Below are 72,089 nucleotides of genomic sequence, written 5' to 3'. Positions count from 1 at the left end.
TTAAACTTGCTACTCTTTTATGCCTAATCTCGTCGTAGAGTTTCAGATGTGAAATGCCTGGATATTTCTCATAGATCTTACGATATGTTTGGAGTTAAATTTGACATATTTAGAAGAACTAAGACCATGTCAGATTCCATTTTTTATCCTCGTTTTGACCTTTGCAAGAAATTGTGCGTCTTAGACTGTATGAGAGAATATGACTTGAGAACGAAGGACCTTCGTCCTCCAGATGCCAATCAACTCCTTATCTCATTTGTTAAACCCTTTAAACCAGTTGCTTCCTCCTCCATCTCTAGATGGGTCAAATGTGTAATGAATCTAGCTGGAATTGATCTTTCTAAGTTCCAAGCTCATTCTCTCAGAGGTGCTATGGCAAGCAAATCCTTCTGGTCCGATGGAAAGTTAGATGATATTCTTAAAGCGGCCGATTGGTCTAATGCCTCAATCTTCGCTCACCATTACTGTAAACCTATTGAACACATGTCGGATGTAGTACTTTATGGCTACCAACATGCATAATGTAGCCTCCGGTCTTGTAATGAAATTGCGATTCTCCTATTAACATGACTAGAGAATCTGGATTTCATTAAAGACACGGAGGCTATCATTATCCCTCCCTTGCTCCTCTCCCTTGGTTGGTATATTTCTTGAACTATGTACTTGATGCTATGTACTTTGATGATGTTCTTGAAGCTATGTTCTTTGATGATGTTTACCTGTTTTGTATTTCAAGTTGCGACCTTTCTATTATATTACCTTTTTGTACCTTCGCTCTCTTTTCCTTTCAGATAACTCTTCATGATCATCTATCCTTCATTCTACCTCTCTTCGGACTCGTCGCTACCTCCAATTTCAAGGCCAAGTTGAACCACACTTCTGAACTTTATTTACTTCTTTGCATTTAAAAGAGGCAGTCTGTTTGTGTCTCATGCCATTTGTATCCTGGTCACTACATTCTGGAACTGTTTCTTTCTTTGTGATGTAGTGCGGCTGTCTGTGACGCATTAAAGGATTAATGCATAATGATAGCCTCCGTGTCTTTAATGAAATCCAGATTCTCTAGTCATGTTAATAGGAGAATCGCAACTCTCTGTTACCAGTCCAGAGCCTCAAGAATGACTTGAGTCCGGTTGCACCTGATCTTCTCCAGCACTCTGGACAGGAGTAGTGGTATTGGTGGAAAGGCGTACAGGAGGTCTGAGTTCAACTCTAGATGAAAAGCATCTTGGAGCGAGAGCCACCTTGGAAACTCCTGAGCGCAAAACTGCTGACATTATGCATTCTCAGCGGAGGTGAACAGATCTACCCAAGGATCTCCCCACTGCTGAAAGAGACCTTGCACCACCTCCAGATGGAGAAGCAATTCATGATCCACTAGGAATCGACACTGAGTTTGTCCACCCTGGCTTTCAGAGAACCTGCTAGGTGTTGAACCACCAGGGATATGCCCTGCTGTTCCATCCACATCCAGAGTCGCAGGGCCGCTTGACAAAGGGTCCACAACCACACCCTGCCCAGTTTGTTGCAGTACCACATGGCAGTGATGTTGTCCGTGAACACTTGAACCAGCTTTCCCTTGATTAAAGGAAGACCAGCTTTCAATGCCAAGAAAATTGCTCGGAGCTCCAGCAAATTGATGTGGGGTCCAGATTCCGCCGGAGACCACAGTCCTCTGATCTCCACCTCTCCCAGATGGCCTCCCCATTTCAGAAGTGACGCATCTGTCACTTCTGTGTAGTCTGGTTGAGGAAGGAGAGGGGTCTGCTTCTGACCCAATCATGGTCGGTTAACCAACACTGCGGGTCCTGTGCAGTTCTCTCTGAGATTTGGACCATGTCGGAGAGATTCCCCTGATGCTGCGTGCACTGGAACTTTACCTTCCACAACAGATCCCGCATATGTCACCTGACATGTGTCTCTAGCAGGATGCAGGATGCCATGAAGCCCAGCAGCCTGAGAGTCATTTTCACCTAAATCTAGGATAGAGGCTGAAACATTGGTATCATAGCCTGAATATCCTGGACTCGCCGTTTGGGATGATTGGCCCGAAACTTTCCTGTGCCCAGAACAGCTCAGATGAAAGGAAGCAGGTGGTCTCACAGGGAAGGGAGTAGCCCCTTCAGACTATCTGGAAGACCCACCTGTATGAGGTGATGTTCTGCCAGTGGTGGAGGTTGTCTGATCCTGTCACCAACTGGACGCCCATGATCTTGAAGGGCCGTACTATGAAGATTTGGAAGCTGAGGTTGCAGGTGAGTGGACAAAACTGACTTCTGGCTGCACCCTCCGACACACAGAGGTTGTTGAACCTGTGCAGTCTTGTGGCTGAGGTATGGCTGGTGTGGCTGAAAGCACCTTCCATAGCTACAAAAGGTGCGAAAGGCAGACTGGGGACAAGTGGTCACTGAGAGGCCCAAGGACGTGGGCGTAGCTCGCAAGTCCTTAAGGCACTCCAGCGCCATGTCTGCCTTGTCTCCGAAGAGACGGGTGCCATCAAAGGGCATTTACATGAGAGAGGTCTGGATATTCCCTGAAAAGTCAGAAGTCCTCAACCAGGCGAGTCGTCAAACAGCCAGAGTCGATGACATCGCTCTGCCCAGTGAATCGGTCGTGTCGAGACCACAACAAATGGCGAACTTTGCAGCATCTCTCCTGTCTGATACTGCTCGGAAGAGAATGGCCTGGACTTCCTCCGGGACCTGTGGCACTACTTGCGCAATCCTTCCCCACAAAGTGTGGGACTAATGGCGCAATGAGCATGCAGTGTTTGCCAACCACAATGCAAGGGTGGTGGAAAAAAAACATTTCTTACCCCAGCTATCCAGCCTCTTGGATTCCCTATCCAGGGTGCGGAAGGCGACATGCTTTGGGAGGTAGGGACTTGGACCAAGCTCTCCGGAGTAGGGTGGTTGGTGAGGAAATCTGGGACACCCGGTGCAGGGCGATGGGGGCAGGCAATAGTCCTATTCACAGTAGCCCCTGTGCTGGGCTTGGACCAGGTTTCCAGTAGGACATCAATTATTGCCTCGTTGAAAGGCAGTAAGGGTTCCAAGGAGGAGACACCAGCCTATAGGACCTCCATCAAGATATTCGTCTTGACCACCATGAAAGGGAGCTGAAGGCCCAGGACCTTATCTGCCCTTTGCACCATCATAGCGTATGACGCTCCCTCTTCCATATTTTAGTAGCAATGGGGTAACCCAGAATCCCTCAGAACCTGGGCAATCGTATACAAAAGTAACAGTTGGTTCTGTCGGGTGAAAATTATTTCTTAAACCGTTGAACCAATCATTCCATAGACACAGTAGGGGGAGAAAGCAGGCCAGAAGCTGGGGAGGTATCCAGTCTGCTGGCCTCAACCAATTCTTCATACCAGTCCATTTCATGATAGGGCTGGTCTTGTAAAAGGTCCAGCGACCCCTCCCAATCTTCCTCCATTCCTAACCCCTAGAATAGGGCTGAAAAACTGTCCTAGAACCTAAGGATTCGATTGGAACCGTTATCGGCGCTGGTAGGTGCTGATCTGGCTACAGGTTGTCAGGGATAAGAATGGGGCTGACGCCGCCAGTGGGCGGCATTGGGACCGGCACCGGGGAAGGTCGCAGTGGTACAACCGGTGTTGGTCCGGATGTAGCACCAGATCAATGGGGGTCATCGGCAGCGGGGCCAGATCTGCCGGCACAGAACCCGATTGAGTTCTCTCTGAACCTCCAGGACCCGAAGGTGCGCCGGTAGAATCAGGCCGCCCAAATATGCGGCATATGGCATCATAAAATTCTTTGAGCTGGGTGGGGGTCACTCCAGCTCCCGGGAAGGCTGGGATGCGTGGAACCGACACAGGCACAGGTTCCGAGGAACAACACCTAAAGTGCTGAGACTCTTCCGTTGCGTCAGCCGACAGACAGGGATAGGTGGTAGTAAGCTTCAACTTATGTTTCTTATGCTTCTTACCTGACCGACTTGATGACTTAGAGTGGGAGGACAAAGACTTGGGACACCCGGAGGGGTGCCAAAACCTTCCTCTTGACTGGGACCGAAAAGGAGATCTCCAGGGAGAATGACGCAGTGCTGAGTACCGGGCCGAAAGAAGCCCTAGGGACAACTCCCTCAAAGCTTTCGGAGCCATAGCCCAGCAGTTGGAGCAAGACTTCGAGTCGTGGTCACGCTCGAGGCACCAGAGACAAACCAGATGTGGGTCCGTCACCGACATGGCGTAGTGACAAGCGCCACACTGCTTGAAACCAGAAGTCTTCTTTGACATGAGGAAACCATATGTCTTATTTGACATGAGAAAAAAACCTACACACCAAACAGGGGTTGATAAAACATTGAAAAAAAACTCTCAAAAAGTGACAGAGGGTTTTTTTTTTTAACGGATCTGCACTGGTTGGCGCGTAAAGAAAAGAATTAACAGCCTGCCAAGGTGGTGCCTATATAGGTGACGCAGACATCACAACGGCGTGGACAACACTGATGACGTAATCCGGCGCCAACTGAACCCATCTAGTGGCGCACAGAGGTATTGCTCCAAGAAAAATCTTCCTGATCAAGTCTGACACCTGGAATATTTATAGGTAAGGCTCTTCGGCTAGATGTCTCTATCATATCTTAGTCTTCACCAACGATCATGAGTTTTGTTTTTTCCGTGCTCACACTAAGAAAGTTGTGTTTTGGGTGCTTTAACTTGATCATAGTTACAACAGTACACTCATCCCTGAAAAGTTGGTGGGTGAGTCAGTGAGGCAGTCTGTTACCAAAACAACTGGTGACAGACTGAGTCCTGTGGAAACTCATAGTCATAGGAAAAATCAATATTCATTTGAGAATAAGCCCAGATTACCTTGAGTAATACCATTCCCACAAAACTTGACAATATATATATGCCAAATTAATATTTTCTGTAAAACAATTTTGTATTATTCAATAACCACACTTTTTTTTTGCTTCAATCTTCGTACTGCCACCCAGTCCTTGCGGTGTGCTTGAAATTCTATGTATTTGAATCTACGATTCAATGTAAGCCCCTATGGGGGAGGGGGCAGGGGGTGGAACAGAGAGGGAGAGAGAGTGTATTTTAGTGTGTGTACGTGCGCGTGTGCATGTCTGCCACCTTGTGTCCCTATTCTGCATGGGTATGTATCAATGAGTCTATTTCTGTGTCTGTGCACTTGTGCTGAGTGTGTAATCAGCAACTCAACAAAGGGGAGCTGACCGAATCTGATTAGCTAGCTTTTCTAGTTTTTTCTTGAAAAAAAGCTTGATAGATGTATTTATCGAAAACCACGATGACGCTCAACCTATCGGTCACGTTAGCTTCTGTTGTTCTGCACCTACCTATAGCAACATATACATTTTTTGATTCTGTAGTACTCAGTTGTGTGCATAAAAACTCTCAGACTCATGATGTTTTCAGCCTGATGGGTGACTGCTTAGGCCAGGAAGACAGACGCCATTCCAGTGAAATCAGAGCGGCCGAGGGAGCCGTAGGGAAAAGCCGGCTAGCACCTTGGCTGATGGGATCCTCTCCGCAAGTAATTAAGCAGTGGCTAGTGCTAACCGTAATGTGATGTATGTATGCCTTTAACTAATCATTTATTAGTCCCTCTGATGGTTTGTCAATATTAATTCATTTATTTAAACAACTGTGAGCCGTAATGAAGATGTTTGCTTTAAGGGGAATGGCCGAGGAGCTGTGGACTGGGAGTTCACGTTGGTTCCTGCCCAGCTGCTTGGCAATGTGTCATCCTTTCTACGAGGCTGAGACTGGTGAAAGGTAGTCCCAAGGCCGAAAATTATCCACAGAGGGGTGAAGTACAGGTGGCGGCGGCGTACCCTGCCTTCGGTTACACGCAGAGAGCACTGCAGCAACACCTGCGGCAGTGCAAGCTTCCGTCAGACACACGAAGGAGATAAGCACGGTCAACAAGAGTGCAAGCATCCCTCATACTGATGGTCCATGGCACCACCGGGAACTACAATGCAGCACTTTATGTGGCGTGGAAGGTGTAGGGGGCTCTATAAGGGACCTTTCAAAAGAAGGCTACATATGGATAATAGGATTTTGATGGGAATAATTAGAATTGAAAACTTTCAATTTTGAAATTAAGAAAGTGTGACTTAAACATGATTCTGGTATGTAGAATGGGTGGTGGTTTTAGCAGAGTCTCCATCTCTCCGTTCCCCCTTCATGCCACTTCCCCCTGCAGTCTCTAACTCTGTTAGAAACGTGCACCCTTTTCTCTCCTTACCTTTCTGAAAGGCTCTATCTGCATATTTCACCTATCATCTCCTTCATCACTCTTTTCACTCTGCCTGTCTGCGTGTACCTGCCCTTCACTATGGCATCTGTCTCTCGCTCGCTCTCTCTCTCTCTCACATACACACACAACACCCCCCAAATGTCTAAAGAAGCCCTGTCTTCCAAGGACTTCCTGCTCCAGCTTAAGAAATGTGAGTAATATACTTTCACTGTCCGGGAAGACAACCTCACCTCCATTGTGTGCACAGGAACAGGTCAAGGGCTTAAAAAATGGAACCCACAGCCCTCCATTACTATTTGTCACTCATAAATACAATGCATGTGCCAAACAGGCCACATACAAAAACGTGCAGCATACACTTGGGGTCTAGGTACCATTCATACACACGGCTGCCGTGCTGTAGTACACCAAGAACAAATCTGACTACTTGTTGGCTAGATGCTCACGGCCACTGCCAATTTACTCATATTTAGTGAGTGAAAATTCCTTTTAAAGCACTAAAGTTAGGATAATCAGAGATCATCAATGAGTTTTTTCAACTGTTCCTAAGAGAGGAGTCTATGAGCCAGATGTATCAAGCATTTTTGCGTTCGAAAATAGGCAGATTCGCAGAATCTACCCATTTGTGAAGGCAAAAATTGCTTTGCTGATGCAGCAAACCTAATACGGTAAAATGTTACAGAATCGCAAACTGGGTTTGCGAATCGGTATTAGGAAGCGGCGTGTTTAGGGCGTCCCTTCCTAATACCGAATCGATTGGTATGTATGAATGTTTTGTGACTGCAATTGCAGTCGCAAAACATTTGCATTTTACCGTCTATTTCAAGTATGTGGTAAACCATTCGCAAAGGGGAAGGGGTCCCTTTGTGAATGTTTGTAAAAGCATTTTTTAAGAACAGGCAGTAGTCCCACGGACCACTGCCTGCGCTTAAAAAATTAAAAGAAATCTTTTCATTTTTTGTTTTGTAAAGCATCCCGTTTTCCTTTAAAGAAAACTGTCTGCTTTACAAAAAAAAAGATTGCTTTATTGAAAAGCGATCATGGACATGGTGGTCTGCTGATCTCAGCAGGCCATCATCTCAATGACTTTTGCGATTCCTAGGGGGGTCGCAAATTGCAACCTACCTCATTATTATTCATGAGATAAGTCACGTACAACCCCCGAGGAATCGCAAAAGGTGTACTATACACCTTCATACATTGCATTTTGCGATTTCCTAATTGCAAATCCTTGTGATTTGCAATTAGGGAATCGCAAAATGCTATCTACATACATCTGGCCCATCTTCTTTGCAGTAAACAGACCCCCGTATGAATGTTGGGATACCCCATCCTGTGTTTAAAAGATATACCCTAGACTTAGCACATAACAGGCTCAGAACAGCTATTACTGACTATCTCAGCACCAACCATAACCCTGATGTGGCCGCCTCTATAATGTGGGATGCCCTAAAGGCAGTCATCAGGGGTGTGTTTATAGCGATATCAGCAGCAGAGAATAGACTAAGAAAGAACAAATGAGAGTAATTACAAGTGCGTGAACTAGAGCACATCCACCACAGAATGGGGGCTCCAAGGATATGGCAACAGCTGGAAATTGCCAGGAAACAACTGGCGGGTATAGATCTAGATAGGGCTGAATATTCTCTTCTCCGATTGAAGCACTCCTTCTACGTAGGGGGGAACAGGAGCAGGAGGTTACTGGCAAATAAGCTCAGGGCCCACAGGCAGCCTGCGAGGGTTAACTCTTTACTGACGGATAAGGGATACCTACTGAAGGGAAGGCCTAATCTCATCCAAATTCAGAGACCTCTATAAAGACCTATATTCAGAACAGCTTCTTCCCTCTGAGAGCCCAGCCCATTACCTACAAACCATGAATACTACCTTAGTAACTGAAGAACAGGGGGCGTAGCTCGATTGCCCGACAAGTATTGAAGAGTTCATAGCTGTCCTCCTCAGACAGAAACCTCTCAAATATCCAGGCCCAATGGTTTCCCAACATGCTTTTACAAAACCTTCTGTGCTGAATTGGCCCCTGTCCTCACAAGGCTTTTTAATTCTATCTCGGGCACGGCTTCAATTGCACCCTCGATACTCGAGGCGACGATTGTCGTTATCCCTAAGCCTGGAAAGGATGGTAGATACTGCGCAGATTACAGACCCATCTCTCTACTAAACGTAGATGCTAATCTGTTCACTGGTATCCTAGCGGCCCAACTTAATCCCTTCATGCAGGGGTTGGTGGCCCCGGATAAAGCAGGCTTAATTTCTTAGGGACAGTGCTTTGATAATAAGAAATGACTCGTTCACATCATAGATAAGGCCAACCGCCTCAAATGTGAAACAATGCTACTTTTGGTAGATGCCGAGAAAGCTTTCGTCCACGTACATTGGCCCTATTTAAAAGCAACACTGGCCCACTTTGGCTTTGGGAAGTGGTTCCGTTCCTGGGTCCTAAATAATTATGGAATGCCGAAAGCTATGGTGCGAGTCAACAGATGAAGGTCCTCATTCTTCCCGATAAGAAGGGGCATAAGGTAGGGTTGCCCTCTGTCTCCCCCATATTCGCACTTTATATGGAGCCATTCACGCAGAGCGAGGGAGCACCCCCAAATAAAAAAAGGGGTACTTTTTGGAGGGGAGGAACACCGTATAAGTTTATATGTAGATGATGTCATGGTTACTTTAGAGGACCCTCGGGAGACATTGTCGCACTTCCTGAGGGAGATGAGGGACTTTGGAGAGGCAATGGGATTTCGTATGAACCTTCATAAGTCACAGGCTCTTAACCTATCCGTCTCACGGACCACAATAGCCTATATAACTCAGAATTACCCATTCAAGTGGGCAGCCAAATCCATCTCCTCAAAAACTCTCAATTATCAAGATCTGTCAAAACGGGTAAGGACCGATCTGGCCTGCTGGCGACCCTATCTGTTATCTCTGATGGACCAAATTGCAGCGCTGAAAATTATGATTATGCCCAGGATTCTCTTCTTCTTCCAGACTATCCCTTTAACGCCCCCCACTGGGCATGATCGCCCCCGCTACAACTCTTCCTCTGGGCAGGTTAACGTACCCGCATGCGGAAGAACTGAGCTAGTGCCCACCTGCAGAGGGGATCTGGGAGTGCTGACCTTGCTCCATTACTATCAGGCGTCCCAGCTTCCCTACTTGATTGATTTATCCAGTGTGGAGTCTGAGAAACCGTGGCTGTTCATGGACTGGGCAATCGCCGGGACCACACTCGGTAAGGTTCTGTTTCTTTCCCGCGCTCATAGAGCCCCGAGCCCAGGTATATCCCCGGTTACGAGCTCACTGTTGAGAATTTGTGACAATCAGGCTATTAAAGGAAACCTATCCACTTTCCCTCCTCCTTGACCCCAGTGGTGGGTAACCCGGCGTTCTCTCTGGACTTGGGGTCTGCATTCAGAGTCTGTCTGCCATGCAATTGGGCCTTTTTTCAATGAGGAAGTTCCCATTTCTTTTGATAACCTGCTGAGGGAATTTTCCATTCCTGAAGACGAACAATTCCATTACCTACAGATCAGACACTCGATTTTGCATACGTCATTTAGAAAGGGGGTTCAAAGGCCACTAATGAAGTTTGAAAAATGGCTCCTCACTAAATGCACGGACAAACATGTAATCATGGAATTATATGCACTGCTTCTTTCCTCCATGGCTGAGCACAAATCCCCCGCCCAACTCCAATGGGAAGCTGAATTGGGGAGAAAGCTGACCACTAAAGAGGGGCAACGGATAACTGTTAAAATATCGATCCCAAAAACACCAACGTACAAAAATATCGATGTGAAAATATTGTATACAAAAATATCGTCATCATATCTATAAACACGTTTTTACACAAATATCGATATTTAATTATCGCCGTAATAAATATCGTCAACAAATATATAGACTACAAACATATCTGAAACAAAAATATCGAAAAATGTAAATTAAAAAGAAACCCTACAAAAATATCGATTAGACTAATATCGACTTACAAATATATTTATAACTTATACAAAAAATATCGACAATACTATTCAACATTAAATAAACACTCCTTTCAACTCTCTAATAATTTAATATATTAAAACAATAAAAAATGATAATACCAACATATATTCATTTAATACATTTAAAATAAATATAAATAAATTATAAAAACTCAAATAAATATATACATTCACAAGAATTAATATATATACTCACCAACACATATCCCCTCTGCGCCAGCATTCCGGAAATTCGTAGCTCTCTGCGCCAACGAGGTCTTCACAGCGTCATGGCTCCACACGCGGCTTCGCATGACGTCACCGGAGCCATAAGAAGACCACGTCGGCGTGATGACTTCAGTTCCACCCATTTTTGCCGTGCCACAGAGGCAAAATGGGCGGACCGACATAGAGACAACGTATACATAGTATACAGAATTCACACAAATACACTCAGTGTATAAAGAAAGAAGAAAGCTTGCACTTCAAACAAGACAATAGTAAATAAACAGAGGTAACAAAGTATTGAGTACATATAATACGTCAAAAAACTAAAACCTCAGCTTTTATGGTATAAAAGGGTGGGTAGGTCTGTGAGGAATCCACAGGCTGATACTGTCGAAGGAGGCTCCGTGACAGGGACCCGCGTCGAACGAACCCTGGAAGAAGGGACGCCAGACGAAGCCGGAGACTGCTCAAGCAGTGTTGACACCCTCGGCGCCGGAAACTGCCATGACGGCGCCATCGGCATATAAGGCATAAAGGGAGCCGGAGGCTAATGCTGAGGCACGCCCAAATTAAATGCCAAAGGGCCCATGGGACTCGAAGGTGCTCCAGAGGGACATGTGGCTCTGGTAAAAAATCCCATACATCGCATTCATGAAGTGCGATGGATCCGCACCCGGCGCCGGGAACGAAGGATACTGCGCCGGTTCGACTTCTTTACGAGGAGTCTCCGGAGTCGGATCCGCTGGAGTCACAGGCGGAGCCACAGAAGCAGCAGGAGACTCTTCTTCCACTGGATTTGAATCCCCATCCGAAGCCGGAGAATCAACCGGCGCCGGAGACTGCGCCGGAGTACCCAAATCAGGAGACCGGCCTGGCGAAGCCTGTGGAGACTCAGAAGGTGAAGGAGAAATAACATCCTTGGTACGACGTCAAGGAGCAGGAGAAGTCGACTTCGAAGCTCGAGACTTGGACGAACGACGTCGAGACCCATGTCTCTTCTTCTTCTTGTGCCTTCTCTTGGATCCATGTGAAGTCGACGACCTCGACTTCGATCTTTTACGACCTCTTTTCTCCTTTCTCACCTTGGACATGTAGTGCTTGGCCTCTCTTTCCTTCAGCACCTTAGGGTTCATTTTTCTGCAGGATGAACAACCTTCGACGTCGTGATCACTAGAAAGGCACCAGAGACAGTCATCATGCGGGTCAGTAATTGATATGTGACCCCGCATTCCTTGCAGGGCTTGAAACCTGACTTCCTAGGAACAGACATAGTCGAAAACAATAACAAATAATGTCTCGAAACAAAGCAGCAGTTGAAAGACAGGAGAGTCCCAGAAAATCCGTTAGCTTGTTGCGCGGAAAAAAAGGAACTGACGTCATCACGCCGACGTGGTCTTCTTATGGCTCCGGTGACGTCATGCGGAGCTGCGTGCGGAGCCATGACGCTGTGACGACCTCGTCGGCGCAGAGAGCTACGAAATTTTTTCCAGAATGCTGGCACAGAGGGCACATTCATAAGGTGAGGAATCCTCAGGCAGATGTATCAATCAGAAACATATTACTTAACATATACATATCATACACAACAATTTTCTAAATAATAAAATGAAATTATTACCTCAAATTTTTAAATATCTACAACATAAAATATATTATAAACAACTAACAAACAACAAATATAATTATCTAATTAAAAAGTAACTGCTACCAAATTCAAAAAATGTATCTCAACCAATGAATTTAAACTACAAGACTACAAACCAATTTAAATGTATTACTACTTAACTACCAACTACAAAAATGGATTACCCAAGTTAAAAAACAAGCATTGAAAATGCAATAGGTCTCGCCTTTGATTAAGTTAAAGCCGTTTGCTTTGCTAATGGTATTATATAGCAAAGCAAATGGCTGTAACTTAATAAAAGGCTAGATCTATTGCATTTTTAACGCTTGTTGTTACCCTTGTTAACACCAAATGGGCTGGTTTCACTTTATTAATATCAGTTTAACCCCTAAATGCAGGAATCAGTACCCTGTGAGGTAGCGCTTTATTAACTTTGATACGTCTTAACTAGAAATAAGTCTGCAACTTAGTGGAAAATGCGGCAAATCCTCAATTATGTGGGAAACTCCACGGCAGCAGAATCGCACAATTCCAGCAGCCCTGCTTTTATTTGCAGGATATAATGAGCATGTGCAGCGCCCTCTTGAATTCTGTAGTCTACTCAGCAGAGAGCCCATATTATAACAACACCCCATTGCCTTGTGTGTATCACACAGTGGTGCATAGTGTGGCATAAGAGGACAGAAAACAGTGACTTGGCTGGATTATACTGTTCAATCTGACCCAAGATAGAAGACCGTAACACACAGCTTAAGATAAGAAAAGATATAACACAGCATAAAACATAGCAAAGCATATAAGATAGCACAGCACACAACAGCACCTGAGATATAGAAAAGAATCACATATAAAATAGCACAGCATAGAACATAACAGAGCACAAAAGCACATTAGAAATAGCTAAAACATACGCAGCATAGCACAGCATAATTTAGGACACAGAGCAGCATATCAACACATCGCACTATAACACAAGACATAGCAAATCATGGCATAGACTATACCAGAGGACATCCAGCAGGATATATAGCATAACACAGAACAACACAGGGCACAATATATTGTATAACATAACATTCAAGAACATACAGTATAACATTGCAAATCATGGCATAGACTATACCAGAGGACAGCCAGCAGGATATACACCATAGCATATAGCATAGCACAGAACAACACAGGGCACAGTTTACTATATAACAAAACATTTCATAACAGAGTATAACATAGCAAATAATGGCATAGACTATACCAGAGGCAGCATGATATACACCATAACATACAGCGTAGCGCAGGACAACACATAACACAGGGCAGCGGAGCACAGCACACAATAATATATAACAAACATATGATCACATATTGCATACATTAGCAAAGCAAAAAATATACCAGAGCACAGCATGATATACACCATGACATACAGCATAGCGCGCGACAACACATAACATGCACATGGCAGAATATAATAAATAAAGTATATCATCACATAGCAAAGTATTACTCAACACCCACTTAACTTGGGTGTAGCACTTTACGAAGAGAAGCGCTAGTGGTTAAACTGGCGACTGCCGGACCATAAGTACTAGATGCAAAACACAGACCCCCAACTTAACTGAACTATGAAATGTAAGGCAAACCATCCCATGTGCATGTCACCTCACGGGCGTGTCACTCCTGGGCATCGGGCTGCATGTGCCTCGACTCTCCCATCTGCCAAGCGCTATACATGCCTGAAGCCGTTATAGCTCAAAGTGTGTACACAAGAAGACACATTCATCCATTGATTGTAACTTAGCAGAGCGCAACAAACCGTCATGGCCTGGGCAAGCAGCAGGGCGGAGCACAACGCTTTCTTGGGGTCTCTATGCGACATGCCTATGCATAAACGAGCGTACTCCCACACTGTGTCCACTGCACCACTCACTTGAGCTCCATTAACATCGATTGTTGACTGTGCTTAGAGGCGGCGACAGCGCTATGTCAAGCACGTATTATCACAATTATTAACATTTATTATCATCATCCTCGTGCAGAAGATGTATGTGGGAGCCCCCGTCCGGCCCACGTGTCCAGCCCCCGTGTTCTGCACTCACCTCCTCAGGCAGAGCAGCAGACCACAGACCATCAGCAGACCCCTCGATGGCAGGCACGCCCCCATCCTCATTCCGGCCACAAGTCCAACAGCTGGCCCAGCTTCAGCCCACACACTTCCAAGCTCCTCCGCGGGGCCTGTGCACGGGGGTCCCTCCTTCTCCAACGATGACAGCCTCAAAGCCACCAAGTAACATGACGTGATGAAGGGCGTTTTTTCCCAAACCCCTCTTTCCCAGAAACGACCTCACACACAGCAAAAAAAAAGTACACGTCCAGCTGTTGGGCTTCCAATAAATCTCTACTGTGTCATCGTGAGATTCATGTGATCCGGATGGGGGTGGCCTCGGAAACGCCCAGATTGCAGAAGCGACCCCACTTTTCTCAGAGGAAAAAAGCCCTCTGGCACAGGAAAATATACAATTTTTCACGTGACCTCAATAGAAGCCTTCCAATTTGGATCGATATCGGTGCCATAGAGCTTGGAGAAGAAGGGATTTCTTGAGGATCACACTATGTCGGTGAAGTGAGATAGCCGGGATTAAGCGTGGGTAATTGACCGTTCGAGCGACAGATGATATGTCCTCCACGTTTTTGCCCAGATAGCACTTCGAGGTAGCCTCAGACTGCGCTCCAAACAGAAGTTTATAAGGTACATCCGGGCTGTGGATGACAGTTCTGGTGAGATCCACTCCCACCCTCCGCTCCTAGAAGGAGCCGAGCCTGCACTGCTCTCCAACACTCCCCCGCTCCCTCTCTCCTGGGTGTCATGACTCCTAAGCCCACCTCCCCTGCTGGCGCGCCGCAGCCTCTGATCTGTGCCTGCTCCCACCTTCTGCTTTAAAGGCGCTGCACTGCTACGGGACTGATGGACTTATGCTAATGTCGCTCCCTTCTGCAGCTTCTGATATCCCTGGCCCTGTGGACCACAGCCTTCGGTTACTTCTGTTTCTGCTTTCTGTTACTCCGCACAGCTTTACTAAGCACAGAGACTGGAAAAAATACCAGTATGTCCCACGGTAGTGGGAAACGACCTCCAGTTCTGTTTTCTTTGAATCCTGGGACTTCGAGTTTTTCATTTGGAGGGAGGGAAAGCGAAAGCATGCCGCAAAGCGTGCGCGTGCGCATCTGTTGTCTATTCTTGTGCACATTTAGTTTGGAACAAGCAAAACAAGATGGCGTCGGACTGTCCACTGTCCGTACGTACTCGTGCATGTTTAGCTTTGTCTGAATGGCGAGAGCAGCCATGTTTGTCCATCCGTACGCGTGCATGTTCGGCTTTGGCTGAATCGATCACAAAAGGCCCTTGCATGGCGAGAGCAACGCATGCGCGCTGCTAACGCCAGGCGAGACCTAAAAACGAAAAGTACAGCTGAAAAAGGACAGGTGCTACCGTGGGGGACAGATCTAGAACTGATGTCAACCGTAAAGAGACATTCCTTGCGAATAGAAGAAGGCTAATCTCCGGATCTGTTCATTTTTGTGGTACTCATGTTCAGACAGGGGAGGATTTGGCTAGGGTAGCGTGGAGTCCCAGAGTTACCTACATTTTGGAAATCTGCGACTTATAAAAGAGCAAGCTATAAACATGATGAACGTTTGTACAGAAACCAAGAAATATCTGCCAAGATGTTTATGATGTGCTCGTATTTTACCTTTTCACAGACGAGCTTCTGATTAGAACACTGTTGAATGTGATGAAATTAAGGGGGCTGAGGCAGGTCTATCTGTGGACACTTATCCTCGTCTAGGTGGGATAGTACAGAGGTCTGGACTGAGGCTCAGACAGTTTTGGATAGGTGTTTTTGATTGGGTTTATTGGGAGTGGGGGGGGGGTTGAAACCAGACAGTGTCTTTTAGGCACAGTAAACTTTAAAGTGGGGTATGCGTTGCTTTGGCTAGTAATTTCCAACTTGACTTTGGTTAGGCACCCCCCAGTCAATTGAGACGGTTTGTCCACTCTGTACCAGTCGCTCAATTATAGAGGCGTGGACAATTCTGTCTTAAAAGCTCGATGCTGTAATGGAAGATTGTGCAGAAGTACCGAATCTTCACATTTTTACCATCACAGAGGCACCCTTGTCAAGATGATTCATCATGGGCTGTGCCTTGTCCTTACAACCTGATCAGAATAAGGCCCCCACTAACACCAAATACCCTAGTACTCGCCATCACATGATCAGAGGGGGCACCCCAAGTAGGGTTGTCACCTGGAAGGTTTTCTACCGTCACCACCGGTATTTTTGTCCCGGCGGAATAAAAAAATTAAGCAAAATCGCCTAAAGTCGGTTTTCTAGCTCTTATTTGCACATGATTAAAACAGTAACTATAAATAGAAACCACTTTGAAATGTGTTCTAGATCCGCGTCATAGATCCCTGGTTAATAATTTAAATAAACAACGGCAGAAATTTCATATTAGAAATGAATACATACGACTTTGTTTAAAGTCCTATTTAGTATGAAGTCCGGGCCTTTACAGACTCTAAAAACAACAGCAAATGCCCGGTATTTTTCTCTTGAAAGGTGGCAACCCAAGACATCATGGACACTGTTTGCAGCGCAGAAATGTCATTCTATAAATCACCGATTACACGTGTTTTAGTCGAATGAAACTAAACTAAGAGAACAACACCTAGAATGCAAGAGGTTTCCACCAGCAAGCCCAAAACTCGTAACAGTGAACTTGATAACGAAGTGATTCATTTTATTTTATTTAATGCATTTTTTATAGCGCGGACCTTACCGAAAGGTGTCAGAGCGCTTCAAGTACGTTACGTGTGGAGAATTTTACATATTTACACGTTACAGATAAAAACGAGAAAGAAGAAAAAGTAAAATAAAACAACAGATGGCAGTCACACAAAAAACACATTAGGATGAGGATCGTACAGGCATTGATTACACATCTACAATATTGTAAGAACTTCCTTGAGGGACGTGAAAAGGAATGCATTAGTGATGAGACCACCCTGGTCTTGATGGCCCATTCCAAGTTGGATGACCCTTTCCTATAGCAAGAAAACACAATGTTCTTACATGAGGACTTTTCACCCACTCACGTGACTTGAAGCGTCCCACCACAATGTGAGTACCACTCATAATCATTTCCTGGCTGATCTCGCCCTCCCTATGAAGGGTGCTGCTTTTCTGACTAATCCCATACACAAATAGAAAACAATGGCTTTCCCCTGACCTCGGAGGGGCTGATCCTCTTTTTCCTCCTCCTTGGTCTTGCGCTGGTCCTCTCCTAGGTAGTCGGGCATGGTAAAGCTCTGAAGAGCTCGTTCGTGACACAACACTGGTTGGATTCAGGAGTCTGACTCTGAACTCGGGCACCATAGGATTACACAGCAGCTTCCCACTTCTGGTACAAGCTACCATCCCAGGGCACCCTGCGCGCGCACTCGCCGGAAGCGTGCACCAGAGAAATCGTCCGACTAGCAACTAAATAGTTTTTCAGCGTGGCCGTTGACAGCCTGCATGACAGAGCGCTTTGTTGCAGGCAGCGGTGGCCATTACAGAGTTGTATAACGCCACCGCCTCTGAAGTGGCTCCGTTCGACAGCCATCGCCTTCCTGAAGCCCACGAGTAAAAGGGCATACGTGTACAACAATATACAAAAAATACTGTGGGTCTGGGGTTCAGAATGAGTACAAACACTGGTAGAACAGAAAAAGTAAGAGGGAACCAAAGTAATTGTGTAAAACCTCCAATGAGGTTTAAGTTCCCATCACCCACCGAAGGTGGTTAATCATCATCTGGGAACTATGGACATTCCCAAGAGTACCAACCACTATGGTGATTGTGATGGTACCCTGGTTGTCCCAGGCATCCGTGCAAAATTATTACACACGGTAGGGTGATGGTTGCAGTGCAGAAAAGTGTAGTAAAACAAAATGTGATGTTAAAAATGACTACCAAGACACTATATATTTTATTCTGGCGCTATCTTGGTGCCACTTAAAAACAATGTATAGACAGCATAAACAAATAACTGTCAGGTCTTTGGTCTACATGTTTCGGCTTCTGGACAAAGAAGTCCAAGCTCTTGTCAGGACCATGTAAACGCTACTGCAAAAATGTGAATGAAAAAAAGTATATATATCGTATAAATTGATTTCACGGTTGGTACCCAATACAACCTGATAGGGTCCTGTATGTCACGTTGGAACAGTTACAGGCAATGTCTGGTAATAGAACTCCGAATGATTGTGGGTACGCACCTCGCCTCACCTGGCATCCGCTCAGGAATTGAGGCACCGCTCTCTCCGTCGGTACCCCGCTCCAAACACCAGGAGCGGGGTACCGACGGAGAGAGCGGTGCCTCAATTCCTGAGCGGATGCCAGGTGACGCGAGGTGCGTACCCACAATCATTAGGAGTTCTATTACCAGACATTGCCTGTAACTGTTCCAACGTGACATACAGGACCCTATCAGGTTGTATTGGGTACCAACCGTGAAATCAATTTATACGATATATATACTTTTTTTCATTCACATTTTTGCAGTAGCGTTTACATGGTCCTGACGAGAGCTTGGACTTCTTTGTCCAGAAGCCGAAACATGTAGACCAAAGACCTGACAGTTATTTGTTTATGCTGTCTATACATTGTTTTTAAGTGGCACCAAGATAGCGCCAGAATAAAATATATAGTGTCTTGGTAGTCATTTTTAACATCACATTTTGTTTTACTACACTTTTCTGCACTGCAACCATCACCCTACCGTTTGTAATAATTTTGCACGGATGCCTGGGACAACCAGGGTACCATCACAATCACCATAGTGGTTGGTACTCTTGGGAATGTCCATAGTTCCCAGATGATGATTAACCACCTTCGGTGGGTGATGGGAACTTAAACCTCATTGGAGGTTTTACACAATTACTTTGGTTCCCTCTTACTTTTTCTGTTCTACCAGTGTGTGTACTCATTCTGAACCCCAGACCCACAGTATTTTTTGTATATTGTAGTTTGACTTGGGGATTTCATACTGTGCAGGTCTCTAAACATATCCCTTGGACCCTCCTTTGTATGGTAATTTTGTTTGTCAACATACGTGTACAACGTCATTATAAGGTGAGAGCTCCTTACAAGGGATCGGATTCGGAAACGTAAAGAGGACCCGTCAGTTGCCTGATTAAAGAGGAACGTGCTGTCAGCAGTGACATCTTTCGCGCTAATTTGCTGCGAAAGTCTTAAAATACCAGCGAATGAAACCCAGTTATTAAATACGGCATCCTTATAGTCCAATGGTCTAAGTGCAAAAAGTATTGGAACTGTGATGAAGGAAACAAAGTTGTGGGGTTACGCGCAGTAGCAGCTGCATAATGCATTCGAATACTACTTGGCCAAACACGTACACTCACCTAGAACACAAGACAAGCCCGGCGGAGCGTGGCGCGCGCGCGCGCGCTTGGGGGCGTGGGCGTCTGCGCGAGCGCATCTCAGAAGCGCGTCCACAGACCCCGATCGCTGCGCGTGCCCCGGTCTGTCTCCCTTGAGAGGCATCACAGCAACAATAGTTCTCGTTGGCGGCAGCGCTTCGCGCTGCAACACCAGCGAGAACTAAAAAATACCGTTTATCGGCCAAACACGGAGGAAGACTTACTTTGCTGGAGAGAGAGAGAGAAAGAAAATCTACAAAAACTACTATAATAGATTATACAACAAGACAGGTAAGAAAAAGCGTTTTTTAATTAATATAAATTCATCAACATCCTTAACTTTACTCCCTAAATTATTTAAATGTTCTCTTCTTTTTAAATTAAAACTGCACTTTCTATCCACAACTGCAAAAACTATAAAATACAAATGTGATTGACTACCTTATGTAATTCTACATGATAAAAATACATGAACTATTAAAAAAGCTAAGTTTACCTACAAATAAAGTAACATTGTCTGATACTTTTACAAGCTTAAACATATAAAACAAAACGAATGTATACATTTTTCATTACAGCTTGAACAAACTACATCTACCAAAGAACATCCACCAAATTAAAATCACCTACTACAAAAAGTAAGTATACTTTCACTTTTAATAAATAATTAAAACAAATAAACAAAAAATAATAGCCAATATAATTAACAAAAATAATTTTCTACCCCATCTACAGAAATTACAACAGTGAAACTGAAAAAAACAACAAATAAAGCCATCAACAAAACAGAAAGAACAATAATGTAAGTATGTTTTTTAATTTACTAAGCAAACAAACAAATTTATATATAACAATAGCATATTAACTCAACACATATATATATGTCTTCACAGATATACCCTAGAAATGGCTGAAGGAGGAAGCTTTATAACATCACAAAAAGGAAAATTAATGCTCAGCTACATGGGTTATACCTACACCCAAGAAAAGGTGAAAGATAATAAAACACATTGGATATGCAGCAAATACTATTCAACTGCATGCTATGGTTGAGCTACAACTATAGATAACAACGTTGTGAATGTAGGAGAGCACAATCATCCACCCAATGTGACGGAAGTAGAAGTAAGGGAAGCCATAGAAACAATTCGAGAAGCAAGCACAGGCTCCCAACAGACAAGCACTGAAATCTTCAAAAATGTTTTGACAAAAGTACCTGAACATGTCACCGGACAATTGCCCTCCATCCCCAACCTGAAATGCTTAATAGCTAAAACTAAAAGAGCATCTGATCCAACTCCACCCCCCCAAACATTTCAAGAAATTGAAATACTACCAGAATATACTATTACCCACAAAGAAGACAAATTCTTGATGCATGACAACCAAAGCAATGATAAAAGAATTCTTATTATTGCAACTAATAACAACTTGCAAAAATTAAAAAACTGTGAAACATGGATGATGGACGGAACTTTTAAAGTGTGCCCAAAACCATTTTATCAACTTTACACCTTTCATGGTGAAGTTCAAGAAACTAATATTCCCTTCATTTATGCATTGCTGCCAAATAAAACTAATACCACCTATATAGAACTATTAACAATAATAAAAGAATTAACAGATAATTATTATCTCCAAAGGATCATAATAGATTTTGAACTCGCTATGATACAAGGTATTCTAAAAAATATACCCACATACTGCAATCCAAGAGTGTTACTACCACTTTAATCAAAGTATGTGGAGACACCTCCAAAAATCTACCTTAAGTATTGACTACTCTACTAACAGTAACTTTGCCTACTAAATAAAAAATGTAATTGCACTAGCATACATACCAACAACAGAAGTGGCAAATTATTATAACTTATTAATTGACAGTCCTTTCTACCGCATTAATGAAAAAAAACTTAACTCCCTTGTTGGATTACTTTGAGGACACCTGGGTGGGAAGATTACATCGTTCAAGTCACCGTAGACAAGCAAACTTTCACATTCCCTGGTGGAATGTCTACGCCAGCACTATTGCACAAAAAGCAAAAACTAATAACGCGGTAGAAGGATGGCATAATGCCTTCCAGGCCACAATAGGGAGAGGACAACCAACACTACACAAACTTATACAATCAATGAAAAAAGAACAAAGTTACCAAGAGCTCAGTATAGAACAATCTAACGAAAATAGGACCAAAACTGAGAAACAAACAATGAATATGTACAAATACCTCCAACAAAAAACAAGAATGTATCCAAGTATCCAAGGTCTAGAATATATAGACCTAATAGCAAAATCTATTCTTTAATACATTACAAATAGCAAACATTAAAAAAATATTAAACACACAAACAAATTAATTTAATTTTTATATTAATTAAATTATGTCATGAAATTTGCTATATAACTCAATATCATATGACATAATATTACTAATAAAAAAATTACATTCACAAATAGACATTGCCCACCCTCAATAATGTAAAAAATAACTTACGGTTTTTGTAGCTGTAAAATATCCTCGAAATAGATGCTTTAAAAAACAATCCAAGGGAAAAACAGTCCATATAGTAACGAAAAAAAAACAAAAATGGAAAAATACAACTGTAGAAAAAAAATCCAACGTAGCAATCCTCTGGATAACCCGAAAATAAGTGTAAAAAAAGCTCAGAAAACCCGAAAAAAAAGGAAATTAATATCAACTTGTTTTTAAAACAAGCAACAACAATTTCCTTCATTTAAAAAAAAACAAAAAACGCGTGGACAATTCCATCTGTTCACCAAAGCCTGAACCTGTAAGTAAAATCAAACAACACCCACCCATAACAAATACATAAACCCACAAATCGGAATAACAACATAGAATAAATATAAACACACATATTAAAATAATAATAAAAATAACATTGCATTTTAATAACATTAGAGAGTAAATAAATGACAACATCAGTAACCAACGTAAATAACACGTAACTTACGAAAAAACGGTTAAATACCACTTTTACTAAGACATTAACACTACCACTAAGTTAACACAACCTTAAAACTAACTTAAAAGTAATTAAAAGTAAACTTACAGGAACGTAGACAAAGCAGCTCCCAACCGCGAGGTTCCGTCTTCACAAATGACCCAAACAACGAAATAGATAGTCTAAAAAGTGAACATTGGAATATAAAATGGCGGCATAATTAAAACAAAAATAGGACTAACTCCCCATAGAAATGAATGGAAAAAAGTAAAAAATGCTACCAAAATGTTTAAAAATGTATTTTATATTTTTTTAAATGTTTAAAATAAACATATGAATATTGTAAAATATACATTAATTATTCTATGTAAACAAAATATAATATAATAATCAATGTATATTACAAAATATGTTTATTACATTAAGGGGCCGATTCCGATCCTGTAAAACCCGGGTACGAATGGTCGTACGGAGCGTATTCTCCATACGACTCGTACCAGGGAAATCCACCTTACAAACCAGCAAGTACGATTCGTACAGAAATACCATTTCCGTACGAATCGTACAAAACTACATGCCGTGAAAAAATACCCACAATTCCGATCCGGGACATCGCGTACGTGACGTCCGGACGGAGTCAGGCAGCGTTTTACGGACCAGCAAGTACGATTCGTGCCTACGTCACGCCGCACGGCTAATATTTTACGGCAGCCAAAAACTCCCGGGTAATTGAGGATGACGCGAAGAGGGAGCACCGGTACGCGACGGACAGCCATGGACCCCATCCTACGTGTCATCCCGGCCCTCCTAGCCTACGACCTGGTGCACCGAAACCGCCACGCACGCCGCAGAAGGTCAGAACAAAACCCAGGGGCAAGGGGGGGGGGCGAGGGGCAGGAAACATAACCCTACCCAATTTAAAAAAACTATATTCTGTACATACATTACCTCCAGGCTCTGGTCACTTCGGGGGGCGTGTCCACCAATCCCTGCGTACCGCCACAACGGAAGTGGACGTCTACGCGTACCCGTCACCACTACAATGGTGGGACGGACAGTACCCACGCTCTGAGGGCGTGGGTACGGTCCGTACCACCATTGTAGTGGTGATGTAGGGGTACGCGTGGTACGGACCGTACCCACGCCCTCAGAGCGTGGGTATAGTCCGTACCACGCATACCCCTACATCACCACTACAATGGTGGTATGGACCGTGCCCACGGCCTCAGAGCGTGGGTACGGTCCGTACCACGCGTACCCCGACATCACCACTACAATGGTGGGAAGGAGCGTTTTACGGACCAGCAAGTGCGATTCGTGCCTACGTCACTCCGCACGGCTAATATTTTACGGCAGCCAAAAACTCCCGGGTAATTGAGGACGACGCGAAGAAGGAGCACCGGTACGCGACGGACAGCCATGGACCCCATCCTACGTGTCATCCCGGCCCTCCTAGCCTACGACCTGGTGCACCGAAACCGCCACGCACGCCGCAGAAGGTCAGAACAACACCCAGGGGCAAAGGGGGGGGGGGCGAGGGGCAGGAAACATAACCCTACCCAATTTTAAAAAACTATATTCTGTACATACATTACCTCCAGGCTCTGGTCACTTCGGGGGGCGTGTCCACCAATCCCTGCGTACCGCCACAACGGAAGTGGACGTCTACGCGTACCCGTCACCACTACATTGGTGGGACGGACAGTACCCACGCTCTGAGGGCGTGGGTACGGTCCGTACCACCATTGTAGTGGTGATGTAGGGGTACGCGTGGTACGGACAGTACCCACGCCCTCAGAGCGTGGGTACGGTCCGTACCACCATTGCAGTGGTGATGTAGGGGTACGCGTGGTATGGACCGTACCCACGCCCTCATAGCGTGGGTACGGTCCGTACCACGCATAACCCTACATCACCACTACAATGGTGGTACGGACCGTACCCACGGCCTCAGAGCGTGGGTACGGTCCGTACCACGCGTACCCCGACATCACCACTACAATGGTGGGAAGGAGCGTAGCCACGGCCTCAGAGCGTGGGTACGGTCCGTACCACGCGTTCCCCTACATCACCACTACAATGGTGGTACGGACCGTACCCACGGCCTCAGAGCGTGGGTACGGTCCGTACCATGCGTACCCCTACATCACCACTACAATGGTGGTACGGACCGTACCCACCCTCAGAGCGTGGGTACGGTCCGTACCACCATTCCACCATTATAGTGGTGATGTAGGGGTACGCGTGGTACGGACCGTACCCACGCCCTCAGAGCGTGGGTACGGTCCGTATCACCATTGCAGTGGTGATGTAGGGGTACGCGTGGTACGGACCGTACCCAACCGATGAATGCGGGGGTACGGACCGCATCACCCGTACCCCTAGGGCACCAGTAAATTTGTGAGACAAGGCGTACACACACCACAAATGTTGGTTTAGGGCCTGGTGCAGCATATAACCAGACCATTGGGGGGGGGGTGTATGGCCAGGACAGCAGTGTACTGCACCAAGGGTGCGGGTGGGTGGGTGGGTGTCTGCCTAGGATTCCCAGCAGTGGACAAAGACTTGTGAGGTGTGGGTGCAGAGGAATACCAGCAGTGGACGGAGACATGTGAGTGGTGGGTGCCTATCACTCCCATCAGTGGACAGGACAGAGACATGTGAGGGGAGGGTGCAGAGTACTCCCAGCAGTGGACAGAGACATGTGAGGTGTGGGTGCAGAGGAATACCAGCAGTGGACAGAGACATGTGAGGGGTGGGTGCAGAGGACTCCCAGCAGTGGACAGAGACATGGGGGTGGGTGCAGAGGACTCCCAGCAGTGGACAGAGACATGGGGGTGGATGCAGAGGACTCCCATCAGTGGACAGAGACATGTGAGGGGTGGGTGCCTATCACTCCCAGCAGTGGACAGAGACATGTGAGGGGTGGGTGCAGAGGACTCCCAGCAGTGGACAGAGACATGGGGGTGGGTGCAGAGGACTCCCAGCAGTGGACAGAGACATGGGGGTGGATGCAGAGGACTCCCATCAGTGGACAGAGACATGTGAGGGGTGGGTGTCTATCACTCCCAGCAGTGGACAGAGACATGTGAGGGGTGGGTGCAGAGGACTCCCAGCAGTGGACAGAGACATGGGGGTGGGTGCAGAGGACTCCCAGCAGTGGACAGAGACATGGGGGTGGATGCAGAGTACTCCCAGCAGTGGACAGAGAAATGTGAGGGGTGGGTGCCTATCACTCCCAGCAGTGGACAGAGACATGTGAGAGGTGGGTGCCTATCACTCCCAGCAGTGGACAGAGACATGGGGTGTGTACATCATTATCAGATGACCACAACTCCATGGGTGAATGTACGCATCCCTAATTTGCGACTATGTCGAAAGTGCCATAACAACACATCACTGACAGCAGTGTCCCACTCCCATGAGGATGGATGTCTTTCCCCCACTGCATGACACACCTCATGTGGGTGTGAGGACAAATGACACATGCATACCCACCCCTGGCGAATGCAGCACAATACACACACAGAGATCATGCCACAAGACTGTATAGTCATGTCAATGCCTACTAAACTAAGAGAGCCAAAGGGAACACACACTGTCACGCACATCCCAGGACTGATAGGAATGTACAGGTGCTGGGACAGCCACCAAGATGTTGTCTCTCATGGAAGGAATAGGGTGGAGTTCCCACAGATACAATGGCCACAATTGTCAGTCAGGTGCCCAAATACCCTGCAGAACAAGTACCATATGTTTGCTAGGCTGGGATTACACACATGCATACTGCGGAAAAGGGAGAATTACTCCCTGAAGGCATGGCAACATACTCAATACACAAGTACAGCGACTAGCAAGGATGGCACAGACGATGCAGCCGGAGACATTGCTGAGCAGGCATGGCCATAGTTGAAGGGATCCGTCACCAACAAAGGGAATGTATACACAGGTCAGCACAACAATTGTGCAACTCCCTGCAGGGAAGATGTCAGGTGCCACGGAGGAAGGGACACACAATGTCTCAAAAACACAAATAACACACACAACCAAAGATCCTTTGCAGAGACCTTGTGATGGCACGCAGATCCCATGGCCCACCTCCTGCCCATTAGACTCGAACCTTTGCCCGAAACATAACACATTACCACAACCCCAACTCCTGGAGCATCAGCACCAACATCAATACCTGAAATGCAATAGTGTGCAAAGTTGAAATAAAATGCTTTAATCAGCATAAGATAAAAATTGTATCAACAACACTATATACAAAGGCCAATGGCCAGTCCAGAATAGAAGTCCTTGGGGGGATACATGGGCACGTGTCTCCCCTAGCTTGCCTGCACATTAGAACCCTCAGGTTCGTCGACTGGGGGGGGCATCATGTGGGGAAGGACCAGGCACCGCAGGGACAGGAGGTGGAAGGGTAGGTGTGGTGGGTGCAGGGCTGGACGCCTCCATCACAGGGGGTGGGGCAGCGCCAAAGGTGGAGGTGAGCTTGGCGCTGCACACTTCTGCCAGGTCGTCCAGAGTATCCCCTGCACCGGAAGAAACCACAGGCACAAAGGAGGTGGTGGGGTCGGAGGGATGAGGTGCAGCGCTACTGGGGGAAGGGGTGGACAGGGGGGGGATCAACTCCCCCTAACCGGGGAGCACCTTGCCCGTTTGCGGGCTGGTGAGCCAGTGGGGCTGAGGCCCAGCACAGCCAAGTAGCTCTCCTTGTCTGACTGTGTGGCAGGGGAGCCAAGGGGAGTGTCTTTGGAGGGACTGGGTAGTGAGGCATGAGGACTCAGACTGTGGCTGCGTGTTTGTCTGTGTGCCCCAGACCCAGTGGGTGTGCCTTTATCCCCCTGAGTGTGCGTGCCAGGAGGTGTGTGCTTGCCCTTACGTGCTTGTGTGCTGCCTGTGTCTGGTGGGGTGCGTGCTTGGGAATGTCTGGGTGTGAATGGGACAGGCATGGGAGTGTGGATGGTGCAGGGGTAGGGGGTGGGACGAAGCGCTGCAGGAGACTCACTGCTGCCGTCAGTGAAGAGTCCATGGACCTCAGCAACATCCGTTGGTCAGACATCGCTGCTGACATGCCCTTCATGAACGACACCATCTGTGTCAGCAGTCTGGTGTGGCCAAGGAGGACATTCAGCATCGATGTCTGGCCAACCTGCAACTGCCGCTGAATGTCCACAGACTCTGCAGTGAGGGCAGCAGGGGGGACAGGGGCAGGGGGTGCGGTGCCTGGCACGAAGGAGACACGGTGGTGCCCTGCACGGACAGAAGGGACCGGAGCAACTGGGAGGGCGGTGATGGGAATGGAGGAGGCGGTGACAGATGTTGTGCTGCTGCCAGGTGTTGTAGCAGCCTCCGCCCCCTCGAGGAGTTCAGCCTCAGACCCGTCAGCGTCGAAGTCGGTGTCGCCTCCAGACAGGTCCTCCGCCTGACTCCCCTCGCCCTCCGTGCCACTTGCTCCCGCAGACTCCCCATGCAGTAGTGGCACCGGTGCTGGTCCGTGCAGGTGTCTCCCTCGGTGTCCTCCGATGATGCTGTGGGCAAGGTGAAGATACAGAAAATAATCAGTCACCTGTATACATCTGACACATGAGTCCAAACAAAATAGGTCACAGTGCATATCAGGAAAAGCATCATGAGTAACATCTACATTACTCCGCACATATGTAAGCCCTGCACTCCCCAGTTGGTTGACCCACCATGCCACTTGGAAACAAGGAAAATTAGGACACAACAGCAAATTACTTGATATCGAATTATACTGAGAAGCTAGTGTCTGGGAACAGTTGAGCACAGCAATACTATGAAGGCATGCCACCTCTTGTTTACTGTGAACGAAACAGTATTGGTGCACCCAAGGCTAAATACCAGACCGCAATGCTGAAGGTGTCCCCACAATCAGAGACCTGTGAGTACTTTGGAAACCCAAACGAATACATTGTGATCCCTTGGGTATCACAACGCTTCACACAATCTACATGTTTAGAATGTGTGAATGTGCCACTTTGTGAACAGAACACACATGTGCCTGTATAAAAGAAGTCACACAAGGAGGCGCACACAAAACTACATTTACACAGTCATTGTATGAGCTGCCAGCCTTATTCAAACAAGCCACTGTTAGAAAGAAATGGGGTTTCAGTAAGTACATATACATGGCCCCACGGCGGTCTGGATGACTTGACACTCGTAAGTTTGTATCAGCAACAACCAAGGACTTACCCAAATGCCACCACACTGTGGGAACATGGATATGTATTACCTTAAAAAAAGTGTTATTCGAACTGTGCCTTTCTTTAATATGTGCCAGCGTGTCCCCTGAAAGTGTAAAGGTGGTTTCTTGTGCACTTCCATGGGAGACATCTGTCATGCAGGCACATTATTGTCCTACACAACAAGACATCAAAGTCAAGCATTGAAAACATGAAGACATGTTGACAAGTGTAGTGAGTGCCAGGGTACAAGACTTCTTGACTAACAACTTGAATCATGCCACCTGTCACATGGCCATCCGTACCATGATGACACAGTTGCCAACACATCTGACCCACTGTCTGTCATGTGGAGTGGCACACATGTCCAAACACAGGACAATGCATAAGATAATGGGCCTGCACGTGTGTCGGAATAAGGAGCACCTGCAGTGAGGAGACACACTCATGGCAAGCAAGAATGTCCACGCAGATGTCACCACACAAAGAACAAACTACGTAGCATCTGAACCACACACTGGTGCCAAAAATGGATGAGCAGGAATCAGGTATTTTAACTTTTGACACATGCAGCAAAGCACTAAAATTAAACCCTGCACAACATGACTGGGTCACTGCATGTTGAGTGTCTGTCCAGACAATTATCACACACAGGTCAGACCTGGCAAGGAGCCATAAGGTTTGGACATGTAGGCCTTGCCCGCACAAACCCCCCATACCTGACACAATGTGATTGAGACAGATCAAGAAGTTACACCTTTTAATCTGGGTTTACTCAAATGTGCATCAAGAAATCCCAAATGTACTCCACATCACCTCGTGAGGCTGCCAACACATATTTGTGACAAACAACCATCAACAGATAGTTGTACATAGACACACAGGCACTGCCCAGTGTGAGGATGCACAAGCCAAATGGGGTCACCCTGTACAGTGGACACATGTAGCACACTTTACATTAATACAAATGAGGCCAGGGAACAATGCCACAGAGGCCAACCTATGCTGAACACACAGAGAATGGGCACAGTGTTGGATGACACACATGAATCAGAGGCAATGGTGTCTCAGGGGACTGTAGTGGGCACACTGCTCCATGGTCCTGGAATGATCTGACTGTAACATGAGCAAACGTCCCGGCACTATGCATATCTCCCACTCATGCACATCATGTCTGAGGCCACAACATCGGTCCTGCATGCTACAAGTCTGTTAATTTGAATCCTCACACTCCTATGTTGAGACTCAGCATCAGTGCCAACAAATATGGACCCCCAATTGACTGAACAGGACAGGGCACAGGCAAGGTACCAACACATGTCACAGACCACCCCCACACATGATGGAGAAAGCAATGTGCACGTGGATTAACTGGCAGCCTAGATGACCATGTGCAATAGTGTTTACACACAGACCAGGGAACACATGTCAAGGAGGGGAAGAGAGGAATAACAGCATCGGTTGACTTGGGGGAAAAGGATATGCACTGCACATATAAACCCTGGCAGTGTATCCAGGCGACTGAGCACTTCAAAAAGCTTGTGACACACAACAAACACATATGTACCTACCCCCTTGCTGCTGCTGCTGTTTCTCCTGTAACCGCCCATCCATCACAGGGAAGACCACCGCCAGGACACGCTTCATCTGGTAGGTCGGCGCCCGCCGTGGCGGCGTGGAGGTGAGTCCTCCAGCAGGACCCGGGCGATCCTCCGGGTCCAGCACCGGATGTCCTGCCACCGTTTTCTCACTTGTGCAAGGCGCCGACTGCGACCCTCCACCGATCTCACGGCCCTGACGGCCTGCTTGCAGATCTCCCCCTTGGCGTAGGCAATTACCTGTGAGGATGACAAAGTGAGACAACATCACTACACCTGCTCCATGTCAGAGAGACACACATTTGAACATCTTTGAAATGTTGAACAGGGCATAGGATGCTGCCAAGGAATTGCATCTTAGTCATATGGACATTGGCCTCTGTGGAAGCCCCAATGCACTACATGGCATGTAAAGTACACAGGTGGCATGAGGGGTGCGACACACTCCATGAACATGGCACACATTGTGCATCACAAGAGACACCAGGCTGATGGACAGCACCTCCAAGCAGTTACATGCCCCAGGCCACTGCTGCAACCTCAGCAGAGTACACAGACACACACAGGCACAGATCAATCACATGCCATTGGCAACAGCGGATACAAACCTCACTCTGCACATGTGCCACTTGCCTGTGGGATGTCACAGGTGTGGGGCTAGCTCAGCAAGTCAGACACACAGCACGGTTTACTTCTCACATCAGATGGGTAGAGCTGTTGCCTCCTCCATGCAGCTGTGGTACAACACTAGACATAGACACTCACCAACATGACAAGGAACATTCACACACATCAATGTCCAGGGGGCGTACACATCACTTGGACACTTTCACCACAGCTCCACTCAACTCACACACATCTGTTGGAACAGTCACCTGTCACACCAGGGGGACCACTGAATCACCTCAGGACAATAGACAAAAAATGCCACAAAGGATTAGCCAGGCTGAATGTGTCATGCACTATGCAGTGAATGTCACAGTAAGCACAATGCAAGTGAGGAGTGCACACATGAACTACATCATGCTCTGCATGGGAGACATAAGCCATTCCCCCCCTGGGACCCACTCTAAACAACATTGCATGTCTGTCACACCTGGACACAATGCCAGAAGTGACAGTCACAAAAAAGGTGCACAGTCAAAGCTAGTGGAGTCAGCGCTCACCTGCTCCCCTGGTCTCCCATACAGGATGGGTACTGTGGGAGGATGACATCCAGCAATGCCTCATTCTCCTCCTGGGTGAATGGCTGGGCCCTCTACACAGACCTTGACATGGTGCCAGAGGAAGCACGGACAGCAGCAGTGTTGTCGACAGGAAACTTGTGCAGGCAAGTGCCCTCTCATGGGTTCTGGCTGACTTATATCTGTCTTGCTGAGGGGCATTCATTTGAAGGAGTACATAGTGATTGGTCAGATTCATTCGCATCTTACGTTTACTCCAATCCCTTTCCAAATACACCAGTGACAGCATTTGCATCGTTCAAAATTTCAGAATCATGTCAAGTCAACAACCACTTTGAAACATTGTATTTTGTGGCCAACTGACTTTTCCAGACCACCTGATGGAAAATTTGAACAGAAAACTCTGTATCCATGACAACCAGCATGCAATTAGTGCCTAATACTGGTGCCTTATGTGTCCCCTATGTAATTTTCAAATCAACACACAGGTACGGTGCGTTTCACACGTACCCCTACGGCACCAGTTGCACAGTGCCTTTGACACGTACGTGTAGGCACTGGTAGTACACGTACGTGTAGGCACTGGTAGTATACGTACCCGTACGTGTACTACCAGTGCCTACCCGTATGTGTACTCACAGTGCCTACACGTACGTGTCCGCAATGGTAGTACACGTACGTGTACTCACAGTGCCTACACGTACGTGTCCGCAATCGTGGTAGTACACGTACCCGTACGTGTACTCACAGTGCCTACAAGTACGTGTCCGCAATGGTAGTACACGTACCCGTACGTGTACTCACAGTGCCTACACGTATGTGTCCGCAATGGTAGTACACGTATCCGTACGTGTACTACCAGTGCCTACCCGTACATGTACTCACAGTGCCTATAAATACGTGTCCGCAATGGTAGTACACGTACCTGTACGTGTACTACCAGTGCCTACCCGTACGTGTACTCACAGTGCCTACACGTACGTGTCCGCAATGGTAGTACACGCACCCGTACGTGTACTCACAGTGCCTACACGTACGTGTAGGCACTGTGAGTACACGTACATGTAGGGACTGGTAGAACATGTATGTGTGTACGGTCCGTACCACGAGTGCTCCTACGGGCACACAACTCTAGTGATACGGACCGTACACACGCCCTCAGAGCGTGTGTACGGTGCGTTTCACATGCTTACACTGTTGATAGGATGCCCACACGAAAGGAATGGAGGTCTCAGACCCGCAGAAGGATGTACATCAAGTCATTGTCATTGCTGTCCTACATGTGCAGGGCCTAGGTGTGTCAGGCAGTGATATTGCACATCTCCTCATGTATTTGCACCATTGAGGTGTGATGACCTGTGTACACATGTCATGTGTGATGGGGCACTATGTGGCACACTTCCCCTTCACACTTTGCACATGTGTGCATGTAGTACAAACGTATCACGCACAGCATCACTGGTATGGCACAGTCACCACCACCCGCAACTGTCCCCTGATGCCAGGGACAGGGACACTGACAACTTACATTTAACGACCAGCGTGCACCGATGTGACTATGTCATGTGTGTGTCATGTGTTCCCATGAGCTTGCTGTTGGTGTCCCGTCCACTGCATCTGCTGTTCCTGCATCCAACATGTGTCTGTGTCTAGATGGGCATGGCACACATCTACGCACATCATGCCACATGTGGATTTCCACATAACGTGTGTCTTGTATGCATCTAACTTGACATTTTGACATGAGGACATATCTGCGTCGTCTCAATGTCTGTGTTTTCTGTTTTCACGTGTACCCCTTCATCGCAATGTGTGTGATCTGTACATTTGACCTTCCATGTGATCTGTGCGTCTAGCTTGCCGTCAGCTGTCTGTATGAGATGACATCCTTAAAATGCAGAAATGTGGATGTATGTCACTCTTGTGATTTATCTGGCTATTCACTGACACTGGCCCACAGCTCATTTCAGGGCATGTCATGTACACTTGCCAATCAACTGGTGTAGCTGGCTTTTCGTAGGAGTATCACCTGGCTGGCATACGTGTCCTGGATGTATTGCACAGACCAGACTCTGTATTTAGCAGATGTGTATTAGCAGTTGAGCATGTGCTCAGTTCATTGACATTGATGTTGTTATGTTCTCACTCTTCGTTATTTATTCACAATTTCTGCAGGGCACCGCCTGTCCCCAGACCAATGCCAGACTTGGGTGCCATGAGGGAACGTGACTGTATACGCCGTTACAGATTCACCCAACAGTTGATTGAGGACCTGACAAACAGGCTGGCACCACACCTCCAACCGCGACACAGTTATCCTACTGCGCTGACCCCCAAGATGAAGGTGATGGCAGCCCTACATTTTTTTGCCACAGGTACGTTTCAATTCACCATAGCTGATGTTGGTGGCATGTCCCAGACGATGTTCAGCCATGTCCTGCATGATGTTTTGGCAGCCATGTTGGAGCACCTGGATGAATTCATCCATTTTCCGACTCCTGAGGAGTTGACAGGTGTCAAGGGAGATTTCTATGCCCTGGGAGGGATGCCCCATGTCATTGGGTCCATTGATGGGACACATGTGGCTTTTGTACCACCACAGGCACAGGAGGTCGCCTATCGCAACCGTAAACATTACCACTCTATAAATGCCCTTGTGGTGTGTCTTGCCAACATGCTGATTTCCCATGTCTGTGCACGTTTTCCAGGGTCAGCACACAATGCCTACATCATGAGGCGTAGCAGGGTGCCAGAAATGATGCTGCGGCTGCACAACTTACGAGCATGTCTTGTTGGTGGGTATACTCTGTTTGTCCTGTGTTTTGCGGTATCTTTGTATCTTACGGCATCTCCTGACCCACTTTTTTACATGATGTTTCCATGTAGGTGACTCTGGCTATCCCAACATGCCATGGCTGATGACGCCTCTCCGCAACCCCAGATCAGCTGCAGATCACCGTTACAACGATGCACACGGGCAGACCAGGCGAGTGATTGAGAGGACGTTTGACCTCCTGAAGAGCCGATTCCGCTTCCTTCACAAGACAGGCGGGTCCCTCCCATATGCACCGGTGAAGGTCTGCAAAATCTTCCTCGTGTGCTGCATGCTGCACAACATGGCAGTAGAGAAGGCAGTGCCACTCATCCTGGAGCAGCATGAGCAGGAACATCCACCCATGGAGGATGAAGGGCTTGGTCACGAGGCAAGTGAGGAGGAGGAAGAGGAGGAGGATATCCGGAGTCAGCTCATACGCAACTTCTTCTCATAATGGTGAGTCACTGGGTCTGAGTGTGCACGCTTGGAGCCTTGTGTGGCATGTGTTGCAATGTGTGTGTCCAGCTGACTGTATGCTAAGTGACTTAGATGTGTGTTCTGATGTGTCACTCGAGTGATGATGTCATTCCAATCATTTTAGCTGTGACCCTAATTTTTATATTCGCATGGTGACAACATTATTCCTGTAGAGTAAATGACCATGTATGCGGATAACAATCTTTTAGCTGACTGCTTGTGTGTCTGTCATCCACAGGTTCTTGCGCATGTTGTCTGGTCGTGTCATCATTGGCCTCCTGCTATTCCTCATGAGTATTGCAACGTGTGCTGAATCAGCGTTCCATGCACGGACATGTGGAAAAGTCATTTTGGGTGAGGATTGCAGCAAGGCATTTTGAGGTTGTAAGGTGTTTGGAATGTGTGGGGACTGCTCCTGTGCATGTTGCCTTACCATGCATACATGTAGACTCACCATGGGGCACATGACATGTAGCATGACTCCCATGAATTGATAGTCTACCTTCGTGACAGTCATCTCTAATGGTTAGTGGATTCTGATGAAGGCATCAATGTGTGTATAACTTCCCTCAGAAACATACGGGATGCTACGGGTGGACATGGTGTGGGACATCCCCATAACAGCCTCAATGGGGAATTGCAGCCTCTCCGTGTGCAGAAGGGGGTGTTTGGCTCATCCCATTAAATTGTGTGCCAGGCCATTAGGATTTACTACATCTGTGTTGTGAAAGGGGTGTCCAGTGTAGGTCCCACATGTTCAGCAAAATGACCTGTATGTCTGTTCATATTGATGCTTTTCCCTTAGTGTGAGCCTGAGTAATAAAGGGGTTCCTCACTGTGAGAAGTTGGCCTGATGTATGATGTCACTAGTTCTAGTGTACACCTTATATCAGTCCAAATACCCTTATGGTGATTGGTTGTAAAGTCAACCTTATAGACCAGCTATCCTAGTGGTAGCATGGACAAGAGCAGTCTTAGGCTAAACTCTGAATGGCATGTGAAGCCAGCTGTGATACCATATATAAACCCTTGAATACCAAATGAAAGGACACCACAACAGATATATATATAAAATAAAGTGTATTTATTCTAGTCAAACCCTCAGCACTCTTTATGAGATTAGAGGTAAGTACAACACAGTCTTATTTAAGCATACATTAAGTCACACAGGTAAGTAATACAGTTAGGCCCTAGGGGCCACGCAAACCATATACTAAGTAAGTGGTATAAGAACCACTGTCACGGAAATAGAATAGGCCTAGGCCTAGGGAATCGCTGGGGCTACACTACACTAGCGTTAGTTAGGAAGTGGGAGGCCCACGGGATTCGTGTGCAGAGTGGAAACACTCACGCGTAATGCGTAAAAGTCAATAGCAATAGTACAGTTTAGAAAACGGTAGATTTAGGACACTTCCGGAGTAGCTAGGAAGTTGAGACTTGAAAACTAGACACTAGGATAGTCACTATCCTTATGAGCACCGGAGTACCCAAGTTACCTAGCCCACAGGCTGCGGGTGCATAGGGGTGAAGATGCGTCGTTTTCGTCGTCGACTCCTATGGATGCCTGAAGAAAGATGCTGACAGGCAGTCAGTGAAGAGTGTCCGGTGGATCCCAAGGCTGGGATCAAGAAGAGAAGAAACCTGCAAGCAGAAGGGACAGAGTCAAGGTCACTAGCCAGTGACCACGTGGAACCAGGAAGGAACCAGGCGATGTCGTGAAGATTGCAGGTGAAGGTGAAGCTTGTCGCTGCAGCCAGGAGGACCAGGAAGCATCGAGGACGACCAGGACCAGGAGGCGAGCTGTCCCACGAAGGCTCTTGCTGTCGGCGGCGTCGAAGTTGGACTAGGACTCACCAAGCCTTGGCAAGCGGAACCCACGAAGAACGAAGGACTTGCTTCTGGTGCAGACCAGGAAGGTCTGGGGTGCTTCTTCTTTGCAGAGAAGCGGGAGCCAGTCTGGAGGAGCCAAACCAGCGCAGAAGATTTCAGGGTGCGGCGTCACAAAGGCCACTAGCCAGCGGGCAAGCAACCGGACAGACGCGGCAAGCAGGAAAATGCTGAAGGGCCCCACGCAGGACTCGTGGAGTGTGGGGGGCTGATCTTCGGTGCAGATGGTGCTTGGGGTTGGGGCTTCTCAATCCCCGGTGCACAACTTCGAGGGTACCTCAGAAGCTGCGCTTTAAGTTACTAGCCACTTTTTCCAGGTAGCCGGTCCCACGTCGCTCGTCGCCTCCACGGATCTCAGCTCTGCTGTAGATGTGGATCAGGGTCGGAGAAGTCTGGAAGTCAAGGCTCTGGTCGGGCTCTGCAGTCGGTTCCTCGTAGAACGTGGGCAAAGCAAAGGGTAGTCTCTTGATGGTGCCTGTTTGCACAGGGTAGCCACTCCTTGGCTACAAGGGAGATTCTTCAGTCTTCTTCTTTCGTCGAATGTCGAAGGTCCAGAGTTTCTGTATAGTTTTGCAGGTTCAGGATAATCTAAAGTCTTGAGGCCCAACTCCCACTCTTATACTAATCTGGGGGGCTGGGATACCTGCTAGGTCACGCCTTATGGGTGGGACCTGGGAGGGGGTGGTTACACCCACTTCCCTTTGTCCAGTTTCGCGCCAGAGCTGGGGCTGGAGTGCCCCAGCGCCGGTTTGAACTGGACTATGCAAGGAACACCTTGTGTGCCCCAGGCATGTCTCATTCCTTTCAGCCCACCCTGCCCCAATACACTAAAGGCTGTCTGGGGAGGTGCTAGCACCTCCCCAAGCAGGAAACCTATTGTCCAGGCCTCCCTGGCTGGGATCACTCCCAGCAGCAGGAGGTCAGACTTGTGTCTGTGGCAGCAGCATCCATTTTGTGATGCTGAGGCTCTGGTCAGAGTTAAACAGCAAAGTAGGATTTTAACATGTCTCTCCCTCTAGAAGGGAGGAATAATATCCTCATCACCAGAAATGGTATGGGGGTATTATTCCAAAGTGTTAGACACCTTACACGACATGTTTTGATAAAGCCAAACCATAGTTACCATAACCGTTTAAGATTATAAGGCACTTTAAGAGTATATGGTAGGCTATATCATAGAACAGCTATAAGGACATGGTTCCGAAAGCTGCAGACAGGCTCAGCTCATGCTAGAGCACCATCTCACAGGTTACCAAGCACTCTGCCTCCAGGATTGTTAAGGCCTGCCATAGGAGTGACTGATAGGTACACGTGTCTATATATAAGGGTAGATATAGGCATACTATATCTAAGCAAGGGGTGATTACACGACCTTGCCCCAGCTGAGTGATCAGCCAGTTGTGTCTGATTGGGAGGCCAGACCAGGGGTGGCATAATACATGCTGCAGCCCCTGGGAGGCCTAGGGTACACCTATGCCCTGGGTACCTAGGGTACACTGTACAGGGTCCAATAAGGTGATCCTTACCAATTGGGAATGTACCTAGGGTACATGGAGTCCATTTTAAAGAGAGAGCAGACAGCCTGAGACCCTGAATGGCAGGATCTCAGGCCAACTAAGTCGAAAAACCAGCTAGACACTAGGCAAAAAGTTAGGGGTAACCATAGTCAGATATCCACCTTCCTACACAACCCCCCCCCAAACGAAAGGAGATAAGGCTGGCCTTGACAAGGTAAGCCTCTATTGCCTAAGTGGCCATATAAGGAAGAACCAGCACTGGCATGGTTACCCCCTGTCTCATGGTCCACTAAGCAATCCCTCATCCTAAAGGTATCATAGGGTCTCCACCATAGGGAATCTCTACCTTGGGTGTGTCTTTGCAAAGTAAAAGGCTGGTGGTGAGATGGAGTACTGAAGTGAGTGTCCTCAAAGTGAGGCCTCAGCTTCCTCCAATCATCCTCCACCATGGATGCCTTTCTTTCTTTCACTGAGTTGCACTGTGCTCTCAGGGTCAGCCTCTGGCTACCTAAAGCTGGAGGCTGGGTCCCTTTTGTGGGCTTACTGGAGGGACAGGTCAGGTTTGGGGCCCTAAGGTCCCATGTTTGCCTGTGCCCAACAGAATCCCTCTGGGGGAGGTCCCTAACTACCTGTAAAGGGGATCCCTCAGGAATGTTTTTACCCATCACCTGGCTAGGGCTACTAACCAGGCAATCCTCATTCTTTTGATGGGGGGGTTCTTGTGGACAGGGGCCCTCTTGGGGTCCACTGGCCTCCCTGACCTCTGCAGCCCTGGGCTGACTGAGGCAGGGTAGAGAGAGGCAGGCTACCTGCACCAGACTGGGTCCCACCTTGGAAGGGGCCACTGACATCAGAGGCTCTGCCAGGCCAGGCCTGGCTACCTCTGGGGCAGTTCCTTCACAAGGGGTGAGGTCAGTTCCCTGAGGAGGCTGACCTTTTCATAATGTCTGGGGAGAGGGAGACTTTTCTTCCTCCCCACTACTCTCTGTTTGTGTGGAGTGATCCATAGTTTCAGGCTTCACTACACCTAAGTCAGTCTGAGTATGGGCTGAGACCATTACAGCCTTGCCAACCTTTTCAGGAAGGCACTCAGTTTGTGTTTGAGCTGTGACTGTCACAGCTCTGCCAATCTCCACAGGGAAGTCTGTCTTTGCCTGGGCTGTGGCTACCACTGCCCTTCCAACCTTTTCAGGGAGGAAATCTACTTGGACAGGGGTTGTGGCTGGCACAACCCCACTACCCTTTTGTGAAAGGCCTACCATTTTAGAATGGGTGTCTTGTTCAACTTCAGCCCAAGCTGAGAGTTCTAAGTCATTCCCCAGTAAGCAGTCCACAGGCAAGGTTGGAGACACTGCCACCCTTTTAGGGCCAGTGACCCCTCCCCAGCTGAGACATACCTCTGCCATGGGGTGACTGTTCTGTTTGCCATCAATGTTAGTTACCTGGTATGAGAAACCAGGCAAAAGCTGCTCAGAGGGAACTAGCCTATGGGCCACCATAGTGATGCTAGCTCCAGTGTCTCTGTAGGCCTCAGCTTTTCTACCATTGATGTAGGGTTCCTGTCTGTACCTACCCAAAGTGTTGGGACAGGCAGTGAAGTTGGCAAACCCCATGCCACCATCACAGACAAGAGTAGCTGCTGTAGGGGAATTGGCTAAGCCAGGATCCCCCTGTGTTCCCCAAGAAAACCCAACCAAATTTTTGGGGGCACTCCCACCACCTGGGGGATTACTGCTGACAGTAATAGGTGGTGTGACAGGAGTAGTTGGAGGAACAGTTTTGTTTTTAGCCTGTGGGCAACTGCTGTCAGTTTTCCAATGCCCAGGTGTTTTACACACATGGCAGTAAGGCTTTTTAACTGTGGTAGAGGAGGGAGCTTGGGACCCACCACCCTGTGTGGAGTTTTGGGGCCCTGAGGAAGATTTCTCTTTTGTTTTATCCCCACCCTTCTCTTGAGGCTTGGTGGTATCTTTCTTTTGGTCACCACCCTGATTTTTAGGCCTAATCCTGGTCCTGACCCATTTATCTGCCCTCTTTCCCTATTCTTGGGAAGAGGTCAAATCTGAGTCTACCAGGTGTTGATGGAGAAGCTGGTTCTGACAATTACTAAGGATCTGCTCCCTCATAATCAAGTTGTACAATCCTGTATAGTCCTGCACCTTGCTGCCAGTTAACCAACCTTCCAAAGCCTTAGTGGCACAATCCACAAAATCAGACCAGTCCTGTGTCTGTGTCTTCTGGGTGTCTCTGAACAACAACCTATATTGCTCAGTGGTTAAGCCAAACCCATCTATCAGAGCACTCTTCAGGACTTTGTAATTGTTTGCATCCTCATCACTGACTGTGAGGAGCTTGTCTCTACCTTTGTCAGAAAAGGAGAGCCACAAGATAGCTGCCCACTGACTCTGGGGAACCTGCTGTACTTTGCAGGCCCTCTCCAAAGCAGTCATCCACTTGTGGATGTCATCCCCATTCTGATATGGGGGGACTATCTTGCTTAGGTTTCTATGGTCATAAGACCTATCCCTATCTCTAGGAATGTTGCTGCCACCAGTGGGTTCTAACCCACTTAACTTTTGTTCTCTAGCCAGAGCAAGCTTCTCTTTGGCAAGGGCAAGTTCTTCCCTCTGAATCCTCAGATTAGCTTCCCTCATTCTGGCTTCATGCTCCTTTCTCTCATGGGAAGTCATTCCCCTGTGAGAGGAAGCATTAGAGATGTTAGAGACATGGGAGTGGATGGATTCCCTTGAAGGGGATCTGTCCCTCCTGCTTCTCTGTGTAAGCCTACTTGGGGGTCTGTAAGGGGGACCCCATTCAAACTCCCATGTAAGCTTAGGTTAGCCTGGCTAAGTCTTCCTACTTGGCCCTGGCTGTCTACCTCTTCATCTGAAGTCTCCTCTGACTCCTCTGTGGTGGGTAGACCCTCCTCTGTACCTAGGGTGCCTGCCTGAGATGCCCTAATAATGTCATACTCCTCTAGGAGTTGTCTTAACTGAAGGAGGGTAGGGTTTGCACCCTGTTTTATTCCTCTGGAGGTACACAAGTGTCTCATCTCCTGGAATGTTAAGGTATCATATCTAGAGGGGGTCTTTTGCAGACCTGATCCTCCTGAGGGAGCATCTACTTGATCTCCTCTCAGAGACATGATCTAGTGAGGGTGTGGTGTGTGCACCTACCTACACTAGTTGTATCTACTAAACCTCTCTAGTAGTTGTAGTCAGGGTGTGTTACTCCCTTCAACCTACAACTACAAAGTCCAGTAGGACTTAAGTATTATAATCTATGTTATATGTACCTAGACAATATCTGTGTGATCTTTCAATTTAGTATCTCAAGATTACAATGGTATTACAACAGCAAGCTCAGATCCCAACCGCTGCTCACCAATGTGAGAAGTTGGCCTGATGTATGATGTCACTAGTTCTAGTGTACACCTTATATCAGTCCAAATACCCTTATGGTGATTGGTTGTAAAGTCTACCTTATAGACAAGCTATCCTAGTGGTAGCATGGACAAGAGCAGTCTTAGGCTAAACTCTGAATGGCATGTGAAGCCAGCTGTGATACCATATATAATCCCTTGAATACCAAATGAAAGGACACCACAACAGATATATATATAAAATAAAGTGTATTTATTCTAGTCAAACCCTCAGCACTCTTTATGAGATTAGAGGTAAGTACAACACAGTCTTATTTAAGCATACATTAAGTCACACAGGTAAGTAATACAGTTAGGCCCTAGGGGCCACGCAAACCATATACTAAGTAAGTGGTATAAGAACCACTGTCACGGAAATAGAATAGGCCTAGGCCTAGGGAATCGCTGGGGCTACACTACACTAGCGTTAGTTAGGAAGTGGGAGGCCCACGGGATTCGTGTGCAGAGTGGAAACACTCACGCGTAATGCGTAAAAGTCAATAGCAATAGTACAGTTTAGAAAACGGTAGATTTAGGACACTTCCGGAGTAGCTAGGAAGTTGAGACTTGAAAACTAGACACTAGGATAGTCACTATCCTGATGAGCACCGGAGTACCCAAGTTACCTAGCCCACAGGCTGCGGGTGCATAGGGGTGAAGATGCGTCGTTTTCGTCGTCGACTCCTATGGATGCCTGAAGAAAGATGCTGACAGGCAGTCAGTGAAGAGTGTCCGGTGGATCCCAAGGCTGGGATCAAGAAGAGAAGAAACCTGCAAGCAGAAGGGACAGAGTCAAGGTCACTAGCCAGTGACCACGTGGAACCAGGAAGGAACCAGGCGATGTCGTGAAGATTGCAGGTGAAGGTGAAGCTTGTCGCTGCAGCCAGGAGGACCAGGAAGCGTCGAGGACGACCAGGACCAGGAGGCGAGCTGTCCCACGAAGGCTCTTGCTGTCGGCGGCGTCAAAGTTGGACTAGGACTCACCAAGCCTTGGCAAGCGGAACCCACGAAGAACAAAGGACTTGCTTCTGGTGCAGACCAGGAAGGTCTGGGGTGCTTCTTCTTTGCAGAGAAGCGGGAGCCAGTCTGGAGGAGCCAAACCAGCGCAGAAGATTTCAGGGTGCGTCGTCACAAAGGCCACTAGCCAGCGGGCAAGCAACCGGACAGACGCGGCAAGCAGGAAAATGCTGAAGGGCCCCACGCAGGACTCGTGGAGTGTGGGGGGCTGATCTTCGGTGCAGATGGTGCTTGGGGTTGGGGCTTCTCAATCCCCGGTGCACAACTTCGAGGGTACCTCAGAAGCTGCGCTTTAAGTTACTAGCCACTTTTCCCAGGTAGCCGGTCCCACGTCGCTCGTCGCCTCCACGGATCTCAGCTCTGCTGTAGATGTGGATCAGGGTCGGAGAAGTCTGGAAGTCAAGGCTCTGGTCGGGCTCTGCAGTCGGTTCCTCGTAGAACGTGGGCAAAGCAAAGGGTAGTCTCTTGATGGTGCCTGTTTGCACAGGGTAGCCACTCCTTGGCTACAAGGGAGATTCTTCAGTCTTCTTCTTTCGTCGAATGTCGAAGGTCCAGAGTTTCTGTTCAGTTTTGCAGGTTCAGGATAATCTAAAGTCTTGAGGCCCAACTCCCACTCTTATACTAATCTGGGGGGCTGGGATACCTGCTAGGTCACGCCTTATGGGTGGGACCTGGGAGGGGGTGGTTACACCCACTTCCCTTTGTCCAGTTTCGCGCCAGAGCTGGGGCTGGAGTGCCCCAGCGCCGGTTTGAACTGGACTATGCAAGGAACACCTTGTGTGCCCCAGGCATGTCTCATTCCTTTCAGCCCACCCTGCCCCAATACACTAAAGGCTGTCTGGGGAGGTGGTAGCACCTCCCCAAGCAGGAAACCTATTGTCCAGGCCTCCCTGGCTGGGATCACTCCCAGCAGCAGGAGGTCAGACTTGTGTCTGTGGCAGCAGCATCCATTTTGTGATGCTGAGGCTCTGGTCAGAGTTAAACAGCAAAGTAGGATTTTAACATGTCTCTCCCTCTAGAAGGGAGGAATAATATCCTCATCACCAGAAATGGTATGGGGGTATTATTCCAAAGTGTTAGACACCTTACACGACATGTTTTGATAAAGCCAAACCATAGTTACCATAACCGTTTAAGATTATAAGGCACTTTAAGAGTATATGGTAGGCTATATCATAGAACAGCTATAAGGACATGGTTCCGAAAGCTGCAGACAGGCTCAGCTCATGCTAGAGCACCATCTCACAGGTTACCAAGCACTCTGCCTCCAGGATTGTTAAGGCCTGCCATAGGAGTGACTGATAGGTACACATGTGTCTATATATAAGGGTAGATATAGGCATACTATATCTAAGCAAGGGGTGATTACACAACCTTGCCCCAGCTGAGTGATCAGCCAGTTGTGTCTGATTGGGAGGCCAGACCAGGGGTGGCATAATACATGCTGCAGCCCCTGGGAGGCCTAGGGTACACCTATGCCCTGGGTACCTAGGGTACACTGTACAGGGTCCAATAAGGTGATCCTTACCAATTGGGAATGTACCTAGGGTACATGGAGTCCATTTTAAAGAGAGAGCAGACAGCCTGAGACCCTGAATGGCAGGATCTCAGGCCAACTAAGTCGAAAAACCAGCTAGACACTAGGCAAAAAGTTGGGGGTAACCATAGTCAGATATCCACCTTCCTACACTCACCCTCCAAGGTGCCTCATCTCTGTCAATGCAGGTCCCTTGCCACTTTGCATGCGGCATCTCTGGCATAGTTGTCAAAGATTGTGCATATGAGTCTATGTGTAGTTTGGCTACATGCATGCAAGTCTTCATGGGTCAGAATCTCTATTGTGCATGAAGTCCATGGTTGTGTATGTATTTGGGCATGTTGGTCCCCACGACGGGCCGTCAACGCCTGTTGAGGGTGTGTCTCCTGTGCGCGGCTCAGCCTTCTGTTTCCTGATCCTGTGTCAGTCATCTTTGGTGATTGTGCATCCATTTTCTCTGGGTGTTCCATGGGTAACCGGACACTCCTTCCTTTACTTACGCCTGTTGCATTTGTCCTTTCTGACATCCTTGTCTTTGTGTGCTACTTTTGGCATAGTTTCAAGGACATACCACCTGCTGCTGCGGCCCCTGCAGCAAGGGCCCACAAAGTGGTGGGATTCCGCAACACACATGCCTCAAAAATGCTCCTCCCTGCCTACCTCCAGCCATTCATTTGGCTGTCATCACCTTGTCTGTGCCACTGTTGGGTACACGCGGTGCCAAAGGCAGGACCATCAGCACATGCAACATGCACATTGCACGACCCTCATGTCCTTGCATGACCCACATCACACTACAGTCTGAGGTTGTAGCCACCCTCCAAGCAATGTCTATCCGAAACTCAACCACCTGCTCCCAGCCATACCCTAAGCGCACATATGACACCTTTGCATGCTGAGTGTGCAACTCCAACTGCTACACAGCGCTGCCTCTCCTTAAAGGCCCTGTCACACCAACCAGACCATGTCCCTCCTGCTCCACACCGGCTCCGTACACCAGCAAGGCCATGGGAGTGGGACTCAGGCCTTCAGCATGTGGTATAGTGGCATCATCTGGCACATGGCCCAGGGCTCATCTCTCAGCGTGTCAATCTTCAATGTGTCCAGGACCCCCCTCTCCACCATCACATGCGCACACAACCTCATCATCATGTCGTATGCCATTGACACCCAGGTGCTCCTCACCCTCACCAAAGACCCAGCCATTGCCATTTCCAACGTTCAAGAAGGCATGAGGTCCGTGGATGAATGGCTGAACATCAGCCACCTGAGGCTGAACTTGTACAGGACTGAGGTAAGCATCGGAGGATTATCCCCGTACAGCTGGCTCAACTCCTTGTGTCCCACCCGCAGGGGCCCTACACAAGCACCCAGTGGCCACGCACACAAGATGTTGTGCATCATGGATTTGTCACTAACATTTGCCATGCAAATCACCATCATCTGTACCTCATGCTGCAGCACCCTCTGCATGATGCACATGATCCTCTGATAGATCCACTCCAAGGAAAGACAGACCATCCCCCAGGTCCACGACACCAGCCGTGTCAACTACTGCCCCGCCCTCTACGGAGCAAGTACATCCTAACTCACGGGAATATTGTCCACATCCAAGGTGCATCTGCACAACTCAGCTTCAACATCCCGCGGCCCATCAACATCACCGTCCACCTGAGATAGCTGCAAGGGATCACTGTGTGCTGCAGGATGACCTTCACACTCCTCACACACACTCAGGAGGCAGTCAACAACCCCAGAGCCCAATACCAACCTTGTACGTCTGTCATCCAAGACCCCGTTGGCCCAACTCAATGCATCCGAACTTGGCCTGGCCACCATTCTTCACATCCACAACACTCCAGCATGAAGGAGATGGTTCTCCCACCTGGCCAAACATACCTGGGACTCACTCCCCGGGAACCTCCACATGAGCCATGACCTGTAGGCCTTCATCATCGTCTTCCTGATTGGTGTGTGCGCACAGTACTTCAAGCCCCCCCTCAGCAGCTTGAAGCCATCACGGGTGAGTATTGGGCTCCCACGCTGTATTGGATGACACATTGTGACCCATGTGTGTCCTGTACCGGACTCAGATCCCAGGGTATGGATGGCTGGAGTTGGTTCCACACTGAGGCATAGTTTGACCTTAACACACACGTATGCTGTGGACTAATGCAAAATGACGGCAACATCTCATGACAAAAAAATAGTTTTATTCTCGGTGGAGTGCGTGTTTTGGTAGATGACATAAGGTGCTCTAACGGGTGCATAGAATCCAAAGTTCACAGGGGGAGATGCCATCCTTGGCATTTGAAGGCATCAGAGTCAAGACCACAGTGTTGGTCATCATTGGTCAGACTGTGACCAGCAAGTCCATGTGGCAGAGAATGTCAGTGAATGATGTGCTGCTGTTGCGCATGAAGGCCAGGTGCCAGGGCAGGTGAGCTGGGAGATGTGGATGGTCCGCTGCCTCTCACGGTCTTTTCCGTGGACGACCCACCTTCCTCCGGGGACCCTCAGATGCAGGCCTTGACGATGTTCAGGACGCTCCGTCGGACGAATCCTCCTCCTCATCCTCCCTCCCTGTGGCTGATGCTGGTCTGCACCTGGTGTCACAGGGAGGGTTGCACATGTTGTTGGCGATCCGACGGAGTGAATGGCTTATGTCCCTTTGCACCGCCACAAGCTCAGCCAGTCTTGCCTCCATCCGTCCTTGGTGTTGTTGTTGACTGGCATGTTGCTCGGCCTGCTGATTCTTAATGTCTGAGAGAGTCGCCACTACCTGACTGATGGCCCTGGTGTCACGCCGGTATGCCTCCATGATGTTGCGGACGTGTGACATACCGGTCCCTTCTGCTGGCTGGTCAGGTTCTCGCCTCCGCCTACCTCCACTCCCTCCACCCCTGCCCACACGGACCTGGCCTGCCGTTGTGGGCACATCGGGTCTACGGGACCCCTGAGGGATGGCAGTGTCGGTGTTGTCTGCCGCCTCCTGGGTGCCCGGCAAACCTTGTCCCTCCAGGTCAGACTGGCTCAGTTGTTCAGTGTGGGCAGGGCTCCTGGGTGTCTCCTGTGGCAGGAATGGTGGTGGTGGTTGGCACAGATGTACCTGAAGCAGGTGCTGCAGGGGCTTGGACACCAGAGGGGCCAGGTGGGTTGGGGTCATCCACGGAGTGTTGTGAGGTGTCGCTGACAGTGGGATCAGGTTCCTCCCGAGCCTGGGCCTGGGACTGTGGTTCTTCTCCCCCATTGTTGGGGGAAGATCCATGACGTTACCCTGTGTGTGAGAGAGAGACAATGTTAATGCTGTTTAATGCGACATCCATGTTTCACACATATTCTATTTGAGTCGAATGTCGAAGGTCCAGAGTTTCTGTTCAGTTTTGCAGGTTCAGGATAATCTAAAGTCTTGAGGCCCAACTCCCACTCTTATACTAATCTGGGGGGCTGGGATACCTGCTAGGTCACGCCTTATGGGTGGGACCTGGGAGGGGGTGGTTACACCCACTTCCCTTTGTCCAGTTTCACGCCAGAGCTGGGGCTGGAGTGCCCCAGCGCCGGTTTGAACTGGACTATGCAAGGAACACCTTGTGTGCCCCAGGCATGTCTCATTCCTTTCAGCCCACCCTGCCCCAATACACTAAAGGCTGTCTGGGGAGGTGCTAGCACCTCCCCAAGCAGGAAACCTATTGTCCAGGCCTCCCTGGCTGGGATCACTCCCAGCAGCAGGAGGTCAGACTTGTGTCTGTGGCAGCAGCATCCATTTTGTGATGCTGAGGCTCTGGTCAGAGTTAAACAGCAAAGTAGGATTTTAACATGTCTCTCCCTCTAGAAGGGAGGAATAATATCCTCATCACCAGAAATGGTATGGGGGTATTATTCCAAAGTGTTAGACACCTTACACGACATGTTTTGATAAAGCCAAACAATAGTTACCATAACCGTTTAAGATTATAAGGCACTTTAAGAGTATATGGTAGGCTATATCATAGAACAGCTATAAGGACATGGTTCCGAAAGCTGCAGACAGGCTCAGCTCATGCTAGAGCACCATCTCACAGGTTACCAAGCACTCTGCCTCCAGGATTGTTAAGGCCTGCCATAGGAGTGACTGATATGGGGGGACTATCTTGCTTAGGTTTCTATGGTCATAAGACCTATCCCTATCTCTAGGAATGTTGCTGCCACCAGTGGGTTCTAACCCACTTAACTTTTGTTCTCTAGCCAGAGCAAGCTTCTCTTTGGCAAGGGCAAGTTCTTCCCTCTGAATCCTCAGATTAGCTTCCCTCATTCTGGCTTCATGCTCCTTTCTCTCATGGGAAGTCATTCCCCTGTGAGAGGAAGCATTAGAGATGTTAGAGACATGGGAGTGGATGGATTCCCTTGAAGGGGATCTGTCCCTCCTGCTTCTCTGTGTAAGCCTACTTGGGGGTCTGTAAGGGGGACCCCATTCAAACTCCCATGTAAGCTTAGGTTAGCCTGGCTAAGTCTTCCTACTTGGCCCTGGCTGTCTACCTCTTCATCTGAAGTCTCCTCTGACTCCTCTGTGGTGGGTAGACCCTCCTCTGTACCTAGGGTGCCTGCCTGAGATGCCCTAATAATGTCATACTCCTCTAGGAGTTGTCTTAACTGAAGGAGGGTAGGGTTTGCACCCTGTTTTATTCCTCTGGAGGTACACAAGTGTCTCATCTCCTGGAATGTTAAGGTATCATATCTAGAGGGGGTCTTTTGCAGACCTGATCCTCCTGAGGGAGCATCTACTTGATCTCCTCTCAGAGACATGATCTAGTGAGGGTGTGGTGTGTGCACCTACCTACACTAGTTGTATCTACTAAACCTCTCTAGTAGTTGTAGTCAGGGTGTGTTACTCCCTTCAACCTACAACTACAAAGTCCAGTAGGACTTAAGTATTATAATCTATGTTATATGTACCTAGACAATATCTGTGTGATCTTTCAATTTAGTATCTCAAGATTACAATGGTATTACAACAGCAAGCTCAGATCCCAACCGCTGCTCACCAATGTGAGAAGTTGGCCTGATGTATGATGTCACTAGTTCTAGTGTACACCTTATATCAGTCCAAATACCCTTATGGTGATTGGTTGTAAAGTCTACCTTATAGACCAGCTATCCTAGTGGTAGCATGGACAAGAGCAGTCTTAGGCTAAACTCTGAATGGCATGTGAAGCCAGCTGTGATACCATATATAATCCCTTGAATACCAAATGAAAGGACACCACAACAGATATATATATAAAATAAAGTGTATTTATTCTAGTCAAACCCTCAGCACTCTTTATGAGATTAGAGGTAAGTACAACACAGTCTTATTTAAGCATACATTAAGTCACACAGGTAAGTAATACAGTTAGGCCCTAGGGGCCACGCAAACCATATACTAAGTAAGTGGTATAAGAACCACTGTCACGGAAATAGAATAGGCCTAGGCCTAGGGAATCGCTGGGGCTACACTACACTAGCGTTAGTTAGGAAGTGGGAGGCCCACGGGATTCGTGTGCAGAGTGGAAACACTCACGCGTAATGCGTAAAAGTCAATAGCAATAGTACAGTTTAGAAAACGGTAGATTTAGGACACTTCCGGAGTAGCTAGGAAGTTGAGACTTGAAAACTAGACACTAGGATAGTCACTATCCTGATGAGCACCGGAGTACCCAAGTTACCTAGCCCACAGGCTGCGGGTGCATAGGGGTGAAGATGCGTCGTTTTCGTCGTCGACTCCTATGGATGCCTGAAGAAAGATGCTGACAGGCAGTCAGTGAAGAGTGTCCGGTGGATCCCAAGGCTGGGATCAAGAAGAGAAGAAACCTGCAAGCAGAAGGGACAGAGTCAAGGTCACTAGCCAGTGACCACGTGGAACCAGGAAGGAACCAGGCGATGTCGTGAAGATTGCAGGTGAAGGTGAAGCTTGTCGCTGCAGCCAGGAGGACCAGGAAGCGTCGAGGACGACCAGGACCAGGAGGCGAGCTGTCCCACGAAGGCTCTTGCTGTCGGCGGCGTCAAAGTTGGACTAGGACTCACCAAGCCTTGGCAAGCGGAACCCACGAAGAACAAAGGACTTGCTTCTGGTGCAGACCAGGAAGGTCTGGGGTGCTTCTTCTTTGCAGAGAAGCGGGAGCCAGTCTGGAGGAGCCAAACCAGCGCAGAAGATTTCAGGGTGCGTCGTCACAAAGGCCACTAGCCAGCGGGCAAGCAACCGGACAGACGCGGCAAGCAGGAAAATGCTGAAGGGCCCCACGCAGGACTCGTGGAGTGTGGGGGGCTGATCTTCGGTGCAGATGGTGCTTGGGGTTGGGGCTTCTCAATCCCCGGTGCACAACTTCGAGGGTACCTCAGAAGCTGCGCTTTAAGTTACTAGCCACTTTTCCCAGGTAGCCGGTCCCACGTCGCTCGTCGCCTCCACGGATCTCAGCTCTGCTGTAGATGTGGATCAGGGTCGGAGAAGTCTGGAAGTCAAGGCTCTGGTCGGGCTCTGCAGTCGGTTCCTCGTAGAACGTGGGCAAAGCAAAGGGTAGTCTCTTGATGGTGCCTGTTTGCACAGGGTAGCCACTCCTTGGCTACAAGGGAGATTCTTCAGTCTTCTTCTTTCGTCGAAGGTCGAAGGTCCAGAGTTTCTGTTCAGTTTTGCAGGTTCAGGATAATCTAAAGTCTTGAGGCCCAACTCCCACTCCCTTACTAATCTGGGGGGCTGGGATACCTGCTAGGTCACGCCTTATGGGTGGGACCTGGGAGGGGGTGGTTACACCCACTTCCCTTTGTCCAGTTTCGCGCCAGAGCTGGGGCTGGAGTGCCCCAGCGCCGGTTTGAACTGGACTATGCAAGGAACACCTTGTGTGCCCCAGGCATGTCTCATTCCTTTCAGCCCACCCTGCCCCAATACACTAAAGGCTGTCTGGGGAGGTGGTAGCACCTCCCCAAGCAGGAAACCTATTGTCCAGGCCTCCCTGGCTGGGATCACTCCCAGCAGCAGGAGGTCAGACTTGTGTCTGTGGCAGCAGCATCCATTTTGTGATGCTGAGGCTCTGGTCAGAGTTAAACAGCAAAGTAGGATTTTAACATGTCTCTCCCTCTAGAAGGGAGGAATAATATCCTCATCACCAGAAATGGTATGGGGGTATTATTCCAAAGTGTTAGACACCTTACACGACATGTTTTGATAAAGCCAAACCATAGTTACCATAACCGTTTAAGATTATAAGGCACTTTAAGAGTATATGGTAGGCTATATCATAGAACAGCTATAAGGACATGGTTCCGAAAGCTGCAGACAGGCTCAGCTCATGCTAGAGCACCATCTCACAGGTTACCAAGCACTCTGCCTCCAGGATTGTTAAGGCCTGCCATAGGAGTGACTGATAGGTACACATGTGTCTATATATAAGGGTAGATATAGGCATACTATATCTAAGCAAGGGGTGATTACACGACCTTGCCCCAGCTGAGTGATCAGCCAGTTGTGTCTGATTGGGAGGCCAGACCAGGGGTGGCATAATACATGCTGCAGCCCCTGGGAGGCCTAGGGTACACCTATGCCCTGGGTACCTAGGGTACACTGTACAGGGTCCAATAAGGTGATCCTTACCAATTGGGAATGTACCTAGGGTACATGGAGTCCATTTTAAAGAGAGAGCAGACAGCCTGAGACCCTGAATGGCAGGATCTCAGGCCAACTAAGTCGAAAAACCAGCTAGACACTAGGCAAAAAGTTGGGGGTAACCATAGTCAGATATCCACCTTCCTACACTCACCCTCCAAGGTGCCTCATCTCTGTCAATGCAGGTCCCTTGCCACTTTGCATGCGGAATCTCTGGCATAGTTGTCAAAGATTGTGCATATGAGTCTATGTATAGTTTGGCTACATGCATGCAAGTCTTCATGGGTCAGAATCTCTATTGTGCATGAAGTCCATGGTTGTGTATGTATTTGGGCATGTTGGTCCCCACGACGGGCCGTCAACGCCTGTTGAGGGTGTGTCTCCTGTGCGCGGCTCAGCCTTCTGTTTCCTGATCCTGTGTCAGTCATCTTTGGTGATTGTGCATCCATTTTCTCTGGGTGTTCCATGGGTAACCGGACACTCCTTCCTTTACTTACGCCTGTTGCATTTGTCCTTTCTGACATCCTTGTCTTTGTGTGCTACTTTTGGCATAGTTTCAAGGACATACCACCTGCTGCTGCGGCCCCTGCAGCAAGGGCCCACAAAGTGGTGGGATTCCGCAACACACATGCCTCAAAAATGCTCCTCCCTGCCTACCTCCAGCCATTCATTTGGCTGTCATCACCTTGTCTGTGCCACTGTTGGGTACACGCGGTGCCAAAGGCAGGACCATCAGCACATGCAACATGCACATTGCACGACCCTCATGTCCTTGCATGACCCACATCACACTACAGTCTGAGGTTGTAGCCACCCTCCAAGCAATGTCTATCCGAAACTCAACCACCTGCTCCCAGCCATACCCTAAGCGCACACATGACACCTTTGCATGCTGAGTGTGCAACTCCAACTGCTACACAGCGCTGCCTCTCCTTAAAGGCCCTGTCACACCAACCAGACCATGTCCCTCCTGCTCCACACCGGCTCCGTACACCAGCAAGGCCATGGGAGTGGGACTCAGGCCTTCAGCATGTGGTATAGTGGCATCATCTGGCACATGGCCCAGGGCTCATCTCTCAGCGTGTCAATCTTCAATGTGTCCAGGACCCCCCTCTCCACCATCACATGCGCACACAACCTCATCATCATGTCGTATGCCATTGACACCCAGGTGCTCCTCACCCTCACCAAAGACCCAGCCATTGCCATTTCCAACGTTCAAGAAGGCATGAGGTCCGTGGATGAATGGCTGAACATCAGCCACCTGAGGCTGAACTTGTACAGGACTGAGGTAAGCATCGGAGGATTATCCCCGTACAGCTGGCTCAACTCCTTGTGTCCCACCCGCAGGGGCCCTACACAAGCACCCAGTGGCCACGCACACAAGATGTTGTGCATCATGGATTTGTCACTAACATTTGCCATGCAAATCACCATCATCTGTACCTCATGCTGCAGCACCCTCTGCATGATGCACATGATCCTCTGATAGATCCACTCCAAGGAAAGACAGACCATCCCCCAGGTCCACGACACCAGCCGTGTCAACTACTGCCCCGCCCTCTACGGAGCAAGTACATCCTAACTCACGGGAATATTGTCCACATCCAAGGTGCATCTGCACAACTCAGCTTCAACATCCCGCGGCCCATCAACATCACCGTCCACCTGAGATAGCTGCAAGGGATCACTGTGTGCTGCAGGATGACCTTCACACTCCTCACACACACTCAGGAGGCAGTCAACAACCCCAGAGCCCAATACCAACCTTGTACGTCTGTCATCCAAGACCCCGTTGGCCCAACTCAATGCATCCGAACTTGGCCTGGCCACCATTCTTCACATCCACAACACTCCAGCATGAAGGAGATGGTTCTCCCACCTGGCCAAACATACCTGGGACTCACTCCCCGGGAACCTCCACATGAGCCATGACCTGTAGGCCTTCATCATCGTCTTCCTGATTGGTGTGTGCGCACAGTACTTCAAGCCCCCCCTCAGCAGCTTGAGGCCATCACGGGTGAGTATTGGGCTCCCACGCTGTATTGGATGACACATTGTGACCCATGTGTGTCCTGTACCGGACTCAGATCCCAGGGTATGGATGGCTGGAGTTGGTTCCACACTGAGGCATAGTTTGACCTTAACACACACGTATGCTGTGGACTAATGCAAAATGACGGCAACATCTCATGACAAAAAAATAGTTTTATTCTCGGTGGAGTGCGTGTTTTGGTAGATGACATAAGGTGCTCTAACGGGTGCATAGAATCCAAAGTTCACAGGGGGAGATGCCATCCTTGGCATTTGAAGGCATCAGAGTCAAGACCACAGTGTTGGTCATCATTGGTCAGACTGTGACCAGCAAGTCCATGTGGCAGAGAATGTCAGTGAATGATGTGCTGCTGTTGCGCATGAAGGCCAGGTGCCAGGGCAGGTGAGCTGGGAGATGTGGATGGTCCGCTGCCTCTCACGGTCTTTTCCGTGGACGACCCACCTTCCTCCGGGGACCCTCAGATGCAGGCCTTGACGATGTTCAGGACGCTCCGTCGGACGAATCCTCCTCCTCATCCTCCCTCCCTGTGGCTGATGCTGGTCTGCACCTGGTGTCACAGGGAGGGTTGCACATGTTGTTGGCGATCCGACGGAGTGAATGGCTTATGTCCCTTTGCACCGCCACAAGCTCAGCCAGTCTTGCCTCCATCCGTCCTTGGTGTTGTTGTTGACTGGCATGTTGCTCGGCCTGCTGATTCTTAATGTCTGAGAGAGTCGCCACTACCTGACTGATGGCCCTGGTGTCACGCCGGTATGCCTCCATGATGTTGCGGACGTGTGACATACCGGTCCCTTCTGCTGGCTGGTCAGGTTCTCGCCTCCGCCTACCTCCACTCCCTCCACCCCTGCCCACACGGACCTGGCCTGCCGTTGTGGGCACATCGGGTCTACGGGACCCCTGAGGGATGGCAGTGTCGGTGTTGTCTGCCGCCTCCTGGGTGCCCGGCAAACCTTGTCCCTCCAGGTCAGACTGGCTCAGTTGTTCAGTGTGGGCAGGGCTCCTGGGTGTCTCCTGTGGCAGGAATGGTGGTGGTGGTTGGCACAGATGTACCTGAAGCAGGTGCTGCAGGGGCTTGGACACCAGAGGGGCCAGGTGGGTTGGGGTCATCCACGGAGTGTTGTGAGGTGTCGCTGACAGTGGGATCAGGTTCCTCCCGAGCCTGGGCCTGGGACTGTGGTTCTTCTCCCCCATTGTTGGGGGAAGATCCATGACGTTACCCTGTGTGTGAGAGAGAGACAATGTTAATGCTGTTTAATGCGACATCCATGTTTCACACATATTCTATTTGAGTCGAATGTCGAAGGTCCAGAGTTTCTGTTCAGTTTTGCAGGTTCAGGATAATCTAAAGTCTTGAGGCCCAACTCCCACTCTTATACTAATCTGGGGGGCTGGGATACCTGCTAGGTCACGCCTTATGGGTGGGACCTGGGAGGGGGTGGTTACACCCACTTCCCTTTGTCCAGTTTCGCGCCAGAGCTGGGGCTGGAGTGCCCCAGCGCCGGTTTGAACTGGACTATGCAAGGAACACCTTGTGTGCCCCAGGCATGTCTCATTCCTTTCAGCCCACCCTGCCCCAATACACTAAAGGCTGTCTGGGGAGGTGCTAGCACCTCCCCAAGCAGGAAACCTATTGTCCAGGCCTCCCTGGCTGGGATCACTCCCAGCAGCAGGAGGTCAGACTTGTGTCTGTGGCAGCAGCATCCATTTTGTGATGCTGAGGCTCTGGTCAGAGTTAAACAGCAAAGTAGGATTTTAACATGTCTCTCCCTCTAGAAGGGAGGAATAATATCCTCATCACCAGAAATGGTATGGGGGTATTATTCCAAAGTGTTAGACACCTTACACGACATGTTTTGATAAAGCCAAACAATAGTTACCATGACCGTTTAAGATTATAAGGCACTTTAAGAGTATATGGTAGGCTATATCATAGAACAGCTATAAGGACATGGTTCCGAAAGCTGCAGACAGGCTCAGCTCATGCTAGAGCACCATCTCACAGGTTACCAAGCACTCTGCCTCCAGGATTGTTAAGGCCTGCCATAGGAGTGACTGATATGGGGGGACTATCTTGCTTAGGTTTCTATGGTCATAAGACCTATCCCTATCTCTAGGAATGTTGCTGCCACCAGTGGGTTCTAACCCACTTAACTTTTGTTCTCTAGCCAGAGCAAGCTTCTCTTTGGCAAGGGCAAGTTCTTCCCTCTGAATCCTCAGATTAGCTTCCCTCATTCTGGCTTCATGCTCCTTTCTCTCATGGGAAGTCATTCCCCTGTGAGAGGAAGCATTAGAGATGTTAGAGACATGGGAGTGGATGGATTCCCTTGAAGGGGATCTGTCCCTCCTGCTTCTCTGTGTAAGCCTACTTGGGGGTCTGTAAGGGGGACCCCATTCAAACTCCCATGTAAGCTTAGGTTAGCCTGGCTAAGTCTTCCTACTTGGCCCTGGCTGTCTACCTCTTCATCTGAAGTCTCCTCTGACTCCTCTGTGGTGGGTAGACCCTCCTCTGTACCTAGGGTGCCTGCCTGAGATGCCCTAATAATGTCATACTCCTCTAGGAGTTGTCTTAACTGAAGGAGGGTAGGGTTTGCACCCTGTTTTATTCCTCTGGAGGTACACAAGTGTCTCATCTCCTGGAATGTTAAGGTATCATATCTAGAGGGGGTCTTTTGCAGACCTGATCCTCCTGAGGGAGCATCTACTTGATCTCCTCTCAGAGACATGATCTAGTGAGGGTGTGGTGTGTGCACCTACCTACACTAGTTGTATCTACTAAACCTCTCTAGTAGTTGTAGTCAGGGTGTGTTACTCCCTTCAACCTACAACTACAAAGTCCAGTAGGACTTAAGTATTATAATCTATGTTATATGTACCTAGACAATATCTGTGTGATCTTTCAATTTAGTATCTCAAGATTACAATGGTATTACAACAGCAAGCTCAGATCCCAACCGCTGCTCACCAATGTGAGAAGTTGGCCTGATGTATGATGTCACTAGTTCTAGTGTACACCTTATATCAGTCCAAATACCCTTATGGTGATTGGTTGTAAAGTCTACCTTATAGACCAGCTATCCTAGTGGTAGCATGGACAAGAGCAGTCTTAGGCTAAACTCTGAATGGCATGTGAAGCCAGCTGTGATACCATATATAATCCCTTGAATACCAAATGAAAGGACACCACAACAGATATATATATAAAATAAAGTGTATTTATTCTAGTCAAACCCTCAGCACTCTTTATGAGATTAGAGGTAAGTACAACACAGTCTTATTTAAGCATACATTAAGTCACACAGGTAAGTAATACAGTTAGGCCCTAGGGGCCACGCAAACCATATACTAAGTAAGTGGTATAAGAACCACTGTCACGGAAATAGAATAGGCCTAGGCCTAGGGAATCGCTGGGGCTACACTACACTAGCGTTAGTTAGGAAGTGGGAGGCCCACGGGATTCGTGTGCAGAGTGGAAACACTCACGCGTAATGCGTAAAAGTCAATAGCAATAGTACAGTTTAGAAAACGGTAGATTTAGGACACTTCCGGAGTAGCTAGGAAGTTGAGACTTGAAAACTAGACACTAGGATAGTCACTATCCTGATGAGCACCGGAGTACCCAAGTTACCTAGCCCACAGGCTGCGGGTGCATAGGGGTGAAGATGCGTCGTTTTCGTCGTCGACTCCTATGGATGCCTGAAGAAAGATGCTGACAGGCAGTCAGTGAAGAGTGTCCGGTGGATCCCAAGGCTGGGATCAAGAAGAGAAGAAACCTGCAAGCAGAAGGGACAGAGTCAAGGTCACTAGCCAGTGACCACGTGGAACCAGGAAGGAACCAGGCGATGTCGTGAAGATTGCAGGTGAAGGTGAAGCTTGTCGCTGCAGCCAGGAGGACCAGGAAGCGTCGAGGACGACCAGGACCAGGAGGCGAGCTGTCCCACGAAGGCTCTTGCTGTCGGCGGCGTCAAAGTTGGACTAGGACTCACCAAGCCTTGGCAAGCGGAACCCACGAAGAACAAAGGACTTGCTTCTGGTGCAGACCAGGAAGGTCTGGGGTGCTTCTTCTTTGCAGAGAAGCGGGAGCCAGTCTGGAGGAGCCAAACCAGCGCAGAAGATTTCAGGGTGCGTCGTCACAAAGGCCACTAGCCAGCGGGCAAGCAACCGGACAGACGCGGCAAGCAGGAAAATGCTGAAGGGCCCCACGCAGGACTCGTGGAGTGTGGGGGGCTGATCTTCGGTGCAGATGGTGCTTGGGGTTGGGGCTTCTCAATCCCCGGTGCACAACTTCGAGGGTACCTCAGAAGCTGCGCTTTAAGTTACTAGCCACTTTTCCCAGGTAGCCGGTCCCACGTCGCTCGTCGCCTCCACGGATCTCAGCTCTGCTGTAGATGTGGATCAGGGTCGGAGAAGTCTGGAAGTCAAGGCTCTGGTCGGGCTCTGCAGTCGGTTCCTCGTAGAACGTGGGCAAAGCAAAGGGTAGTCTCTTGATGGTGCCTGTTTGCACAGGGTAGCCACTCCTTGGCTACAAGGGAGATTCTTTCAGTCTTCTTCTTTCGTCGAATGTCGAAGGTCCAGAGTTTCTGTTCAGTTTTGCAGGTTCAGGATAATCTAAAGTCTTGAGGCCCAACTCCCACTCTTATACTAATCTGGGGGGCTGGGATACCTGCTAGGTCACGCCTTATGGGTGGGACCTGGGAGGGGGTGGTTACACCCACTTCCCTTTGTCCAGTTTCGCGCCAGAGCTGGGGCTGGAGTGCCCCAGCGCCGGTTTGAACTGGACTATGCAAGGAACACCTTGTGTGCCCCAGGCATGTCTCATTCCTTTCAGCCCACCCTGCCCCAATACACTAAAGGCTGTCTGGGGAGGTGCTAGCACCTCCCCAAGCAGGAAACCTATTGTCCAGGCCTCCCTGGCTGGGATCACTCCCAGCAGCAGGAGGTCAGACTTGTGTCTGTGGCAGCAGCATCCATTTTGTGATGCTGAGGCTCTGGTCAGAGTTAAACAGCAAAGTAGGATTTTAACATGTCTCTCCCTCTAGAAGGGAGGAATAATATCCTCATCACCAGAAATGGTATGGGGGTATTATTCCAAAGTGTTAGACACCTTACACGACATGTTTTGATAAAGCCAAACCATAGTTACCATAACCGTTTAAGATTATAAGGCACTTTAAGAGTATATGGTAGGCTATATCATAGAACAGCTATAAGGACATGGTTCCGAAAGCTGCAGACAGGCTCAGCTCATGCTAGAGCACCATCTCACAGGTTACCAAGCACTCTGCCTCCAGGATTGTTAAGGCCTGCCATAGGAGTGACTGATAGGTACACATGTGTCTATATATAAGGGTAGATATAGGCATACTATATCTAAGCAAGGGGTGATTACACGACCTTGCCCCAGCTGAGTGATCAGCCAGTTGTGTCTGATTGAGAGGCCAGACCAGGGGTGGCATAATACATGCTGCAGCCCCTGGGAGGCCTAGGGTACACCTATGCCCTGGGTACCTAGGGTACACTGTACAGGGTCCAATAAGGTGATCCTTACCAATTGGGAATGTACCTAGGGTACATGGAGTCCATTTTAAAGAGAGAGCAGACAGCCTGAGACCCTGAATGGCAGGATCTCAGGCCAACTAAGTCGAAAAACCAGCTAGACACTAGGCAAAAAGTTGGGGGTAACCATAGTCAGATATCCACCTTCCTACACTCACCCTCCAAGGTGCCTCATCTCTGTCAATGCAGGTCCCTTGCCACTTTGCATGCGGCATCTCTGGCATAGTTGTCAAAGATTGTGCATATGAGTCTATGTGTAGTTTGGCTACATGCATGCAAGTCTTCATGGGTCAGAATCTCTATTGTGCATGAAGTCCATGGTTGTGTATGTATTTGGGCATGTTGGTCCCCACGACGGGCCGTCAACGCCTGTTGAGGGTGTGTCTCCTGTGCGCGGCTCAGCCTTCTGTTTCCTGATCCTGTGTCAGTCATCTTTGGTGATTGTGCATCCATTTTCTCTGGGTGTTCCATGGGTAACCGGACACTCCTTCCTTTACTTACGCCTGTTGCATTTGTCCTTTCTGACATCCTTGTCTTTGTGTGCTACTTTTGGCATAGTTTCAAGGACATACCACCTGCTGCTGCGGCCCCTGCAGCAAGGGCCCACAAAGTGGTGGGATTCCGCAACACACATGCCTCAAAAATGCTCCTCCCTGCCTACCTCCAGCCATTCATTTGGCTGTCATCACCTTGTCTGTGCCACTGTTGGGTACACGCGGTGCCAAAGGCAGGACCATCAGCACATGCAACATGCACATTGCACGACCCTCATGTCCTTGCATGACCCACATCACACTACAGTCTGAGGTTGTAGCCACCCTCCAAGCAATGTCTATCCGAAACTCAACCACCTGCTCCCAGCCATACCCTAAGCGCACACATGACACCTTTGCATGCTGAGTGTGCAACTCCAACTGCTACACAGCGCTGCCTCTCCTTAAAGGCCCTGTCACACCAACCAGACCATGTCCCTCCTGCTCCACACCGGCTCCGTACACCAGCAAGGCCATGGGAGTGGGACTCAGGCCTTCAGCATGTGGTATAGTGGCATCATCTGGCACATGGCCCAGGGCTCATCTCTCAGCGTGTCAATCTTCAATGTGTCCAGGACCCCCCTCTCCACCATCACATGCGCACACAACCTCATCATCATGTCGTATGCCATTGACACCCAGGTGCTCCTCACCCTCACCAAAGACCCAGCCATTGCCATTTCCAACGTTCAAGAAGGCATGAGGTCCGTGGATGAATGGCTGAACATCAGCCACCTGAGGCTGAACTTGTACAGGACTGAGGTAAGCATCGGAGGATTATCCCCGTACAGCTGGCTCAACTCCTTGTGTCCCACCCGCAGGGGCCCTACACAAGCACCCAGTGGCCACGCACACAAGATGTTGTGCATCATGGATTTGTCACTAACATTTGCCATGCAAATCACCATCATCTGTACCTCATGCTGCAGCACCCTCTGCATGATGCACATGATCCTCTGATAGATCCACTCCAAGGAAAGACAGACCATCCCCCAGGTCCACGACACCAGCCGTGTCAACTACTGCCCCGCCCTCTACGGAGCAAGTACATCCTAACTCACGGGAATATTGTCCACATCCAAGGTGCATCTGCACAACTCAGCTTCAACATCCCGCGGCCCATCAACATCACCGTCCACCTGAGATAGCTGCAAGGGATCACTGTGTGCTGCAGGATGACCTTCACACTCCTCACACACACTCAGGAGGCAGTCAACAACCCCAGAGCCCAATACCAACCTTGTACGTCTGTCATCCAAGACCCCGTTGGCCCAACTCAATGCATCCGAACTTGGCCTGGCCACCATTCTTCACATCCACAACACTCCAGCATGAAGGAGATGGTTCTCCCACCTGGCCAAACATACCTGGGACTCACTCCCCGGGAACCTCCACATGAGCCATGACCTGTAGGCCTTCATCATCGTCTTCCTGATTGGTGTGTGCGCACAGTACTTCAAGCCCCCCCTCAGCAGCTTGAGGCCATCACGGGTGAGTATTGGGCTCCCACGCTGTATTGGATGACACATTGTGACCCATGTGTGTCCTGTACCGGACTCAGATCCCAGGGTATGGATGGCTGGAGTTGGTTCCACACTGAGGCATAGTTTGACCTTAACACACACGTATGCTGTGGACTAATGCAAAATGACGGCAACATCTCATGACAAAAAAATAGTTTTATTCTCGGTGGAGTGCGTGTTTTGGTAGATGACATAAGGTGCTCTAACGGGTGCATAGAATCCAAAGTTCACAGGGGGAGATGCCATCCTTGGCATTTGAAGGCATCAGAGTCAAGACCACAGTGTTGGTCATCATTGGTCAGACTGTGACCAGCAAGTCCATGTGGCAGAGAATGTCAGTGAATGATGTGCTGCTGTTGCGCATGAAGGCCAGGTGCCAGGGCAGGTGAGCTGGGAGATGTGGATGGTCCGCTGCCTCTCACGGTCTTTTCCGTGGACGACCCACCTTCCTCCGGGGACCCTCAGATGCAGGCCTTGACGATGTTCAGGACGCTCCGTCGGACGAATCCTCCTCCTCATCCTCCCTCCCTGTGGCTGATGCTGGTCTGCACCTGGTGTCACAGGGAGGGTTGCACATGTTGTTGGCGATCCGACGGAGTGAATGGCTTATGTCCCTTTGCACCGCCACAAGCTCAGCCAGTCTTGCCTCCATCCGTCCTTGGTGTTGTTGTTGACTGGCATGTTGCTCGGCCTGCTGATTCTTAATGTCTGAGAGAGTCGCCACTACCTGACTGATGGCCCTGGTGTCACGCCGGTATGCCTCCATGATGTTGCGGACGTGTGACATACCGGTCCCTTCTGCTGGCTGGTCAGGTTCTCGCCTCCGCCTACCTCCACTCCCTCCACCCCTGCCCACACGGGCCTGGCCTGCCGTTGTGGGCACATCGGGTCTACGGGACCCCTGAGGGATGGCAGTGTCGGTGTTGTCTGCCGCCTCCTGGGTGCCCGGCAAACCTTGTCCCTCCAGGTCAGACTGGCTCAGTTGTTCAGTGTGGGCAGGGCTCCTGGGTGTCTCCTGTGGCAGGAATGGTGGTGGTGGTTGGCACAGATGTACCTGAAGCAGGTGCTGCAGGGGCTTGGACACCAGAGGGGCCAGGTGGGTTGGGGTCATCCACGGAGTGTTGTGAGGTGTCGCTGACAGTGGGATCAGGTTCCTCCCGAGCCTGGGCCTGGGACTGTGGTTCTTCTCCCCCATTGTTGGGGGAAGATCCATGACGTTACCCTGTGTGTGAGAGAGAGACAATGTTAATGCTGTTTAATGCGACATCCATGTTTCACACATATTCTATTTGAGTCGAATGTCGAAGGTCCAGAGTTTCTGTTCAGTTTTGCAGGTTCAGGATAATCTAAAGTCTTGAGGCCCAACTCCCACTCTTATACTAATCTGGGGGGCTGGGATACCTGCTAGGTCACGCCTTATGGGTGGGACCTGGGAGGGGGTGGTTACACCCACTTCCCTTTGTCCAGTTTCGCGCCAGAGCTGGGGCTGGAGTGCCCCAGCGCCGGTTTGAACTGGACTATGCAAGGAACACCTTGTGTGCCCCAGGCATGTCTCATTCCTTTCAGCCCACCCTGCCCCAATACACTAAAGGCTGTCTGGGGAGGTGCTAGCACCTCCCCAAGCAGGAAACCTATTGTCCAGGCCTCCCTGGCTGGGATCACTCCCAGCAGCAGGAGGTCAGACTTGTGTCTGTGGCAGCAGCATCCATTTTGTGATGCTGAGGCTCTGGTCAGAGTTAAACAGCAAAGTAGGATTTTAACATGTCTCTCCCTCTAGAAGGGAGGAATAATATCCTCATCACCAGAAATGGTATGGGGGTATTATTCCAAAGTGTTAGACACCTTACACGACATGTTTTGATAAAGCCAAACAATAGTTACCATAACCGTTTAAGATTATAAGGCACTTTAAGAGTATATGGTAGGCTATATCATAGAACAGCTATAAGGACATGGTTCCGAAAGCTGCAGACAGGCTCAGCTCATGCTAGAGCACCATCTCACAGGTTACCAAGCACTCTGCCTCCAGGATTGTTAAGGCCTGCCATAGGAGTGACTGATAGGTACACATGTGTCTATATATAAGGGTAGATATAGGCATACTATATCTAAGCAAGGGGTGATTACACGACCTTGCCCCAGCTGAGTGATCAGCCAGTTGTGTCTGATTGGGAGGCCAGACCAGGGGTGGCATAATACATGCTGCAGCCCCTGGGAGGCCTAGGGTACACCTATGCCCTGGGTACCTAGGGTACACTGTACAGGGTCCAATAAGGTGATCCTTACCAATTGGGAATGTACCTAGGGTACATGGAGTCCATTTTAAAGAGAGAGCAGACAGCCTGAGACCCTGAATGGCAGGATCTCAGGCCAACTAAGTCGAAAAACCAGCTAGACACTAGGCAAAAAGTTGGGGGTAACCATAGTCAGATATCCACCTTCCTACACTCACCCTCCAAGGTGCCTCATCTCTGTCAATGCAGGTCCCTTGCCACTTTGCATGCGGCATCTCTGGCATAGTTGTCAAAGATTGTGCATATGAGTCTATGTGTAGTTTGGCTACATGCATGCAAGTCTTCATGGGTCAGAATCTCTATTGTGCATGAAGTCCATGGTTGTGTATGTATTTGGGCATGTTGGTCCCCACGACGGGCCGTCAACGCCTGTTGAGGGTGTGTCTCCTGTGCGCGGCTCAGCCTTCTGTTTCCTGATCCTGTGTCAGTCATCTTTGGTGATTGTGCATCCATTTTCTCTGGGTGTTCCATGGGTAACCGGACACTCCTTCCTTTACTTACGCCTGTTGCATTTGTCCTTTCTGACATCCTTGTCTTTGTGTGCTACTTTTGGCATAGTTTCAAGGACATACCACCTGCTGCTGCGGCCCCTGCAGCAAGGGCCCACAAAGTGGTGGGATTCCGCAACACACATGCCTCAAAAATGCTCCTCCCTGCCTACCTCCAGCCATTCATTTGGCTGTCATCACCTTGTCTGTGCCACTGTTGGGTACACGCGGTGCCAAAGGCAGGACCATCAGCACATGCAACATGCACATTGCACGACCCTCATGTCCTTGCATGACCCACATCACACTACAGTCTGAGGTTGTAGCCACCCTCCAAGCAATGTCTATCCGAAACTCAACCACCTGCTCCCAGCCATACCCTAAGCGCACACATGACACCTTTGCATGCTGAGTGTGCAACTCCAACTGCTACACAGCGCTGCCTCTCCTTAAAGGCCCTGTCACACCAACCAGACCATGTCCCTCCTGCTCCACACCGGCTCCGTACACCAGCAAGGCCATGGGAGTGGGACTCAGGCCTTCAGCATGTGGTATAGTGGCATCATCTGGCACATGGCCCAGGGCTCATCTCTCAGCGTGTCAATCTTCAATGTGTCCAGGACCCCCCTCTCCACCATCACATGCGCACACAACCTCATCATCATGTCGTATGCCATTGACACCCAGGTGCTCCTCACCCTCACCAAAGACCCAGCCATTGCCATTTCCAACGTTCAAGAAGGCATGAGGTCCGTGGATGAATGGCTGAACATCAGCCACCTGAGGCTGAACTTGTACAGGACTGAGGTAAGCATCGGAGGATTATCCCCGTACAGCTGGCTCAACTCCTTGTGTCCCACCCGCAGGGGCCCTACACAAGCACCCAGTGGCCACGCACACAAGATGTTGTGCATCATGGATTTGTCACTAACATTTGCCATGCAAATCACCATCATCTGTACCTCATGCTGCAGCACCCTCTGCATGATGCACATGATCCTCTGATAGATCCACTCCAAGGAAAGACAGACCATCCCCCAGGTCCACGACACCAGCCGTGTCAACTACTGCCCCGCCCTCTACGGAGCAAGTACATCCTAACTCACGGGAATATTGTCCACATCCAAGGTGCATCTGCACAACTCAGCTTCAACATCCCGCGGCCCATCAACATCACCGTCCACCTGAGATAGCTGCAAGGGATCACTGTGTGCTGCAGGATGACCTTCACACTCCTCACACACACTCAGGAGGCAGTCAACAACCCCAGAGCCCAATACCAACCTTGTACGTCTGTCATCCAAGACCCCGTTGGCCCAACTCAATGCATCCGAACTTGGCCTGGCCACCATTCTTCACATCCACAACACTCCAGCATGAAGGAGATGGTTCTCCCACCTGGCCAAACATACCTGGGACTCACTCCCCGGGAACCTCCACATGAGCCATGACCTGTAGGCCTTCATCATCGTCTTCCTGATTGGTGTGTGCGCACAGTACTTCAAGCCCCCCCTCAGCAGCTTGAGGCCATCATGGGTGAGTATTGGGCTCCCACGCTGTATTGGATGACACATTGTGACCCATGTGTGTCCTGTACCGGACTCAGATCCCAGGGTATGGATGGCTGGAGTTGGTTCCACACTGAGGCATAGTTTGACCTTAACACACACGTATGCTGTGGACTAATGCAAAATGACGGCAACATCTCATGACAAAAAAATAGTTTTATTCTCGGTGGAGTGCGTGTTTTGGTAGATGACATAAGGTGCTCTAACGGGTGCATAGAATCCAAAGTTCACAGGGGGAGATGCCATCCTTGGCATTTGAAGGCATCAGAGTCAAGACCACAGTGTTGGTCATCATTGGTCAGACTGTGACCAGCAAGTCCATGTGGCAGAGAATGTCAGTGAATGATGTGCTGCTGTTGCGCATGAAGGCCAGGTGCCAGGGCAGGTGAGCTGGGAGATGTGGATGGTCCGCTGCCTCTCACGGTCTTTTCCGTGGACGACCCACCTTCCTCCGGGGACCCTCAGATGCAGGCCTTGACGATGTTCAGGACGCTCCGTCGGACGAATCCTCCTCCTCATCCTCCCTCCCTGTGGCTGATGCTGGTCTGCGCGTGGTGTCACAGGGAGGGTTGCACATGTTGTTGGCGATCCGACGGAGTGAATGGCTTATGTCCCTTTGCACCGCCACGAGCTCAGCCAGTCTTGCCTCCATCCGTCCTTGGTGTTGTTGTTGACTGGCATGTTGCTCGGCCTGCTGATTCTTAATGTCTGAGAGAGTCGCCACTACCTGACTGATGGCCCTGGTGTCACGCCGGTATGCCTCCATGATGTTGCGGACGTGTGACATACCGGTCCCTTCTGCTGGCTGGTCAGGTTCTCGCCTCCGCCTACCTCCACTCCCTCCACCCCTGCCCACACGGAAGATCCATGACGTTACCCTGTGTGTGAGAGAGAGACAATGTTAATGCTGTTTAATGCGACATCCATGTTTCACACATATTCTATTTGCCACAGTTCCTCAAGGTAGTTGTATGTGCCTAGCATTCACATCAATGTTCACTTGTGGATGGGTATGTTGTAGGGGACTGATTGAAATGTTCTCCACGGTGTTTGACATGTCGAATTTGGCCTTGGATGCTTCTTTGGCTGTGGCTTGATCTTGTTGTGTCACATGTCCATTGTGAGAGTGGGTAACTCCATTGGCTGCCCCGGGGGTGTGTGCTTGTGTAAGGGGTGAGTGATCATCCCTCAGCCAGACGCTGTTCAACATCCACATGGCCCCCCTCACACAAGTGGCCCGCCCCCACCACCTCAAAACCATCTCCTACGCCGACAACACCCAGCTCATCCTCTCCCTCACCAAGAACCCTCACACCGCCCAAAAATACATCCACAAGGGCTGAGGTCCATCGCCGACTGGATGCGGAGCGGCCATCTGAAACCGAACTCGGACAAGACGGAGGTCCTCATCCTGGGACCCACACCCTCAGCCTGGGACGACTCCTGGTGGCCGATCTCTCTGGGGACAGCACCCACACCCACCCACCACACACGCAACCTAGGATTGATCCTCGCACCCTCCCTCTCCATGTCCAAGCATGTCAACGCCGTCTCCTCCTCCTGCTACGACACCCTACGCACGTTCCGCCGGATCGACTGGTGGATCCCGACCGAAACAAGTAGAACAGTGACACAGGCCCTCGTCAGCAGCTGACTGGACTACGGCAATGCACTCTACGCAGGACTCCCATCCAAACACCAACGGCGGATACAATGCTTCCAAAAAGCCTCCGCACGACTGATCGACAACGCCCCCCGCCACAGCCACATCACCCCCCTCCTGAGTGACCTGCACTGGCTCCACATCGACAAGAGGATCACCTTCAAGCTCCTCACCCACTCACACAAGGCACTCCACAACGCCGGACAAGCCTACCTGAACATCATACTCAGCTTCTACAACCCCACCCGCCAGCTCCGCTCCGGCAGCCTCGCCCCCGCATCCAACGTACGACCGCCTGCGGGAGATCCTTCTCCTACCTCGCCGCCAAGACCTGGAACACCCTCACAACCCATCTACGACTGACCCAAGACCTACTTGCCTTCAGATGACTCCTCGAGACCTGGCTCTTCAAGCAGCAGTGGAACCTCCCCCCCCCCCTTCCCCTCAGCACCTTGAGACCCTCACAGGTAAGTAGCGCGCCTTACAAGTACCCTGATTGACTGTTGATTGATTGACGGTGCCTACTGGTGGGTGTAGTGTGATTTGGCAGTGGGTCTCCCAGGTGATGTATCTGTTCCCCCATGGAGCATGCTGCCATGTCAGTGAGTGTGAGTTCCTGTCCTAGATATCTGAGCTGGTTGTGTTTGTGTTAGATTTTGCAGTTGTCACAGGAGGGCCTTGTGCTGGCTACAGCAGGGCCAAGTGTCAGCTACCTTGTCAGTACTTTGCCAGTCCCTGTGCATTGCGCATGGTGCATGGGTATGTACCTTGGCCATATAGGCTGAGGGCAATGGTGTCTGTTTCTGAGTTGTACAATATGTTTAGTGATCCCCACCCTCCCAGCATCCCGGACATCCAGTCTTGGGTTTGTGGTTTGTGTAGGCTGGGACATGGCATGGCCTTGCTTTGTGAATGGGGCATACACATGTTAGTGGCATGAGCGTTGTTTTTGAGTGTGGTTGTGTCCGGTGAGGGCTTGGGGGTAGGTGTGTGCATTTGTTGTAGTTGGGGTGTGGATGCCATTAGCCCCATGTTACGTAAGTTGTTTGTGTACTCACCAGGCTCGGCAACTCCTTCGACTCCGTGTACTCCCACCGGCGGAAGCAGGGCCATCACCTTCTCCTCCCAGGGATGGTAATGTACCGGTCTGCGGGGCAGCCCACCTCCTGTGATGTTACTCTGGGCGTAGTCCTCGTTCATTTTGCGCTTGACTGCCCTGCGCAGATCGTACCACGTGGCTTGGCATTCATTCCTGGTCCTTCTGATGGGCGCAACAGCATTCACCCGATCGACAATCCTCTGCCACAGGTGTGATTTTTCGGCTATGCTGGTCTGTCTGACCAATGTACCAAAGAGCTGTGGATCGACTCTGATGACTTCGTTGACAAGGATGTCCAGCTCCTCCCTTGTGAACTTTGGATTCTTGTCTGTGGCATGGTGTGGGGTGTGGGTGTGGATGGTTGTGGGTGTGTGGGTGTGAATGTGTAGGTGTGTGTGTGAATGTGTAGAGGGGGTATGTGTGAAGGAGGTTGTGTGATGGTGTGTAAGTTAAGGTGTATGGGTGCAGTTGTTTGTGTGTGGTGTCTGTCAGCAGTGACTCTGTTGCAAAGGCTCATGGTTTGTGAGTGTGGGCCCTTTTTATTGGTCCATTTGTGGGTGTGACTGGGTTTGAAATTTTGGTGGGTGTGTTATAAGAGGTGGTTGTGAGTTTGGGCCTCTGTTTGCCTGTTTTTATGTGCCAGGTCAGTCTTTTAGATGTTTGTAGTACTGTAGATGTGTTTTGTGGTGTTGTGCGATTCGAATTGACCCTCCTTGTGCTGTTTTGCAGTGTCCTGGTTCTGTACGAGTCGTTTTAGCGTATGTAACGTGCGTTCATACGCGATGTTGTTGTACAGTGCTCACATATGCAATGTTGTTGTATGGTTCGTACATACGGGATGCTGGGGTACGGTGGTGGGGTACAGTGCGTCCAAGTATGCAGCTGGGGTACGGTGTTGGGGTACGGTGCATACAAGTAAGGGGCTAGGGTAGGGTGGTGGGGTAGGTAGCGTACATGTACGGGGCTGGGGTACGGTGGTGGGGTACAGTGCCTCCAAGTACGCGACTGGGGTACGGTGGCGGGGTACGGTGCGTACAAGTAAGGGGCTGGGGGACGGTGGTGGGGTACGGTGCGTACAAGTTAGGGGCTGGGGTAGGGTGGCGGGGTACTGTGCGTACATGTACGGGGCTGGGGTACGGGGCTGGGGTACGGTGGTGGGGTACGGTGGTGGGGTACGGTGCATCCAAGTACGCGGCAGGGGTACGGTGGTGGGGTACGGTGCGTACAAGTATGGGGCTGGGGGACAGTGTTGGGGTACGGTGCGTACAAGTAAGGGGCTGGGGTAGGGTGGTGGGGTACGGTGCGTACATGTACGGGGCTGGGGTACGGTGGTGGGGTACGGTGCATACACATATTGGGCTGGGGTACAGTGCGGACATGGGGGGGTATGGGGCAGACATGTGGGGGGGGAGGGGGGGCTGTACGACTTGTATCCCGGGCACAAGTTTACCCGGATACTAGTGGTACGGCGTTCGATCCGTACGGAGCCTTTCCCATGCGCTTGTGTTTTCCGACGGCCGGTACGGATCGTACTTGTGCGCTTGGACTTCACTTTTACAATTTGTATGTAAAAATGTCCGGGGACGTGTCGTAGACTTTTCCCGAAGTCATTCGTATGGATTTTTCACGTACGAATTGTACTTCGCCGTTTGTACGGGACTTGTACGATTCGCACGTAAAAAAATACGGATGTGAGTCGGTCATTTTGTTTGACGGATCGGAATCGGCACCTAACTCTTTAGTTCCTCAAATTTTACAAATGTTAAATATATATATTGCAGAGGCCCACCAGAGGGTTGAAAAACAATTATCAAGTGTGTGTGGCAGCGCAGGACCTACTAAGGGAAATAATATTTAAAAAGGCATTCTCGATGACACTGGAGCTTGTACTACACATCCCAGCATGCACAGGATACTTTACTCACCTGTGAGGCCCACTGGGGTAATTGGAACAAACAAAAGCATGCTGGGACAAATGCCTTTGAATCCTGCAAAGCCTCACATTGTGCCTGTGATCAAGAAGTTTTCACTTCGAAATGCGTAAGGCTTGTAAATATGCTCTGAATTAAAGAATGCTGGTTGAAGCTGATACTACGTCTGTTTTAGAGTGCTCCTTAAACCGAGGAGGCATTGTTTGACATATATATATATATATATATATATACAGTTTCACAAGTTGCCTTAAAGCGTCATGTGGGAGCAACAAGTTGCGCTTTACTTTGGGAACAATTTTTAGAGACTGTACATTTAATGCTAATAAAAAGAAAAGTATGCAGTTTAAAATTCAAGCATGTTTTATGTTTCCGGACCCACGAGGGTTTAATATGGACTCCAACTCCCAAGATTCATAGCAGGGATTCTAACTCCCATGATGCTTAGCAACCAGAGGCCCACCTGGGCAGGTTTTCAAATTAGAGGGGTTATTTCAGTTGGAGTGATTACGGAATGAACATGGCTTGGCATGCTGCCTCTGAGGAAGGAGATTTACTCTGAAACGCGTCAGGCAAGGCATGCGATGATTATTTTATCTGTCTTTCTCTGAAGTTGTTCCTGCGCTTTTGAAAGACTTGTTCGGAGTGCATTCTACTAAAGGCAACTTGTGAAACTGTATAAAAAACGGCCAGCCAGGTCGGGGATTGCACCATTGTAGGAATCAGTACAAGTCCTGTGGCATGCAGATGTAAAGCGCCATGTGGGAGCAACAAGTTGCGCTTTACTTTGGGAACAATGTTTAGAGACTGTACATTTAATGCTAATAAAAAGAAAAGTATGCAGTTTAAAATTCAAGCATGTTTTATGTTTCCGGACCCACGCGGGTTTAATATGGACTCCAACTCCCAAGATTCATAGCAGGGATTCTAACTCCCATGATGCTTAGCAACCAGAGGCCCACCTGGACAGGTTTTCAAATTAGAGGGGTTATTTCAGTTGGAGTGATTACGGAATGAACATGGCTTGGCATGCTGCCTCTGAGGAAGGGGATTTACTCTGAAATGCGTCAGGCAAGGCATGCGATGATTATTTTATCTGTCTTTCTCTGAAGTTGTTCCTGCGCTTTTGAAAGACTTGTTGGGAGTGCATTCTACTAAAGGCAACTTGTGAAACTGTATAAAAAACGGCCAGCCAGGTCAGGGATTGCACCATTGTAGGAATCAGTACAAGTCCTGTGGCATGCAGATGTAAAGCGCCATGTGGGAGCAACAAGTTGCGCTTTACTTTGGGAACAATTTTTAGAGACTGTACATTTAATGCTAATAAAAAGAAAAGTATGCAGTTTAAAATTCAAGCATGTTTTATGTTTCCGGACCCACGAGGGTTTAATATGGACTCCAACTCCCAAGATTCATAGCAGGGATTCTAACTCCCATGATGCTTAGCAACCAGAGGCCCACCTGGGCAGGTTTTCAAATTAGGGGGGTTATTTCAGTTGGAGTGATTACGGAATGAACATGGCTTGGCA

Source organism: Triturus cristatus, chromosome 12 (assembly GCF_964204655.1).
Source record: "Triturus cristatus chromosome 12, aTriCri1.1, whole genome shotgun sequence".
Classification (NCBI taxonomy): domain Eukaryota; kingdom Metazoa; phylum Chordata; class Amphibia; order Caudata; family Salamandridae; genus Triturus; species Triturus cristatus.
Note: the sequence above shows the minus strand (reverse complement) of the source record.